Raw genomic sequence first — 60,828 nt, 5'->3', positions numbered from 1 at the left:
GAGAGAGAGAGAGGGAGGGAGAGAGCACAAACTAGGGGAGAGAGAGAGCACAAGGTTAGTAACATTCAATGGTGGAATATACATGAGGTGGGAGAGAAGGGGGGGGGGAGGGTTAGGGTAGGGGAGCTCAGTGCACCGATGGTCCTCGGGCAGTCTAGGCCTATAGCAGCATAACTAACTAAGGGATGGTTCAGGGTTGCCTGAAGCCAGCCCTAACTATATGCTTTGTCAAAGAGGAAGGTTTTAAGTCTAGCCTTAAAAGTACAGAGAGTGTCTGCCTCCTGAACCCAGGCTGAGAGCTGGTTCCACAGGAGAGGAGCTTGATAGCTAAAGGCTCTGCCTCCCATTCTGCTTTTGAGAACTCTGGGAACCACAAGTAGGCCTGCACTCTGAGAGCGAAGTGGTCTATTGGGATAATATGGTACTATGAGGTCTTTAAGGTATGAAGGAGCTTGATTATGAAGGGATTTGTATGTGAGAAGAAGGATTTTAAATTCTATTCTATATTTTACAGGGAGCCAATGAAGAGAAGCCAATATAGGAGAAATATCTCTCTTGCTAGTTCCTGTCAGGACTCTGGCTGCGGCATTCTGGATCAATTGGAGGCTTTTTATTAAGATATTAGGACATCCAGATAGTAATGAGTTACAGTAATCTAGCCTTGAGGAAACAAATGCATGGACTAGTTTTTCTGCATCATTTTGAGACAGGATGTTCCTAATTTTGGAAATGTTGCGCAGGTGAAAGAATGCAGTTCTAGAGATTTGTTTTATGTGTGAGTTAAAGGACATGTCCTGGTCAAAAACAACTCCAAGGTTTTTTACAGTAGTGCTAGAGGCCAGGGTTATGCCATCTAGAGTAGCTATAATTTGACAAAAGTTATTTCTGAGATTTTTTGGCCCAAATATAATGACTTCTGTTTTCTCCGAGTTTAAAAGTAAAAAGTTACTGGTCATCCAGGCCTTTATGTCAGTTAGACAGGCTTGAAGTCTGGTTAACTGGTTTGTGTTAACAGGTTTAATAGATAGATATAACTGAGTGTCATCTGCATAGCAGTGGTAATTAATAGAGTGCTTCCTAATGATATATCCTAAAGGAAGCATGTACAGGGTGAACAGAATCGGTCCTAGCACGGAGCCTTGTGGAACTCCATAACTAACTTTTGTTCGTGTGGAAGGTTCATCATGGACATGAACAAACTGGAATCTGTCCGATAAATAGGATTGGAACCACTTTAACGCTGTTCCTCTGATACCAATCACATGCTCCAGTCTCTGTAATAAGATGTTGTGGTCAATGGTGTCGAATGCTGCACTAAGGTCTAGGAGGACAAGTATAGAAACAAGTCCATTATCTGAGGCTAAGAGAAGATCGTTCGTAACTTTCAACAGTGCTGTTTCTGTACTATGATGTGCTCTAAATCCTGATTGAAAATCTTCAAATAGTTCATTCCTGTGTAAGTGGTCTGATAGCTGCTTAGCAACAGCTTTTTCTAGGATTTTAGAAATAAATGGCAGGTTGGATATTGGTCTATAATTAGCCAAGACTCCTGGATCAAGACTAGGCTTTTTGAGTAAAGGTTTGATTACTGCAGTCTTAAAGGCCTGTGGTACGTAGCCTGATACTAGAGATAAATTTACCAAGTCCAATAAAGATGAGTTCATTAATGGCAGGGTGCCTTTAAGCAGTCTAGTCGGGATGGGGTCTAAGAGACACGTTGATGATTTTGATGAAGCAACTACTGATGTAAATTCAGAGAGATCTATGGGAGAGAAGCAGTCTAAACATAACTGAGGTCCTACAAATATAAAGACGTTAAATCCGTGCTCGGACGTAAGCGCGGTTTTGACATAAGTGAGAGACACCTGAAGAGAACGACGGCGTTTATTATTAATGGCACAATATTACGCTAGGGTTTTGCTGTTTTCATTGCTAATATACTTCCGGGTCAGCTGGTCACCACAGAAACGACAATGGTACGAACACAAGTGTGGGAGCCGTTCGGGGTAGTACGGAGCCCCGGATTCAACGTGTTTATATTTGAGGGCAATCTCAAAATAAAAACCTATGGAGGTGACATGTGCGTTCCATCGCTGTGGTTTCCACGGAGACAGTCTGACCCGGAACTAGATTTACAATAAAAAGAAATTTGCGGGATCTCGCAAAAGGCAATCTTTTTTAATTTTTCCAACCGTCTATTTTTTTCTCTTCCATGTCCCTTCCGGGGTTCCTTACTCAACTGCACTTCATGAAATGTGTAAAATATACCGATCAAGCTATCCAGGTATTCGGTTTGTAAAGGAAAGTCACAAATACGTTTCCTTCAGGTGAAAAGTGCAGCAAACAATTAACAAATAGATTTAAGTTACTGATTTGATGAGATGTATTTAATATTTGATGACATTAACTTTTCTCCAAATCAATCCCACTGTTAAACGACTTCCCACATTACCCTAATTAAATAACTGAGCCTACTCTAAATTATATGCTTATAATATTTTGACCCTCACAGTTGGCAAAGACAAAGTTTTCAGGCTAGTGCTCTGCTCTTCAGTTATAAGAATTAAAATAAGGATTAATCACTACAGGATCCTATAGGATATATATTTGATCATTCATGTAATCAACTCACAGTTGTAATTGCACCATAAGCAGCAATATAAATGAACGAGGTCCATCTGGGTAAAGTTTGGAACTATTGAGAGTCTCTGGCCAGAAATATGGTCGCCATTTTTTCCCATGGAGTCCTATGGAAGTGTCACCACTTTGATTTTCTCGCTCTGGGACAAGGAGGAGATGGAGGAAGAGACATTGGAAGAATGAGCAGGTATGGCTGTGCAGACTAGGCCAGAAAGTATTTTTGCTCCAGTGTTAAACCTGTTGAAGAACTTGCTGAGTTCATTGGCTCTGTCCATGTTGCCCATTATTTCCCAGTGAAGTTAATTCCCCTTCTAACATGTCAGATCTGTCTTTTTGTCTTAGCCAGATGAAATCTGTTCAGCTCATGTTTAAACCTCTTTGTCTCCAACTTTAAATGACTCCTTTGTCTGGTTAAGGATTGCCTCACTAATGATAATAATAACAACAATAGATAGATAGATAGATAGATAGATAGATAGATAGATAGATAGATAGATAGATAGATAGATACTTTATTCATACATACATACAATAAGAAGAATAATAATAAGACTATATTAGACCTTGAATTCATTATAACATAATAGAGCATTCAGCAGCTAAAAAGTTAGGTACTTTTCCCAGGAGTTGGTAAAGACCAAACAAAGAGCTAAAAGTGGATACTCAGTTTATTGTCATCTGTTTGTTATAAACACTAATCAATACTGATATAAACCTGCTGAAAATGTTAAATGTTCCTTCAGTTATCTTACCTTTGACTCAATTATGATTTCACAAACACAGATTTAGAAGAAGTCAATTTAGAAATGAAGAGCAAAACAACACTTTCCTTATGTGATAAATCTATCACAATAATATATATCATATATGATAATTATATTACATTACATAATATAATACATAATAGGCTGTACTATGTTATGGTATATCATGTAACTATATAAGCGCAATGAGCAATAACTAAAAATGTGCATAATTAATACATGACAATCATCACTAATAAAATATGTAAGTGATGAATAATAGTTTACAAGTGGTATTCTGGTTAGAAATACACAAGGCAGACACATTAGAAATGTCTCTTGTATGAGCACTGTGCTGCAGAGAAAGCTCTTACTCTCCAGTGAAAGTAGGGTTGGCCACGGATGTGGTGGCGTTTCGGAACAGTGGGTTGTCAGCCTGGTAACAAACAAAGTCAGTGGTTATTGATTTGTGTTCATCTAAAGATTATCCTTATCTTCTGTCTTTTTTCAAAATCATATAAAAGCTTTATGTAATATGGGAAAAACACAGACAAATCATTAGGTGCTCCATAGTGTAAAAGGTCAACTGTGAATTCTCTAGGGCATGGTTGCCAAACTAGGGAGCATGCGGCAATGGCCAAACCTGACACCAGAGTCAGGGAGTTTGACATTGTCATTCATTATATGATCTCCAAGACTCAACAGATGCTGATGAAATCATCAGTTTGTACATTTTTTGAGAGGTTGTGCAAAAATTAATGTTGTTCAGAAATAAAATATAAAAATATTTTACAAGTCCACACAGCATCTCTATGCTTTGTTTTATTGTGCTACATAAATAGCACATTCTCCAGTGCAGCAGTCTAGTATACTGTGCTGCAGAAGCAGAAATAAGTTGAATAAGAATTCTTTTTCATTATGAAGCTTGCATAACAAACAAAGATATAGCAAAAACACTAACACCATAAACACTTGTTCTCAAATGTTAATGTCTAGTTTTTAATTCAAATCAATTCAGTTCGATTTATTTGTATAGCACCAAATTTCAATACAATAATCTCAAAGCACTTTACAATAACCAAACAAATTTCCATTTTAGAGCAGTGATAATAATTCTAAAAAGTATCTCACCTCAGCCCACTTGGATTTCTTTTTTTCATTTTCAAACTTCCTGAACTCTTTCAGGTCCCTCATGTAGATCACTAACTTGATGAGCATCAGTAGCAGGATACCAATTAAAGCCACAGATGCTATGGAGCCACCAATGATAGCTGTGACGCTGGGAGGCTCTGGACAAACTGGAAAGAGTTATGTATCACACAAGCTTTTACACAATGTGAAAATGTATGGAAGCATATGTCAGCTGGCGGCTTTGGAAACAAGTGATGGAGATATTCATTGGTCCGTCTGTGCACTAATCCATCGCTTTGGGCCATCTTAGCTATAGGATAAACTGCCATAAAATGCAGTTCAGACTTTCATGTTCCAATCAGACCCATTTATGTGTAGCCTAATTTATCAATGTTGCATACGTACAAATCTGGGCTTGAAATACAGAAAAATGTGGGCACCTGCACCGAAACTCTTATATACTTCTAAAATACTTTTGGTATTAGGGTAACTGGTCATACATACCAGCAAACCAAGGGAAATTTTGTATTTATACTTCTAAAAGTTTAAATCTGATATAAAACCAATAATCACATATCCATAATGTAATAAACATTTCAGCCACTTACATTGTGTTTGTAAGCACCTCTCTAGTTATACACTCCAAATCTCAATGATCTCATTTACTTCTATGATTAGTTATTAAACATCCCAAATATACATACTTTCATTTGTACTTTAATGACAAATATAAAGTATTTGAATTATTGAAATTTTTGTTGTACGATCACACCAACGTCTGGTGGGAATTTGCAGCAACTTTTGGACCTGATCCAACTAGAAATCAGCAAAGTAAATAAATGATTTGATAAAAATATATTATCCTTAAATCTGGAAAAGACAAAATTTCTGGCATTTGGTAAATGTAGGACATGGTTATATTTTACATTTTTTGTGTAGGCAGCATATTAGGATGAGACTAGAGTGCTTACTTCACCCTACTACTTTGAAACATGTAATATGTATATAAGAGATATCAGTTGGTTAATTGGTACTTATAGTATCAAATATATGGACACTAATGGACTGTGGACAAGCATGGGCAAAATTAACTTTATTTTGGAACTGCACAATAGAATTGTTTTCTTTTTGGGTGTCAATATTGGAGTTTCATTATTAAGGTTATTGTTGTTTTTTTCCAATCATTATTGCATGTTTGAAATAAATGTTAATAAAAAAATAATTGTCCTGATTGTTGTCTTAGAAACTTTCAGTCTATCAAGAGTGGTTTGTTTATAGTGTCTTGATTCTCTGTAATCAGTAAGTACAGGTCCACTAATCTGCAGACTTGTAGTCTGGTTTAATGTTCATGAATTGAAGAACCAGTGATAATTGCAATATGAATTGTAAGTATCTCTCAGCTTTGAAGAGTTTTCTGACTTTCATCAGGAGCTTACCTCTCTGTTTCAGAATTTGGGCCATATAGTTATCCTCTCCAATTAACTGGTCCAGCTTGAAGTTGATCCAGCAGCCTTCTGAGTCCTTCTGCTGGCACTCCTTGCCTGATATAGTCAACTGGTCTACTACCTCATGATAAATGCTGTTGCTGCAAGCTATACTGCAGTTCTTTTTAAGTGGACCGGATTCAAAGCCAAGGCATTCAATGCAGTTCCTGAAAACAACATATATGTACAACATCACTTCAGAGTCAAGTCATAATCTATCCACATAGAACAGTAGTATCAACCAAATTGTGTTTTTGGTGAACCAAAATATGAAATGATCATTTAAAAGTTAAATCTGACAAGAAGTTTACACTCCTTACAGTTTTGTCTGGCATGGGTCAGGACAGCCAAGGCAGAACTGGCAATATGGACGCTGGTATTCCTCTTTACACTCACAGCGGTTACATTTGCAGGTCCCTCTGCCATTACACACGGTGTTGTTACTGGTACGACAGCCCTCCTCAGACACCATGCACTGGCAGGCCGAGCCCTCATAGCCTTCCTTGCATTTACATTTGCCACAGTTGCACTTACCATTTCCTGCAAGTTGTGAGGAACAGAGAGCAAATTGCAAAAAATTACAATGGCAGAATGTTTGGAGATAAAATAAAGAGGGCTTTATAGGTAACAAGTCTAGGTGAAAATCTAACTTCATTTCAGGGACTTTGTAACTGTGCTTTGTGTATGAGCAGCTTGCCTTTTCTTTCTTTATCCAAGGAAAGAACGTATGAATCAGTGTACTGGCTGACTTCATGAAAGGACCCCATAGTGATTTTGCATGTCAAGGAAGAATCATTGTATTTATAAACAACTATCCACCTTTTGTTGTCAGATTGTTTCTAATGAGGTTGAATGTAGCTCCAAGCAAACTGATTTTAAAGAGCAACAAGGAGCTTCAGACATTGTCCAATACACAATCCAATTTGGTACACCCTGGACAGATCACCAGTCTATTGCACACATATAGACTTACACCTACTCACTCCTACGAGCAATTAACCTAACCCCAAACTGCATGTCTTTGGACTGTGGAAGAAAGAGAGTGACCATATAAAATCCATACAGGCATGGGAGAACATGCAAACACCATAAAGAAAGGCCCCAGTTTTAAACTGGATTTAAACCTGGAACCTCCTTGTGAGGCAACAGTGTTTACCCCTGCATCGGCATTCAACCCAGACAACAAACAATGGCTTAATATGAAAAACATAAAAAGTATATGCATTCCCAGATATTTTAATGAGATTTTAATGTATTTAATATTTTTTTCTACAGAGAAATACTTGTATGTGTTGAACCATTATATAAAAAGAAAAAGTTTACATAGATAATTAGAAAATGTCTGAAACTCTACCTCCACACAGTTGATTCTGGAACTTTTCGCAGTGTTCATCATCACACTCACAGAAGGCACCGTGGTAAAAGTTTCCATTCTCTGTGGAATGACACTGACACCTGCCGCACACACAGTCTCCTCGCCCCTCACACTCGGTGCCATTCTGCCTCTGACAGGATGCTCGCAGGGAGCGTTCATCTTTATCACCTATAGAGCAGTTGCAGAACTGACCGACAAACCCATCATGGCAGCTGAATAAGAAGAGGTTAGAGTCAAAGACTGTTGCTTCTGTATGTTGATTTGTCATAGATTAAACAAATGATGCGCTGTTACCTTTATACACAGCTTCATCTGCTTATGCTTTCCATGTCACACTATGCTGCTCTAACAACATTTAACATAAGACTAAGTCTTTCATGTATTTATATTGATCTACCTGTGCCCACAATTTATTACAGATTATTTGAACCTTTGCAAAGTTTGATTAACCCTATAAAAAAAATAGTAGCTATCTGTTTGAAACTATTTGAAGATTTTCAATCAGGATTTAGAGCACATCATAGTACAGAAACAGCACTGCTAAAAGTCACCAACAATCTTCTCTTAGCCTCAGATAATGGACTTGTTTCTATACTTGTCCTCCTAGACCTTAGCGCTGCATTCGACACTATTGACCACAACATCTTATTACAGAGACTGGAGCATGTGACTGCTATCAGAGGAACAGCATTAAAATGCTTCCAATCCTTTTTATCGGACAGATTCCAGTTTGTTCATGTCCATAATGAACCTTCCACATGCACAAAAGTTATTTATGGAGTTCCACAAGTCTCTGTGCTAGGACCGATTCTGTTCACCGTGTACCTGCTTAGGCTATGTCATTAGGAAGCACTCTATTAATTACCACTGCTATGCAGATGACACTCAGCTGTATCTATCTATTAAACCTGTTAACACAAAGCAGTTAACCAGATTTCAAGCGTGTCTGACATAAACTGACATAAAGGCCTGGATGACCAGTAACTTTCTACTTTTAAATTCAGAGAAAACAGAAGGTATTGTATTTGGGCATAAAAACCTCAGAAATAACTTTTCTAAAATTATAGCTACTTTAGATGGCATAGCCCTGGCCTCCATAGCCCTGGTCTACTATGAAAAACCTTGAAGTTATTTTTGACCAGGACATGTCCTTTAACTCACACATAAAACAAATCTCTAGAACTGCCTTCTTTCACCTGCGCAACATTGCGCAAAATTAGGAACATCCTGTCTCAAAATGATGCAGAAAAACTAGTCCATGCATTTGTTACCTCAAGGCTAGATTACTGTAACTCATTACTATCTGGATGTCCCAATATCTCCATAAAGAGCCTCCAGTTAATCCAGAATGCTGCAGCCAGAGTCCTGACAGGAACTAGCAAGAGGGATCATATTTCTCCTATATTAGCTTCTCTTCATTGGCTCCCTGTTAAATACAGAATAGAATTTAAAATCCTTCTTCTCACATACAAATCCCTTCATGATCAAGCGCCTTCATACCTCAAAGATCTCATAGTACCATATTATCCCAATAGACCACTTCGCTCTCAGAGTGCAGGTCTACTTGTGGTTCCCAGAGTTTCCAAAAGCAGACTGGGAGGCAGAGCCTTTAGCTATCAAGCTCCTCTCCTGTGGAACCAGCTCCCAGCCTGGGTTCAGGAGGCAGACACTCTCTGTACTTTTAAGGCTAGACTTAAAACCTTCCTCTTTAACAAAGCGTATAGTTAGGGCTGGCTTCAGGTAACCCTGCATCGGTGCACTGAGCTCCCCTACCCCTGCCCTCCCTTCCCTTCCCCTCTCTTCCTCTCCTCCCCCTCACATGTATATTCCACCACTGAATGTCACTAACCTGGTGCTCTCTCCCTCTCTCGCTGTACCTTCTGCAGGTGTCTCCAGTCCTGGAGCTGTATATTGCTGATGTGCAGTTACTGGTCCCACCAATCTGCAGTGTCTATTTGTTGTTTATTGTTGCTGTTCTTTTCTCTCTCCTCTATCCACTCACCCCAACTGGTCGAGGCAGATGGCCACCCAAACTGAGCCTGGTTCTGCTGCTGCCTGTTAAAGGGAGTTTTTCCTCTCCACTGTCGCCAAGTGCATGCTCATAAGGGATTTATTGGGTTTTTTGCTTTTCTAAAGTGCCTTGAGATGATTTGTATTGTGATTTGGCGTTATACAAATAAATTGAATTGAACTGAATTGTTAGTAGAGCTGGGGGAAATGCTATGGGTTGGTCTATGGCTCAGGTGAGCACCTGGTTTGGATGAATGGAAATAATTTTATGAACTAATTTTAATAGCTGTAAATTTAGGTGCTGGTTTTATTTATTAGTCTGTGCCAGACTGAGGAAACACACCATGGGCCACCACTGTGGCACTGGGTGACATGTTTCTTCATAACAAAATAAGTATTTCTTATTTCAAGAGCTCCAGATGCTAAGAATGGTGATCACAATATCCAAAGTAAGGAAGAACTGTGCATGTGATCTCTGCTCTGTTTACACTGCGCTACACAATGCTAGAAGATACTAGAGTAGTAGCAGAGATCTCGTGCCTGCACAGTTGGCTTTTTCATACTTCCTAGACTTTAAGTTTAATGTTCAGCAAATGAACGCAACACATACTGTATTGTATTTCATGTAATAATATTACATGCCAATTTACTGACATTTTCATTGTGTAAGTAACTTACCTGCAAATACCACAGCTCACTCTTCCCTTTTTGTTACAGTGTGCGTGGTTATTGTCACTGGGGTCTTTACATTGACATTCACAGTTTGTAGATAAGGTCACTGTCAATGTGTCTTTAATTCCAAGAGGTCTGATTGTAAAAGACTTCTCCTCCATACACAAGTGTGCTGTCACGGTGACATTAAAAAATATCTGAAGAGGGTAGTTAGAAATGGATATTCAGTGGATATTAATATTTTACATTCACAATTTAAAAATGTTACAATTATAAAAAGAAATCATCCAAAATAGTAGTTAATATACACCTGCCATCAATTAAAGTGACCAAATAAATTTCAGCTGTTCCTGGAGCTGTGAATCAAGTTTTATTGCCAAGAATTTGAACTGAATTACTACCTAAGGTTTCTCTCTCTCTTTTTGCAAAAATAATACAGCCAAAATAATCATCAATAAGAACACCATGCATACCCATACATGGTGGTGCAGCTGACTAGCATCATACCTGAGGGCTGATGATTAAGATGAAGATGAAAGAGAACTTTTACCTTTCACCACAACAATGAACCATAGATAGATAGACACATACAGATAGATCTATATTTTAAAAAAAAGGCTTCGCCAAAAGAAGACATGGCCTAGCCAGATCTGAGACCTGAATCCACATAAAAACTGTAGGTTAATCTGTAAGGAGTGTGGTTTAATTTTTAAATTTTAATATGCACTATAGAAATACTCAAAATTATCATTCATAACACCTTATTTAGAAATATGACAATTATTATTTAATCCCCCTGCCAAGTCTGTGTCTGACCTTTTCCTTAATAAATTCTGTATTAAATTTAGTCAACAAAAACAACAACAATTATACAACATGCAATTTTGGCCCTACAACAATGTCATTATTATGTGAACTACTTCGCTTTGTGCTGATTCCATTTGAAATGGCCAAATCCTCTCCAGATGTCCTAATCAACTCAATGTCTTGGACACTGTATCTCTGAAATATGGCAAAACCTAAAAGAATGCATGGTTCTTTCCCCTGGTTCCTCAGACCAGTTAAAATCAAAATACTTGTTGAAACCCCTCCTCTGAGTAGCATACTACTAAATTATAAGACGATGCTGTATCATATTCGTACTCTATATATTTCCAACCTCATCTCTAGAAATCATCAAAATTTTGTTTGTATACTGTAGCTCTATGGGGCTGTTATCCTATCACAATTAATGTAAACACATGGACACTGTGGACTTGTGCCTCAATCTGTACACGTGGAGAATTGTGTGCTTTTGTCTCAATTTACTGTGTATGCATGCTCAACCTGCAAATCTGCAGAAGCTTTTACAGATTTCTGTACACATTTACAAATCTGAGCACAGATCTCAGTACAGATTTACACATTTCTGCTTGAATTCGCTAGTGCACAGTGCACAATTCTACAACTATATCGATAAATATTTATGCTACAGTAGCCCACTATTGGCCTAAGTACTTACATATACTAGGAAAGCCTTCATGTGTTATATTCAATTCCAACATTGCTATTTACAGAGCTATGGCCTTCTTTTACTCAAGCATTGTAATTATTTGTAATCTTTATGGTCTGGCATTGTGCTCCATTGTTTTAAATTAGCTTTTTTTTTTTTTTAAATTTTATTATTTTATTATTATTACTTATTTTATACTTAAACAGTCTTATTTCAAACAGGATGCATAGGGGAAAATTACAGGATTCAAAACCATCCTATCTCTCCAAGCTGCTTGCAATTTTTCTGGTCTCTTCATTCAATTGACAATTCAATATACAAAGTGGTGATGAGGAGTTTAAAAACTCAATAAAGCACTGACCTCCTGTCCCACATGGACGTTGTCACAAACCCCTTCAGTTTCCTTTGCTGGTGCTGCATGATCACATATTGGGGTGTAGACTACTCTTACATTATCAGGGAGATTGTCATGGGTCACAGTTACTTTGGAAGACAACCTCTGTCGTGCATTGTGGGATATACATTGGTAAAAAAAGAATGGCTTCAAAAATGCATGACCATACAAAAAGAGTTTTGTCAATGACAAGTACACAACTTACATTATATGCACTTTCAATTAGCTGAACAACATTGTCAGAATTTGATGACAGAACTCCCACCTCTGATTTTGGAATCATTTTAGAGAGTTGCTGTGAAGTCAAAATACAAAGAAAATCAGTTACAGTAATGTCTTGATAAAAAAGAAAGAAAGAAAAGAAATGCAAAGTAAATTCTCTTTACCTTGTACACTTCCACCACATTTTTTGTCACTGCAAATATTGGCTGAATATTGTTTTTTTCCAACTGCATAGCTAGTTGTCCAACAGATGGGTAGTCCTACAAACAGTGAAAGGCAAAATGTGAAATTGTGTTTCCCTAAATCATCGTTTTAAATGCTAACCACTAAACAAAACTTAGGAACTGTGTTTTTCAAGAATACACTTTGAAATCTGTATGGTGCTAGCTGACCCTTTGCTGTTAGCACCACCTGGTCAAGCCTGCTTTTGTCTGCCCTAAGGAGCCAATAAGGGTCAGGCCTGGTTTAGTAATTGGAAAATACCAGGTGCTACAAGAACGGGTTGGGCATCAGGCTAGCAAGTCACCCCTTAAGAACCTCATTGCTACAGAAACAATGAGCTTTTTTTTTTTTTTTTTTTGGAGAGACCTCATCACCCCATGTACTCACCAGCACTGACGGACCCCAATCTCAAATGTTGATAAGTCATAATGGGTAGTTGCAGTTAATTCCAGCCTGGGTCTTATTTTTCTAATTTCCCCAGCAGTTATAGTAATGTGGCACTGCACTCATTTAACTGTTGCGTTCCTGATGTAATTTGATACAAACCATCTCACTACTCTTGATGTAAAGGTTATTTTCCATATGGCACAGTTCATCATTGGGTTCCAATATACCAGCCAATTTTCCATCCCCAGCCATGTGGAATCCAGCATCAGTGGTTAGTACAATCAGTCGAGTGCTGCTGTTCCTCCAACCTATTTTGTCCTAAAGAGAAAACGTCTTTAAGCAAGAGAACTTCTAAGACCCAGTTAAATGGAACAGTTTTGATTCCTAGCTAAAAAATATATAAATATCTATATATCTTAATAACTTGTTTTACAGAAAATATTTGCAGCTAACGTGAGTCAGAAGTAAAGTAAAGATATAGCGATCTAGGGTAGTCATTACAAACAACTACTGAGGATTATACATTCTGGGCAACTTGACATCTATCCCCATAGCTTGCTCATATCTTTTTTTTCTTGCTCTTGTTCGTTTACAATGTCCTCTTGCAGATGAGGTAATAACAAGAAAGACAAAATACTACGTGTCTGCAAATTTCTTATTTCAAATAACAAAATGAGAAAGTATGCAATGTGGAGTTTTTGACTGCCTGTGCACAGGTAGAGAAACGCTAGCTGTGGCTAATTGCTCTGCAAATGACCTACAGACTGTATGAGTATTGATGAGCTGTGTTTAGAAGACTATTAAACACTTTTAAAGGTATGGATGCATAGTCCTGTTAGTGGTTTACAGACCAAGTATGTTGTACAGCTTATTATACACAAAATACTGTATAAAAATATCATATAGTTTTAAATTGTATTTGAATCAATTAAACATTATGTATCACTTATTCAGGCTTTCCAAGGTTGCAGCAAGTTGCTGTGGATGTATTGTTACATTCCTGTAATGCTGCCCCAGACATCTTGTAATTTACTTTTCTTCTGATTCAGAGACAACTGTATACCGTTATGACTGAAATCATGTTCCTTCTTAGCACTCTGACACTAGCACACATACAGAAATCACCAAATCCTCTGCATCAAGGCATAATATGGGTTATGTAGATTAACAGTCACAGATTAACAGACTATCAGTCATGTTTCATCCACCTGCAGAGTAAAATGACTGTCTTAGATTTTTACATTAAGCTGTTCTATATTTTTGAAATGTCACTAATGGACCTTGTGATAGTGTTTACCAGAAAAATAGCCTTTAATTTTTTGGTTGTTGCTTTGCTTCATCAACAATAGTTATGTTTTTTACATTTGGCAGCATTTTAAGGTACAAATGCTGTTGTGCACTCCAGGTTAACTTTCTCCTAAAGAAATCAATTGTCTACTCTTTATATTCAGGACATAAAGTCTGCAAGTGGTGGCTTCATACTGTTAAAGCCTAATGTTTTGAGATGCTCCTGAAAAACAGCAGTGTAATACAATACATTATTTATATATTTAGCCATTTCTGATTCCTACCAGCTAGTTTAGGAACCACTGAGCCATCCTACATACTTTTAGGGAAACTAGAGCAAGTTCAAAAAACATTAAAAAAAATGACTAAAAATGATCTTCTAAGTACATATACTTAAAACATAATGTTTTCTAGTTTTAATATTAAAAATAAACTTATGACAATACATAGTGATCTCTTTGGTTGGGTCCTTACCACACACACAGCGGCCTGCATCATGGCATCAAGACTCCCCTCAGGAGAGTCCAAGTTCCCTGAAATGAATTGCTCTTTCACTTTTGTATTGAACTCATCCTCTCTTTGTGTCATACTGAGCACATGCCTGTAGCCAAAGGCAGCCTCGCACTGCTGATCATTTTCATCACAGGGCTTCTGCAGTTTCTCCTTGTTGGTGTTAGTGTAAGGAAGGACTGTCTTATCAACAAAGGCACCAAACCCTGTGGTTATAAAAAGGCTATTAGCTCCTAAGTTTTTGATGCAGGCATTTCAGACCACTAGGACATAATAAATAAAAGGCAACACTTAGAATACAGACTGCGTGTCCACTAGGAATGTGAAATTTATATATATATATATATATATATATACATATATATATATATATATATATAGTGTGAAAAAGTGTAGTTTTGGATTTTGTTTTCTCTTAATAATAAAAACCTTAATTTAAAAACTGCATGATGTGTTTACTTGTGTTATCTTGGACTAATATTTAAATTTGTTTGATGATCTGAAACAAAGTGTGATAAACATGCAAAAAATAAGAAATCAGGAAGGGGGCCAACAATTTTTCCCACCATATATGTATATGTATATATATATATATATATATATATATATATATATATATATATATATATATATATATATATATATATATATATATATGTGTGTGTGTGTGTTTAAAGGATGCTTGCAAGTTGTGTAGTAGTCTTAAGTGCCAAGTAATAAAAGTAGTACAGTATTTTACAGTTTTTAACTGTCAAATTAACATTGCAGTTTTATTACCTATTTGAGCATGATCTGTGATTTTTTTCAGAGCTGCAAAAAGACTTTTCCCCAGTTCTTTGACATTGTTCAAGTCATCTTTCATAGAGTAAGACAGGTCCATCAGATAGTAGAGATCAACTGGATAACCCTGAACTCTTTTAAAAGAAACCGTGAATGTCGTAGGAAGCCCTGTAAAAACACAAGAGAAAAAAAAACTAATGAGAAAAGAAAAGAAAAATATTACATATATTGCACATTTATGGCTAAAACAATATGCAAAAATATTTTAAAGTTGAGTGACAGCAGGTTTAAACAATTCTCAAATCAAATGTGGTGAGATATGATAGTGAGAAATATTAAAAGATTATGTGTTTTTGCCCCAGTTCAGTTCTGCCCAAATAATGACCCCACATTACACAGGACTCTAGTTTCACTCTGATCTGGAACCCAAAAACTGCATTGGTCATTATAAAACTGATTTCACAAACCGGGTCGCAGTTTCACTCTAATCTTCTGTGGACTCAGTTGGACAGGCTCCTGCATACGAAATGAACTGGACAGAGGCTCTTTCTTGTCTATAATTAGTTGGTTGTGAGGGGAGATGATTTCTTCCATCATGCAGCCTCTTGCTATCAACTGAGCTTGGGTGTCACAGCGTGCTGCTTCCTGCTCACCTGCTTTGGTGAAATTCTGCACAATGGAAATGTAAGAAGACAAGAAGAGATATAACAATTGTCTTGTACTCTAAAGATAAACTGTTTCACTCATCCATACTTGCATATATTACTGACTGTAACACATGCCTACCTGGTTGTTACTGGCCTGTGTCCTGTTTGATATTATTTCTGTTGATTGCTAAGGTTGTCTGCATTGTTTTTTGACCAAGTAAAACTACTACTTAGACCCAAAGTTAAACACACCACAGATCCCCTGCAGTTTGTGTATGAAGAACACATTGGTATGGATGATGCTGTCCTCTGTTGTCTCTGTGCCTTTACTCATCTGGAAGAACCTCAAAGTTGTATGAAGGTTATGTTCTTGGTGTTTCAAGTGCATTCAATATCATCGACCAATCATCCTCAGAGACAAGCTCAAAGGGATGGGGCTGGCCCCTCCTTTTCTTCCTGGATCACAGATTACCTGACAGAAAGGCCACAGTTCATCAGGCTGCGGAACTGAAGCAAAGGGACAAATGTCTGTTTCCGGGTAAGTGAATCACTTCCTCTTGCAAGCGTGTCGTGCTGATTTGGAAGCGCGGCTCTGCACCTTTGAACAAAAGCCAGATAGCCTAGCCCCGTTAGCTGATCGGGTGACGGTCCGACGGAAACGTACTCCTAAGCAGAAGCCCACGGCTCATCACCTGCCTGTTCACGTTTCTAATAGATTTTCCCCGCTCAGCGACACACCCGCTGAGAAACCGACTCTGATAATTGGCGATTCCATAGTCAGGAACGTGAAAATAGAGACACCAGCGACCATAGTCAAATGTTTCCTGGGGCCAGAGCGGGCGACATCGAGTCAAATCTGAAGCTGCTGGCTAAGGCTAATCGTAAATATGGAAATATTGTTATTCACGACGGCAGCAATGACACCCGATTACGCCAATCGGAGGTCACTAAAATTAATGTTGAGTCGGTGTGTAACTTTGCTAAATTAATGTCGGACTCCGTAGTTTTCTCTGGACCCCTCCCCAATCTGACCAGCGATGACATGTTTAGCCGCATGTCATCGTTCCGTCGCTGGCTGTCTAGGTGGTGTCCAGCAAATGGTGCGGCTCTCATCTGTAGAAATCTGACCGGGTTTATTAGCCAAACTAATAGCCTGTCAGTCTAAAACGCCTCTCTGCAGTTTCCTTACAGCCGTCGCCCCCTCAAGCCACATAGAGATTGTGTCTGCCCCTCGAACATATTGTTGTAGTAGTGGTTAATTAAATACAAGTCGAAGTTAGTTATTCTTTATATACTAATAATGAGTTCTGTATTGACCAATTAGATGCTGTTACGTCATTATGCGGGGACTAGTTCACTGTCTCTTTAGCTTCAGTATGCTCGCAGGCTCCGGTGTGGATGGTTGCATTCAAACCCATCAACACTGGGCAAGCGCATAAACCCCGCTGTTGTAAGGTTATACTTTCTAGAGTAAAGTTCCTGCAACGATACATATTTGTTGTGTGCTTCTCTTCACGCCTCCACGGACACGGATAAATAGCGATACCGACGAGAGCACAACAATATAAATCAAATAAATCGGATGTTAACAGAAGAGGAGTTGTTCATAAAAATTAAGACCACTCCTCTTATTGAACAGAAAAACATTATTAAATATTAGGTCTCTTTCATCTAAATCTCTGTTAGTAAATGATTTGATAACTGATCACCAAATTGACTTACTCTGTCTTACTGAAACCTGGCTGCAGCAGGATGAATATGTCAGTCTGAATGAATCAACCCCCCTCAGTCATAAAAATTATCATGTTCCTCAAAGCACAGGTCGAGGTGGAGGAGTAGCTGCAATCTTCCACTCAAACTTATTATTAAACTTTCATCCTCAGAACAGTTATAACTCATTTGAGAGCCTCACTCAGCCTCTCACATCCAAACTGGAAAACACAAAAACCAGTTCTACTTGTCATTGTGTACCGTCCACCTGTCCCTTACTCAGAGTTTTTAACTGAATTCCCTGACTTCCTGTCTGATTTAGTGCTTAGTTCAGATGATGTCATTATAGTGGGAGATTTTAACATTCATGTAGATGTTGAAAATAATATTCTCAGCACTGCATTTAATTCTATATTAGATTCAATTGGTTTCACTCAAAATGTTAACAAACCCACCCACTGTTTCAATCACACTCTTTTGATCTTGTTCTGACCGGTGGCATCGAAACTGAACATTTAATAGTTTTTCCCCAAAATCCTATTTTGTCAGACAGGCATTATAAAGGCATCTGGTCCCACACAACCAGACCTGCGTTTTTTTCCAAGAACTGTGGCTGCTCTGAATCAAACATTTAAATCCTGAACACACAATTCAACTAACCATCCACATTATTTGCACTATGTAGACTGTTCTTACAGTCTCTTACACAACAGTGTATACTGTTAAGCTAAACATACTGTCTTAGTAACTTGAACTCACATTTATATGGAGTGCATATTCTATTTCTATATTATCTCAGCAGTGTCCTGTAAGGTGATTGTTCATCAGGATGCTAATTTTATATCCAGCTGTATATATAAAGTTCTAATCTATCTAATCTATAAAGTTAAGCTGTCGTCATAATATGTGGATGTAAAGCCTTGGCAGGGACAGTATATTTAAGTTTCCTTCTCACCAGCTGTTGACACCACACACAGTATGGCCCAGATTTGATGCAGTCATCACAGGAGTTGATCACAGACTTCGAACAAACTTCAACATGTTGACAAAATCCTGCAATGAAAAACACAAACTGCATGCAATACAGGCCTGTAAATAAAATGTAAAATCGTTCAGCTGACATGGACACAAATCATTCAAATTTATCTTTTTATGTCTCACTGGAATACAAATGTAAAAAGAAATCAAATGTGTTTTGTAGGTCTTAGCTGAAAATAATAGTTCAAGACACGGCAGTGTCATTGTCAGATCAGGGTAGAAATAAAAAGGTACATATCACTCTGCATAATACAAATACAAATAAATCAAATGCAAATCAGTCATCAGTTTTTATTATTTATGTTATGATGAAGACCTTGTGAGGTTGAAACTGCTCATGTTGAGTTATGCTAAACCAAGGCTTTTGACATTAGTGAAAATTATTATAAAGCATTTTAACATGAACATTATATTTACTATGCCTGAAGAGTGTGAGGAACTTATTTAATGATATTAAAAATATTCCTTAGATTTGAAAACAATGTAATGTTAAGTTTGAAAAACTTACCGTTTTTACCCATCAGCAGGAGCAAAAGAAACAGCCAACACTGATCCATTTTCTGATGACAAAAAATAAATGCTGACATTTTTTCTATTATAGCAACATTCAAAAGAATTACATTTGGGAAATTGCCATACAGGGCAAAACATGTCATGTCATGTCATGTCCTGTCACTGTGAAACAAGGATCATTTAAAACAAATACAAATATCACATCTTTAATGTAGCCCTGAAAATATAGACCTTTAATTTAAAGCACAAATCCAGGATTTGATTATTGCTTGATGAATATCAACCATAGATCTATGATTTACTCATGAGTAATTAAATATTCAAATATAAATTGTTTTCAATTCGTTTTCTCAATAGTGTTTGAAAACATTTCTGAGAAGTAAAAATCCCTTAAAATGCATCCAGAGCTTATTATATGGCGTTTATGCAACCCATACTCAGAGCCAAGTAGAAATTACCATTATATTCCACAGGGGTTTATAATAATACAATATTCTTGCCCTTCTTATTTGTAAACAAAAATTGCATTAATAAACATGGAGGACTTAACTCATCTAAATTCCAGCAGAGTGAAATTTGCACAGACACATCTAAACAGAAGTAGCCATAGGTGTACTATGGCCACGTTTAGATATACTAAAAAGCTCAGTAACCAAAATATAGCATGGCAATTTGCTAAAGTTGGTTATGAGTTGTAAACTTGTAGAAATTGCTGGCTATTGACAATGTGACACTCAATCAAAACTATACTATACTATGACTGTCATTCAGTTGATATCTGTGTAACATCCACCCACTGTCTGAGTTTAGGGTAATACTGGATGAATGTAATGGTTTCTTGACGCATATTGTTGCACAGTGTCAGCACCATAAAAGGCAAAACAGAACAGTGAAAAGTATATTTCCGCTTTTTGACTCAGGCTGAAAAAGGGTTCATGAGAATGCAGACTAGCTCAATATAATAATATAATATAAAATGTATAATAATAATACAAAATATAATAATAATGAAACAACACACACATTGAATTAGAGTACCATACACATCAGATTGATTTTAGATGCACAGATGTAGAGGCAGCAGGTGGTGGAATGACATTAAATCACTGCTAACTATGCTACAACCAAATTCTGTAACTTGTAAATGTCCAAAAAGTGTAATTCTTGCAAAAAGAAACAAATGTCAGTGTCTAAACCTTAGAGGCAGGCGTACCACATCCAAGTGTAATTTCTCAAAGCATTCTGGGATAGAGTGACTGTTTTGGCATACTGACACTTCCTATTCTCTGGTCTCAACAACTCTATATGTTAATGCTAATAATAGCATAGTAATTGCTAAACCTGGCTGCAAAAGGCACAAAGGGAATGCATGAGAACACAACAGAGCTTCAACCGAAACTACCACTAAATGCAGGCCACTAGTGCCACTCCTAGCAGCAAACAGCCTCATACACACACACGGATACACAACACGACTATGCCTATTGATAAATGTAGTATATACAACATACACACACAACATACACATTAAGTGCAATGTATCCAAATGATTGACACATACACACAATATATTGTATCATACAGTTACTGCATTAATATTCTAACAAAGATGTTCATTACTTGGTTCACCATTATTGTGAGTAGTTAAGTGGTCTGTTAGTCAAGTTTCCCTAATGTCCCTAAACATGCCATTAGGGATTTTTGTTTTGGTTTTGTCTGGTAGGAAAGAGCCCTTGGTGTTAGCACTGTGTATACATATCTATATATCTATATATATATATATATATATATATATATATATACACATATTTTTTTATATACTACTCAGCAAATACAACTTCAAGTTTCAGAAATGAATCATCATCAGCAGGGTAAATAAAGAAACAAATATATTTAGACTGTCCTCTGCTTTGTCATGAGCAGTTTCAGCATGAGTCAGAATGTGCAAGACAGTTCGTTAAGGATGCTAACTACAGAAGTAATCAAGCCAATAAACTGTGGTAAACCTGAATTCAAAGCATTAATAAACTGTGCATTGCTTAATAAGAACAAGTAACTGTGGCTGTATACTGTATGAGGCCTACACTTGCACTTACATATTTTGTATCCATCATCTGAACAGATAAGATGATACTATGACAGAGCCACAGAGTTCAATAAAATGGAAACATCATCAAATGAAAACAGAAAATACAACCCTATCTATGTACAAAGATGTGCCAGTTAACTTCCTCACACAAAATACAAAGCTTGTTTTCCTCATTTGGCTTAATGCAAATTTCCCAAATTGTCACAAACTAGTTTTTCACGTTATAATTTTTTCTATTGTTAACACACCATCCCTAGGTTTTCATTTAGGAGTATAAACAATAAAACGTTTATTATTTTATTTTTTTTAGTACAAGAGTAAAAAAGCGGTTTCTTTACTAGAACAAAGTATTTCTTCATAAGAGCTTACTTACCAGAAACAGGAAGCTGCAGCTCTGCTCTGTGGTTGACAGTTGTGTTAAATAAAGTGGGTAGAGAGACTCCACCCTAATGACAGGAAGTATGAAGCAACCAATGTTTTATCAACTTCATTTCAAAAGTGGTTTAATCTGTAATAGATTTTTTCAAGCTACACCAGACATATAATCGTCAAAGCACATCAAAGCATAACACACTGATAACATGTCAGCAGGAGCGAGGAATCTGTCTCCTTTTTTACCAGGACACGTAAGAGCGGAAGACGGATACTGGGGTGAAACGCGGCACCGGGTGAGGCCGCCTGAGTTTCAGGGGTTGACAGCGTACGACAGAGATGTGAAACTCACACCCGGAAAAGAAATAATTTCACATGTCTATAATTACTGGCCCTCATAGCACTCCTTACCCTCTTACTACAAATCCCACTACGCACTTCAACAGCTGACCCCCCCAACCCACTGCCGCGCTGTTCGGCAGTTAGTCGATATTCACAGATTCGAACTTCCGGCTTCAATAAATCTCAAAAGAAACCATATTAAAACACCAAAACCACAAAACCAGTGTGATTCCTCTCACACTGACTATGTACCACAACCGAATTTTTATCAAAATCATTCCCATTTCATGCACTCCATACAACATGTCTCTAAATGAGCGGAGCCGACATTTTAGGGACCGTCAATAAATGACAATACCACAGCGGAAAATATTCAATAACTCCATGCACTGTAGTGACCTCAAACTCTTGTCACACATCAAGGATTAACTCCTCTATGGACTACAACTCTTATTTTGGCCATTTTCACTTTGCAAATATTTTTATGAATTCTTATTCCTGTTTTATGCAATATTATATTTAATATCTCCCATATTGTTTACTGTAGTAACACCAAACTCTTTTCACACATCAAGGGTGAACTCCTCTATGGACTACACCTCTTACTTTGGCCATTTTCACTCTGGGATAACTATGGTCACTCTATTAACAAGAAATCATCCATCAAGCGTCAAACAATAAAAATACCTTCTTTATTTACATTGATTTTTTTCAGTTTGAAAAGGGGCGTCTTCATATTCATTCATATTCATATTCATTCAAATAACAGCCTCAGCATTGCATTTAATTCTATATTAGATTCAATTGGTTTCATTCAAAACGTTAATAAACCCACCCACTGTTTCAATCACACCCTTGATCTTGTTCTGACCTATGGCATCGAAATTGGACATCTAATAGTTTTTCCCCCAAATCCTGTTTTGTCAGATCATTCTTTAATAACTTTTGAATTTAAAATGATGGATCATGCAGCGTTTGGAAGAAAATTCCACTACAGCAGATGTTTATCCGACAACGCTGTTAATAAATTTAAGAAAATGATTCCATCTTTATTTACATCTATGCCAAGTATAAACATAGTGGAGGGCAGCTGCTTCAATCCCACTCCCTACCAAATTGATCATATTGTTGACAGCGATGTAACCTCACTGCGTGAAACGCTTGATTCTGTAGCCCCTCTGAAAAAGAAGTTAATGAATCAGAGAAGACTAGCCCCATGGTATAATTTACATATTCGTACCTTAAAGCAGGCATCAAGAAGGCTGGAAAGGAAGTGGCGTTCCACAAACTTAGAGGAAATTTTTCTAGCCTGGAAAAACAGTCTAATAACATATAAAAAAGCTCTCCGTAAAGCCAGAACTGCATACTATTCATCACTAATAGAGGAAAATAAGAACAATCCCAGGTTTCTTTTCAGCACTGTAGCCAGGCTGACAACAAGTCACAGCTCTGTTGAGCCCAGTGTTCCCTTAGTTCTCAGCAGTGATGAATTTATGAGTTTCTTTACAAATAAAATCATAACTATTAGAGATAAAATTCAGCAGATGCTTCCTATACCTGCCATAAATGAATCTTCTACTACAGTAGCTCTTGAATCATCTGTAGGACCTCAGTTATGTTTAGGCTGCTTCTCTCCCATAGATCTCTCTGAATTTACATCAGTAGTTGCTTCATCGAAATCATCAACGTGTCTCTTAGACCCCATCCCGACTAGACTGCTTAAAGGCACCCTGCCATTAATGAACTCATCTTTATTAGACTTGGTAAATTTATCTCTAGTATCAGGCTATGTACCACAGGCCTTTAAAATTGCAGTAATCAAACCTTTACTCAAAAAGCCTAGTCTTGATCCAGGAGTCTTGGCTAATTATAGACCAATATCCAACCTGCCATTTATTTCTAAAATCCGAGAAAAAGCTGTTGCTAAGCAGCTATCAGACCACTTACACAGGAATGAACTATTTGAAGATTTTCAATCAGGATTTAGAGCACATCATAGTACAGAAACAGCACTGTTGAAAGTTACCAACGATCTTCTCTTAGCCTCAGATAATGGACTTGTTTCTATACTTGTCCTCCTAGACCTTAGTGCTGCATTCAACACCATTGACCAAAATGGTGTTGAATGCTCTCTTATTACAGAGACTGGAGCATGTGATTGGTATCAGAGGAACAGCGTTAAAATGGTTCCAATCCTATTTATCGGACAGATTCCAGTTTGTTCATGTCCATGATGAACCTTCCACACGAACAAAAGTTAGTTATGGAGTTCCACAAGGCTCCGTGCTAGGACCGATTCTGTTCACCCTGTACATGCTTCCTTTAGGATATGTCATTAGGAAGCACTCTATTAATTACCACTGCTATGCAGATGACACTCAGTTGTATCTATCTATTAAACCTGTTAACAGAAACCAGTTAACCAGACTTCAAGCCTGTCTAACTGACATAAAGGCCTGGATGACCAGTAACATTTTACTTTTAAACTCAGAGAAAACAGAAGTCATTATATTTGGGCCAAAAAATCTCAGAACTAACTTTTGTCAAATTATAGCTACTCTAGATGGCATAACCCTGGCCTCCAGCACTCCTTTAAAAAACCTTGGAGTTATTTTTGACCAGGACATGTCCTTTAACTCACACATAAAACAAATCTCTAGAACTGCATTCTTTCACCTGCGCAACATTTCCAAAATTAGGAACATCCTATCTCAAAATGATGCAGAAAAACTAGTCCATGCATTTGTTACCTCAAGGCTAGATTACTGTAACTCATTAATATCTGGATGTCCCAATATCTCCATAAAAAGCCTCCAGTTAATCCAGAATGCCGCAGCCAGAGTCCTGACAGGAACTAGCAAGAGAGATCATATTTCTCCTATATTGGCTTCTCTTCATTGGCTCCCTGTAAAATATAGAATAGAATTTAAAATCCTTCTTCTCACATACAAATCCCTTCATAATCAAGCTCCTTCATACCTCAAAGACCTCATAGTACCATATTATCCCAATAGACCACTTCGCTCTCAGAGTGCAGGTCTACTTGTGGTTCCCAGAGTTTCCAAAAGCAGAATGGGAGGCAGAGCCTTTAGTTATCAAGCTCCTCTCTTGTGGAACCAGCTCCCAGCCTGGGTTCAGGAGGCAGACACTCTCTGTACTTTTAAGGCTAGACTTAAAACCTTCCTCTTTGACAAAGCATATAGTTAGGGCTGGCTTCAGGCAACCCTGAACCATCCCTTAGTTATGCTGCTATAGGCCTAGACTGCCCGAGGACCATTGGTGCACTGAGCTCCCCTACCCTAACCCCCCCCTTTCCCTTCCCCTCCCACCTCATGTATATTCCACCATTGAATCTTACTAACCTTGTGTTCTCTCTCTCCCCTAGTTTGTGCTCTCTCCCTCTCTATTCTCTCTGTACCTTCTGCAGGTGTCCCTGGTCCTGGAGCTGTATATCGCTGATGTGCAGTTACTGGTCCCACCAACCTGCAGTGTCTATTTGTTGTTTATTGTTGCTGTTCTTTTCTCTCTGCGCTATCCACTCACCCCAACCGGTCGAGGCAGATGGCCGCCCAGACTGAGCCCGGTTGTGCTGGAGGTTTTTTCTTCCGTTAAAGGGAGTTTTTCCTCTCCACTGTCGCCAAGTGCTTGCTCATAAGGGAATTGTTGGGTTTTTAGTTTTAGTTTTTGTAAAGTGCCTTGAGATGATTTGTATTGTGATTTGGCGCTATACAAATAAAATTGAATTGAATTGAATTGAATATTGTTTCTGGGGCTTTTTTACGCAGTACACAGTTGCCAGTGCCAGTAGGGTCTCCCAAGGTAAACAGGTCCTAGGTGACGAGTCAGAATAAGAATGGTTCAAAACCCCCTTATAGATAAATCGAGATCAAGGACCATGACGGGGCCCCACCCTGGCCAGGCCTGGGGTTGGGGCTCACAGGCGAGCGCCTGAGGGCCGGGTCTCCCCCCATGGGGCCAAGCCAGGCACCAAAAAGGTGACATGGGGCCATCCTCCTATGGACCCACCACCCGAAGGAGGAGCTGTAAGGGGCCGGTGCAGTGTGTTTCAGGTGGTGGTCAAAGGCATAGTAGATACTGAAACTGCCTCTGGGGACATGGAATGTCACTTCGCTGAGAGGGAAAGAGCCTGAGCTCTTGTAAGAGGTGAAGCAGCACCGACTAGACATATTTGAGCTCACCTCCATGCACAGCTTGGGCTCTGGAACCCAACTCCTTGAGGGGCTGGACCCTCTTCCACTCTGGACCTGCCTGTGGTGAGAGGCGGCAGGCAAATGTGGGCTTGCTCATAGCTCCCCAGCTCAGCCCGGCCTGCTGGAGTTTTCCCCGGCAAATGAGAGGGTCGTTCTGCTGGGGGACTTCAACGCTCATGTGGGCAACAACATTGAAACCTGAAGTGGCGTGGTTGGGATGCAATATTAATATCTCTGATCTGAACCCGAGTGTTGTCTTGTTATTGGACTTCTGTGCTAGTCACAGCTTGTCCGTAACAAACACCATATTCGAGCATTCAGGTGTCCATCAGTGCACATGGCACCAGGACACCCTAGACCGGAGGTCGATGATCGATTTCGTGGTTGTGTCATCTGACCTTTGGTCGTATGTCTTGGACACTCGGGTGAAGAGAGGGGCTGAGTTGACAACTGAACACCTCCTGGTGGTGAGCTGAATCCGCTGGCTGCTGGGAACATCTGGTTGAACCCTCTGTCAGAGAGGTCTGCAATTCCCACCTCTGTGAGACCTTCGACCAGATCCCGAGGGAGGTTGGGGACATTGAGTCCGAGTGGACTGTTCTCCACCTTAATTGTCACTGCCAATCGAAGCTGTGGTCGTAAGGTCTCTGGTGCCTGTTGTGGAGGCAATTCCCAAACCGGGTGGTGGACACCAGAAGTAAGGGATGCAGTCAAGCTGAAGAAGGAGTCTTATCGAGTCTGGTTGGCTTGTGGGACTCCTCAGGCAGGCCAAGCATGCAGCAAAATGCTTAGAGGATCTCCTCAATCCCACCAACGTCTTCCATAGATGAAGCAGAGGCTGAGGACTTGGAGGTTGATTCGTCGATTAGCGGGCCAAAGTCACCGAGGTGGTTCAGAAGTTCCTCGGTGGCAAGGCACCAGGGATGGATGATATCCGCCTTGAGTACCTCAAGTCTGGATGTTGTTGGGCTGCCTTGGCTGACACGACTCTGCAACATTGTGTGACGATTGGGAGTACCTCTGGATTGGCAGACCGGGGTGGTGGTTCCTCTTTTCTAGAAGGGGGACCGGAGGGTGTGTTCCAACCACAGGGGGATCACACTCCTTAGCCTTCCCGGGAAAGTCTATGCCAGGGTACTGGAGAGGAGAATTCGGCTTATAGTAGAACCTCAGATTCAGGAGGAACAATATGGTTTTCACCCTGGTCAGGGAACACTGGACCAGTGCTATACACTCTTGTTTGCCCAACCAGTCTCACATGTACTTTGTGGACTTGGAGAAGACATTTGACCGTGTCCCTCGTGGCATCCTGTGGGAGGTACTCTGGGAGTAAGGGGTTCGGGGCCCTTTGCTAATGGCTGTCTGATCACTGTACAACCAGAGCGGAAGCACTGTCGGCAGTAAGTCAAACCTGTTCCCAGTGGGGGCTGCCCGTTGTCATAGGTTCTGTTCACTATTTTTATGGACAGAATTTCTAGGCGCAGCCAGGGGCTGGAGGGAGCCCAGTTCAGGAATCACAGGATTGCATCTCTGCTTTTTGCAGATGATGTCCTGCTGGCTTCATCGAGTCAGGACCTTCAGCATGCGCTGGGGCAGTTTGCAGCTGAGTGTGAAACGGCTGGGATGAGAATCAGCACATCCAAGTCCGAGGCCATGGTTCTCAACCAGAAAAAAGTGGCTTGCACTCTCTAAGTCGGAGGAGAGATCCTGCCTCAAGTGGAGGAGTTTAATTATTCCAGGGTCTTGTTCATGAGTGAGGGAAGAACGGAATGGGAGATTGATAGATGGATCGGTACAGTAGTAGCAGCAATGTGGTTGATGTACCGGTCTGTTGTGGTAAAGAAGGAGCTGAGTCAAAAGGCGAAGCTCTCAATTTATCGGTCAATCTACGTTCCTACTCTCGCCTATGGTCGTGAGCTCTGGGTCAGGGCCAAAAGGAAAAGATCTCGGATACAAGTGGCTGAAATGAGTTTCCTTCGCAGGGTGGCCAGGCGCTCACTTATAAATAGGGTGAGAAGTTCGGTCACCGGGGAAAAGTTTGGAGTTGAGCCGCTGCCCCTCCCCACCCCAGGACATGCTGGAGGGATTATGTCTCTCGGCTGGCCTCGGAATGCCTCGGTATCCCCCCAGAAGAGCTGGAGGAAGTGTCTAGGGAGAGAGACGCCTGAGCATGTTGCTGCGACCTGACGCAGGATAAGCGGCAGAAAATGGATGGATGGATGGAAAATGGCCAAAGTAAGAGTTGTAGTCTCTAAAGGAGGTCATCCTTGACGTGACAAGTTTGGTGTTACTACAGTAAACAATATGGGAGATATTAAATATAATATTGCATAAAACAGGAATAAAAATTCATAAAAACATTTGCAGAGTGGAAATAGCCAAAGTAAGATTGACAGTCCCTAAACTGTCGCCTCTGCTCATTTAGAGCCATGTTGTATGGAGCGCACGAAATGGGAATGATTTTGATAAAAAAATGCTGTTGAACATAGTGTGAGAGGAATCACATTGCAATGGTTTCGGTGTTTTAATATCGTTTCTTTTGATGTTTATTGAAGCCAGAAGTTCGAATCTGTGAACTTTACCGGACTTTAATAACACACTGATCGTCAGATGCATAGGCTACAGGGACATTTGGGGTGGGAGGCGAATCCCTGTTTGTTGACACCTGTTTGTGAAGCTGTGATTAAGGAACATAACATCAGACCCGGGTCTGGACAAAACGCCAGGACAGGTACAAAAACCTGGACCCACAACAGAAGCTTACAGGAAGCAGAAAAGGCACCTTGATGTTATTGTTGAAAAATATTTTTAATTAAAATGATCCAATGTTAAATTTATTGAGGAAAATGTACATTCAGGCCCTCGTGTAATTGAGTTTGATACCCCAGGCACAGATGTAAGCGGCGGGCACAGATGTAAATAAAGATGGAATCATTTTCTTAAATTTATTAACACCATTATCAGATAAACATCTACTGTAGTGGAATTTTCTTCCAAATGCTGCATGATCCATCATCTTAAATTCAAAAGTTATTAAAGAATGATCTGACAAAATAGAATTTTGGGGAAAAACTATTAAATGTTCAGTTTCGATGCCATAGGTCAGAACAAGACACTATAATGACTTTATCTGAACTAAGCACTAAATCAGACAGGAAATCTGGAAATTCTGTTAAAAACTCTGAGTAAGGGACAGGTGGACGGTACACAATGACAAGTAGAACTGGTTTTTGTGTTCTCCAGTTTGGATGTGAGAAACTAAGAGTGAGGCTCTCAAATGAGTTATAACTGTTCTGAGGATGAAAGTTTAACAATAAGTTTGAGTGGAAGATTGCAGCTACTCCTCCACCTCCACCTGTGCTATGAGGAACATGACAGTTTTTATGACTGAGGGGGGTTGATTCATTCAGACTGACGTATTCATCCTGCTGCAGCCAGGTTTCAGTAAGACAGAGTAAGTCAATTTGGTGATCAGTTATCAAATCATTTACTAACAGAGATTTAGATGAAAGAGACCTAATATTTAATAATCCACATCTGTTTTTCTGTTCAATAAGAGGAGTGGTCTAAATTTTTATTAGGTTTTTATGAATAACTCCTCTTCTGTTAACTTCTGATTTATATGTTCGAGGAGCAGACACAATCTCTATGGGGTTTGGGGGGGTGATGGCTCTAAGGAAACTGCAGAGACTCTCTGCGTCCCGGTCCCCACTCTGGATTGTCAAACTTTAGGTTGGCTAATAAGGTCGGCCAGATTTCTAGAGATGTGGGCTGCACCATCCAAAGTGGGATGGATGCCGTCCCTCGCTACCAGACCAGGTTTTTCCTAGAACGTGGCCCAATTGTCAATCAGTAATGTAGGTCCAGCTGTTTGCTTTTGTAGTCTGCTTCAGAGTCTCATCAAACATAATTACAAACACATTGCATGTATCAACTTTGGCAGTAAACTCTTTTTAAGCCCCAAGTTCAGAAACATGGCTTTGAAGACTTCAATACAGTCAATTGACTTGAATAAATAGTGGGCTGTCACCAACCAAATCACTTGTATTCGAGTGTTGCTGGGCAGACACAAACTGTTCAGAGGTCAGCTGACAACATCATGAACGTAGCTGTTGTAACTTAAGATATCAGATCATAACGTCCTTGCCAAGGGTAGTTGGGGCAGCAGAAATGGGCAATTAAAGTATACTGGTGGGTTTTTAACATACACTCCACCTGCTATGTATGTGCAAGTCCACTACCTGGATTCCCATTGTCCCAAGTTTGAAACACTTTCAACGAACAGTGCAACACACACACACACACACACACACACGCAGTGCAGTTTTACACAGTATGTTGAAGGGTAAAGGTGTTTACATATTATATATGTGTGTTGCTGTGTGTGTGTAGTTTGTTTTTATTTAAAAAAAAAAAAAACAGTATCAACATGCGCAGACACATATTTGGTCAATAAATTGGTGAAATTTTATCATAGACAGCACTTTGTTTCCAAACAAATTAACATGTAATCATGTCAGCATTAGACAACCGCTCATACACAGTGCAGCTTTAAGCATGGAGTTTGATCAAATCTCATTAAAACACACCGATGGACAAATTTATTCACCTAGTCATTGCTTAATCCAGTGTAACCCATTCTTGTTCTCAGTTTGATGACTAGACACATTAGAACTAATCAGAAAATCAGAGCAACCCAAACACTGCACTTAGAATTATTTTATATTGAAATTGCAGAATTCTATAGAGATACACTCCATTTCATCTTAATAATATTAAGATGCTATCTTGGCGTAGGACAATTTCTGTGCATCAGTTGTTAATCAACTCAGTTTAAACTCACTAGGACTGCTAGAAGTTCACCAGGCATGCATTGTGCAAGGTCACATTTCTTGGGTTTTAAGGCGTTTCACAGCACTGGCACAAGGGATGACTGCTGGAGTTCTCGGCCAGAGTGTTGTCCTTCCAGTCTCCGTGTTGTTCTCAGCTGATGTTAGAATCCATATTTTTGCTTTAACTGCTCTACCAGATTGATGTACTCATTCATGGCATCCTCTTTGCTCTTGCCTGATAATGAAAAATCAAAGTACATGCAAATGCATACAAGACAAATTAATGAAAAAATTAGCATCCTACTTTAAAACCCCAACTCCCTCCTTGTTGCATGCAGTGTGTGGTCCTGAGGACTCACGGCGTTGTTGGTGTGAAGTTAATTACTGGGTCAATAGTAAAACTGGGCCTTGTCTGTTTGATAGACCTTCTGGTAGATTTGTAGGGATGGGAATTGATAAGATTTTACTTATACCAATACCGTTATCAGTTTTGCTTATCACTTTGATTTTTTATCAGTTCCCTTAATTCCTGACCAGATTTCTCTGCAAGAAAAAAAAAAAAAAAAAAATACTACACCTACACAGAGTTCCGCCATTATTGAGAAATACTTTAAGTAAAACATGATCTGCCATTTTTATATCAATCCAACTGAACATACAGTTCTTTGTAGGGTTTTTTAAATTCATTTTGTTTGCTTGTTTTGCTGTGGGTTTCATGATGCAATTCTGCATGACAGAGAAGTGTTGCTTTTTCAGTCATTTGAAACTCCTACTTAGGAGTTAAGTAGATGTTTCTCCTCTGTGTGCTTTTTGTAAGAAGATGAGATAAACTTTATTCATCCCCAAAGGCAAATTCAGGATCAAGTAAACAAAGAGTTTACATTGAGCAAGTGACTGTGCTCCTGGTATAGGCACAAATGCAGGTCTCAGACAAGACGCTATATGCTGCACACACAAAGCTTTTGTTAGACACCATCACAGCTGTGTGTAGTAAGAGTGTCTTTTATCTTCTAACACAGATAAAATCAGGGAATATTTTCATAGCATTTAACTTTTTGTAGTCAAATTAAGATCTGTTTGAGACAACTGTTGAGCTCGACTGTGTGGCACTAATGCCATAATACAGGATATTTACAATCGGTAAACAGACGTGGTGTTCAGGTGGGAAACAGTATCATTTCTGCGTTTGTTGCATTCGATTATTTCAAAGTAATGTGCTCTGCTGTCATCTTTGCAAAATGAAGCCATGCTTTGTGCCACTTCTCAGTCAGTCAGCATCAATAAAAGGAATTGATAAGCAAGAAGGCCTTCGATTGTGGACATTTTAGAACAAGTTCTAAATTGGACTCCTATTCCATCTTACTGCACCATGAAAAGCACTTTCCACTCACTTTTAGTCATTATGAATTTGTTTACTCACATTACACAAGGCTTCAGAAACTTTGGTAGATTAAACGATGGTAATAAAACAGTCTTAGAGCCAACTCTGAAACAGACTGAAAACAGTTGCTGCTTAGCAACAATAAGGCTTCAAACAACCCATAATGCATGTCTCTCTATATTTCTAGATTTGGGTCATTACAGTATTCTTTCTCCACAGAGTGACAGAAGTCAGGAAAGTTTTTTGTGTACATTTGGATTAGAAGCTGCACCTATGTCTTATTGAACAGTAAGATTTGATACACCCATCTAGAGTATTGAAAAATATTTTAACCTCAAAAGGACTTAACACGTACCTTTCTGCTTTTCCCAGGCATCCCATTTAGCTTTCCCAGTGAAATCAAACATTCCTGGACGAGCTTTGGAGATAAGAAAGGAAGGACAGTTGTAAGTAAACCAAACAACTCAGCAGCACCCTGTGTTAGATGTGTTAAAGTGTGGCAACTGGAACGAAGTAGCTGACTTGCTACTCTCCTCCAGAGGTTTTTAGACTGCAAAATTATAAATTATAGAGGTGGCCCAAAATTTACAGCATTTGGCAAAGCACAATTGGAATGTGGAGAGTTCAGCATCTTTTGAGGCAGCAAAATTATTTGTATTTGAACTGATTAAAAAGTGAACAGAGTGAACAAGAATGGAGTCAACTATAGATCTTGGTGTCTGCAAAAAAACACAGGCTAATGTGAAGTTACAATATCTCCTACCAGTCGAACAAACTCTATTCCTGTGTCTTCTAAACTGTTGAAATAATTATAAATAGCACTCTGCTTTCCAGCATACCTGCTGTGTGACCCACTATTTGTGCTTCAAAATAGTTCAAACACAAAATGCTGTACTTAGACTCAGCTTCACCCCTAATTTGTACTAAAGTCAGAAACCTTCTGCTCTTTTTCTGTGTGATCGATGGTGTTTCACACTTTCACAAAACTCTGGGGGAGTTCCTATGTGGTAGGATGTATCACACCATAAGATATTTTAGCATCAGAGAAAAAAAAATTTGCAGCTAAAAAAATATGTGTATTTCCAGTTGCCATTCGATGGTCGAAATGACTGTGCAGGGAGATTCTACATTCTACAATAGCGTAATAATCAAGTGTGAGATACTGAAGGAACTCTCTACATAGAGAAATAGCACAACTGCCACTGGATGTAGAATAGATGAGTAAACTACATTTTGGCATGTTAGAATGCCTGATCATATTTCTGTGGTTATTTTGGTGAAAGGAACTCAAAAGTAATGCAAAAGTAGTGTAATGCATTACAATTCAGACAGTAATTTGTAATGCAACTAATTACTTACCAATGACAGTAAGCAATATTATATAATGCATGACATTTTGTAAGTAACTTGCCCAACACTGCAGGGCAACATTACAGCAACAACTCTATACTGTGTCAAAATAAGCAAAAGGTAAAATAAAAAAAATAAGCTATAAACACCAAAACCACAACATTTAAATCCTAGTTAACACTGTGCATTCTAGCACAACAAGGACTGTGAGAGCAAGTGAGGGACAATCTGTCTCTGTCAACTGAAGTAAATGAAATGAATAACGGAGAGCTCATATACGTTTGGAACAGCAGCACATACAGTGGATACGGAAAGTATTCAGACCCCTTTAAATTTTTCACTCTTTGTGTCATTGCAGCCATTTGCCAAAATCAAAAAAGTTCATTTTATTTCTCATTAATGTACACTCAGCACCCCATCTTGACAGAAAAAAACAGAAATGTAGAAATTTTTGCTAATTTATTAAAAAAGAAAAACTGAAATATCACATGGTCATAAGTATTCAGACCCTTTGCAGTGACACTCATTTAACTCTCATGCTGTCCATTTCTTCTGATCCTCCTTTTGATGGTTCTGCTCCTTCATTGGAGTCCAGCTGTGTTTAATTAAACTGATTGGACTTGATTAGGAAAGGCACACACCTGTCTATATAAGACCTTACAGCTCACAGTGCATGTCAGAGCAAATGAGAATCATGAGGTCGAAGGAACTGCCCAAGGAGCTCAGAGACAGAATTGTGGCAAGGCATAGATCAGGCCAAGGTTACAAAAGAATTTCTGCAGCACTCAAGGTTCCTTAGAGCACAGTGGCCTCCATAATCCTCAAATGGAAAAAGTTTGGGACGACCAGAACTCTTCCTAGACCTGGTCGTCCAGCCAAACTGAGCAATCGTGGGAGAAGAGCCTTGGTGAGAGAGGTAAAGAAGAACCCAAAGATCACTGTGGCTGAGCTCCAGAGATGCAGTAGGGAGATGGGAGAAAGTTCCACAAAGTCAACAATCACTGCAGCCCTCCACCAGTCGGGGCTTTATGGCTTAGTGGCCCGATGGAAACTTCTCCTCAGTGCAAGACACATGAAAACCCTCATAGAGTTTGCCAAAAAACACATGAAGGACTCCCAGACCATGAGAAATAAGATTCTCTGGTCTGATGAGACCAAGATTGAACTTTTTGGCGTTAATTCTAAGCGACATGTGTGGAGAAAACCAGGCACTGCTCATCACCTGCCCAATACAATCCCTACAGTGAAACATGGTGGTGGGAGCATCATGTTGTGGGGGTGTTTTTCAGCTGCAGGGACAGGATGACTGGTTGCAATTGAGGGAAAGATGAATGCGGCCAAGTACAGAGATATCCTGGAAGAAAACCTCTTCCAGAGTGCTCAGGACCTCAGACTGGGCCGAAGGTTCACCTTTCAACAGGACAATGACCCTAAGCACACAGCTAAAATAACAAAGGAGTAGCTTCGGAACAACTCTGTGACCGTTCTTGACTGACCCAGCCAGAGCCCTGACCTAAACCCAATTGAGCATCTCTGGAGAGACCTGAAAATGGCTGTCCACCAACGTTCACCATCCAACCTGACAGAACTGGAGAGGATCCCCAAATCCAGGTGTGAAAAACTTGTTGCATCATTCCCAAGAAGACTCATGGCTGTACTAGCTCAAAAGGGTGCTTCTACTCAATAAAGAGCACAGGGTCTGAATACTTATGACCATGTGATATTTCAGTTTTTCTTTTTTAATAAATTAGCAAAAATTTCTACATTTCTGTTTTTTTCTGTCAAGATGGGGTGCTGAGTGTACATTAATGAGAAATAAAATGAACTTTTTTGATTTTGGCAAATGGCTGCAATGACAAAGAGTGAAAAATTTAAAGGGGTCTGAATACTTTCCGTACCCACTGTATGGAAGTGGTTAGACGGTGCCGAAAGAGCTGTAGTGTGTGATCTCACCTGTGTTGACATCCTCCACAGTAGCCTGCTTGAACAGGGCGTAGACCTTCAGCATCTCATCATCTGTCGGCTTCGCCTTGAGCTGCTTTACCTCAGCTGCTGCTGAATCAAATCTAGCCTACAGAGTAGAAGACAAATTCATCAATGTGAAACTTTGTTGATTCCCCTGGACTGTGGTGGATCAGAACTTGCCTACACAACAGCACGGCAGACTAACGTGAATACAATTTCTGCGAGGTTTTGAAGACTAAATTTGAGTTAAGTTCTGTTGTTCTGTCTTCCTCCTGGGTCAAATGGGTATACCAGATCACCCATCAGAATTTGTGAAATAAGGAATCACACACTTGGGACTCTCAGTTTTCTCTACAGAGCTAAAACAATGGCTAAAAAAACAATGTATATATGAAAATTGAGCAGCTTAATTTCTTACTTTGTGTATAAACTCTGTGTATGACTACATAAAGTTATACAGGCACATGCACAGGTAGGGCTCAACCTGTGAAAGGTATTAAAAAGATCTTGTTAGATCTGCTCACACTGTCAGTCAAATGTCATAACTCTACCCCGTCTTCACTGACAGTGAAGTGAACTGGAGTTCCACAGCAGAGTAGCTGAACATTTTTGCAAGAGTAAATATTTTGTTGTTTGAATAAGTACAGCATTGTTTTTATGCAAGAAACACTAGTATGTCTAAAAAGGCTCATATTTTATGCATTTGAGGTCTGAGACTAGAGATAGAGAGAGGGCTAGCATTTGCCATGTAAGTCAGTCATAGCCAGTAGCCTACACTTAAATATCCTGTGCATACAGTAGCATTTCATCTTTTATAAAATGAGATTTTGGCCAAACGTATTTTACAACAGGAAAAAGTGCCCATATTGCTACAACAAACTTTGTAACCTGTTGATGAAAATGTAATGTGAGGGCACCATTTTAATGACAGACAAATTGCACATTTGCACACATTCACTGGTCCAAAACCATTTGAGTTTGCCACAAAGCGAATGAGTGATCCTCGCCAGCTAGGTAAAATATATTTTTTCATGAATTTCTTCTTTTGATTTATGTATTACCTATATAATTGTTATTAATAGTGAATAAATACAAAGCCTTTGAGACTATTATTTTGCATAATTTGTCATCTTAATGACAAATAATGACCTTTTTTTTTTTTTAAAGGGGGGGGGGGGGGGGGCTTTTTCAGTTTCTGCACATGCCCATCAAAAGGTCTGTGCATGGCCCTGAAATTATATGTCTATGATTGTGTTTATATGACAACAAAGATAAAAATAGCATGGTACAATATATGCATACATTGATACATGTGTATATATATATATATATATATATTTATATGTACAGTGGTATGAAAAAGTGTTGTCCCCCTTCCTGATTTCTTATTTTTTTGCATGCTTGCACTTTGTTTCAGATCATCAAACAAATTAACAAATTTAAATATTCGTCCAAGATAACACAAGTAAACACACCATGCAGTTAAACTCAGGTGTGATAAACCAGTTAAGTTATGTTTTAAAGAGGGTTGGGGGGGCACACACTTTTTCACACAGGGGTATGTAGTTTTGGATTTTGTTTTCCCTTAATAAAAACCTTCATTTAAAAACTGAATGATATATTTACTAGTGTTACCTTTGACTAATATTTAAATTTGTTTGATGATCTGAACCATTAAAGCGTGACAAACATGCAAAAAAAAAAAAAAAAAAAAAAAAAAAAAAAAAAAAAAGAAATCAGGAAGGGGGCCAACACCCTTTTCACACCACTGTATAAATATATATATATACATATACAAATTTGTTTGTATCTTTAGCTTTAACACTCTTTGCACTGTGGCAAGATACACTATCATCCTGTAGAATAACATAATTAAATGAGTTGGGAAATGTGGTTGTTTTCTTCAGGCAGTCTTCTTTATACATATCATTAGAATGGCTCCAGACAAAGGTTCCAGCATCATCTCCTTGTGCAATGCAGATTTGTGAATTATCACTGAATATCTGGATGTCCCAATATCTCCATAAAAAGCCTCCAATTAATCCAGAATGCAGCAGCCAGAGTCCTGACAGGAACTAGCAAGAGAGATCATATTTCTCCTATATTGGCTTCTCTTCACTGGCTCCCTGTAAAATATAGAATAGAATTTAAAATCCTTCTTCTCACATACAAATCCCTTCATAATCAAGCTCCTTCATACCTTAAAGACCTCATAGTACCTTATTATCCCAATAGACCACTTCGCTCTCAAGAGTGCAGGTCTACTTGTGGTTCCCAGAGTTTCCAGAAGCAGACTGGGAGGCAAAGCCTTTAGTTATCAAGCTCCTGTTCCATTCCATTGAATGTCACTAACCTTGTGCTCTCTCCCTCTCTCTCTGTACCTTCTGCAGGTGTCCCTGGTCCTGGTGCTGTATATCGCTGATGTGCAGATACTGGTCCCACCAACCTGCAGTGTCTATTTGTTGTTTATTGTTGCTGTTCTTTTCTCTCTGCTCTATCCACTCACCCCAACCGGTCGAGGCAGATGGCCGCCCAAACTGAGCCCGGTTCTGCTGGAGGTTTTTTCTTCCGTTAAAGGGAGTTTTTTCCTCTCCACTGTCGCCAAGTGCTTACTCATAAGGGAATAGTTGGGTTTTTAGTTTTAGTTTTTGTAAAGTGCCTTGAGATGATTTGTATTGTGATTTGGTGCTATACAAATAAAAATTGAATTGAATTGAATTGAATATCACTTTCATCCAATCATCCACACTCCATGACTGCTTCTCTTTAGCCCACTGTAACCTTGCTTTCTTCTGTTTAGGTGTTAATGCTGGTTTTTGTTTGGCTTTTCTATATTTAAATCGCATTTCATTCAGCTGGTTTCTTAAAGTTCTATCACACACACTGACTCGTGTTTCCCCCCATTTGTTTTTCATTTATTGTGCATTTTCTATTTTCAAGGCAAACTGCTCTGAGTTTTCTATCCTGAGGTCTTCCTTGGTCTGCCTGTATGTTTTCCTTTTGTAATCCTTCCATTAGGGCTGCTCAATTATGGAAAAAATCCTAATCACAATTATTTTACTCATTCACTTTGGGAATATGTTGCATTTATTGAACAAAACCATGACTTCTCCTTAAAACAAACAATATAAAATATATTCAAATGTATAAGTAGCATTGCCATTTATACATGCTGTTTATACGCTTCAGCATTGCACTGGAGAGTGTGTCTTTAATTGGTGACTGTGTAGTGAAGGACGTTGTGGTGGTGGTTGTTTCTTTTTTTAGTTGGCCATAAAAGTGGGCATGCGCGTCATTAAGACCGCAGGCCAAAGCAACTTGAAAAACGGAATAATCGATTTTTCTCGATTACATAGTTTTTGTGATTGTTGAGACCCGAAATCAAAAATTGATTAATTGCACAGGCCTGGATTTAGTAGAGGTACTACCTCACAGAATGAAGAATAATGGCCTGTACCTAGCGGTACCGGATCCCACCAACACGTTTTTATCGACGCTTTCAGAATCAGTCAGGGGCCAAAGAAAATTCACTAAAGAACCAAAATTAACTCCCTCTGAGAAAATAGCACGTATCGATCACAGTATCAGTTCAAAAGAACTACCGTGTGCCTAGTTAGCGTTAGGTCCCATGTGCTCAGCCACGTTCAGGCAGCAAGCACGGTAACGGTAGTTGGCTAAGCCGAGCTAACGTTACAGCGACATTTAACGGTTTCAGGGCTGATCACCACCTAAACGTTGCTAAATGACTCCATACCGACCTGGAGATCAGACATCTCTTCTTTCGGCTCCGACAACATCTGCCGACTCGGTTCGCTGGAAGGTGAAGGGTAAAGTCCATTGTCCCTCCCATTATGTAACCGTTGTTACCAGCTCAACCCCAGTGCGTTGGGATACACGCTGTTCGCAGCGCTATTGGTTACTCCGAGCTCACGTGACCAGGACCACACGCCATCCGGGCTTCTACGTCTCCTCTTGCGCCATATTGGAGCGGTGTGACCAGTTTCAGCAGTCGAAAACACCATTTAGTGCTGCTTTTGGGTGTTCTAATGGAAGAAATGTTACGTTAGATTACTTTATTTATACCCGCAGGTAAATTTGTTTCACAATAAAGACATTTTCATCCATCTTGGCATACAATTAAAAAAAAAAAATCCACCATCTTACCGTTTATTTAACACTGTTAAGACAGTGGGAACAAAGCTATTTTTATACCGCTTTGTCTTACACCTTGGGATTAAAAAAACCTCCGTCCAGAGGGAAGAATCTGGAACTCACTGTACAAGGGGTGAGAGTCATTTAAAAATAGAGATAGCTGTAACTGTTTGGTATACAGGGATGCTAGATACACTTGTGACTCCCCAACAGGTGGATCCTGCAACAGGAAATAACATTTCACATATAAGTCTCAAACAAGAGTAGATACATTATCTTACAATAATTTAATTTACGAATGTGTTAAATTTGATTCAATACATTAATGGTTACATTAATCCTTATCAGTTAACATTAAGTGAGGGTTAAGTACAAAGTACAAAGTTTGGACAGCTTTTTACCCTTAAAAATGAAATCATCTTTAAAAAAAAAAAAAAAAAAAAAAAAAAAAACAACCAACTGCATTTTGTATTTACTTGGGTTAAAATTTGTTTGATGATCAAAATCATCTGAGTGTCATAAATATCCCCCCATAAAAATCAGCACTGTATTACTAATAAATTTACCAAAATAACATTCATAAAACCTTCTACCAGCAATGTTTATTTGAAATATTTTGAAAAAACAATAGTGAAAATGAATGTTGGTCACAGGTAACAGTTGATAAACAATAAAATAGAAATAACAAGGTTATAGGAATGGGCCCAACAATAAGCTTTTGTTTTAAAACCAACTCCACAAATTAAAACTCTTCTGTATAAACACGATGGCACCATTTTTGTTTGATTGTTCTTGGCATGATTCCCTGTCCTTTATTTCCTTTGCATTCTATTCTGCTATAACGTAAAACACTACGGTCACCACACGCTTTTGGGGTTTTCTTTATAGAGAACATAGTCTTCTTTCTTGAAGAAGGCCACCTCAGTTTCATTTGCTGAATGACAAACACAAAAATGTTAGTTTTAATATTGTAATAAAACTGTTAATCTAATAAGACTATTATTAAACACTTAGTTTTGATGAGTATTGGTGACATGTTACTTTGAAAGTCACTATATGATTACAGGACATCCTGATCTTATATGAAAACATTATTTGTATAAATAATTGACACATATACATACAATAGAATGACTTGTAAGATGACATCTAAAAAATGCTTTTGGGTTTGTTTCCATTTGGTAACATGGTAAATCAGAGAAATGTCTAGGAGTTTTTATATATTCAGAACATACTGAATTCATTCAGAGGCTAAACTGTTCTGTTGGGAGTTAAATCCACTAAATGATCACATTCTGGGTCAAAATGCAACATAGATCCAATTTTCTTCTTGGCTTAATAAACTGTATATATTAGCCTGTACAAGATAAGATAAACCTTAATTAATCCCTGAGGGGAACTTCAGGATGTATATGCCAGTTTTTGCTGCTCTAACAGGTTGCTTTATTAATAAGCAGTTCAAAGTAGAGGGCCATGTTACAGTACAATAATTTACTGTTCCTTGTTTTCAGAACTCTGGCTTGCACCCGGTTTCAGTTCTAAGAGAAACTCAAGGTGTTCTTTATGGTCATTTTGAAAGCTGCGATTTATAGCACTGTTGAGGTACAACCATGTGATAGAGCAATGTCTCTAAAATTAGTGTATTCATTTGATATTCACAAAATATATATATTTTTTAAAAACTGAACATTATGGGCATTACTACTGATGTTTCAGTTTTGGACCACTGTAAGAATTATACAGTTTTCAATGATCACTAAGAAACAACAATAAAAAACTCTTACCAACGCCAGCAGCTCGTAGAGTTTGGCTATCTTGCAGAATGAGCTTTTCGTCATTGTGTAAACTCATCACCAACTCATTAGTCTGAACAAAAAGAAAAACAGAAATTCCCGGTTAAAAAGCAACTTCGGATTTCAAAGAACTACAAGAGTCCAAACTCTAAAACAGGTCCTGTTGTTGCTGAGGCTGAAATGTGAAACACCAACTTGTTTAGTTGTTAATGTACAGAAGCTTTTTAGCTCATTCCATGGCATCCCCAAAATCCTAACTTTTTAAACTCATATGTGGCTTGTCCAGTCACAACAGTTAAACCCTGGGATGCAAGATGTATTGGTTGTTGATATGTATTGGTTGTTGGTAAGTAAGAAATGTATTGTTATTGAACCAATAATACAATGTAGACTGATAATTCCCAGGATAATGTGGACCATACTTTCGGAGTAGCACAGCCATTTAATACCTGCTTTTACTTAAGTGATTTTTACTTGTAGTAGAGATGGTAGAAAAAAAAGTTATTGACCATGTTTCAATCAATCAAGCACAACAAAAACTGCCCTCTCTTCACCCACAACAGCTCATAATGCTGTTAGAATGAGCTGAAAACAAATGTTAATTGTATATAATGATTAGACCAAATTAGCTATGTACAGCCCAGATTACTAGTATTATTTATTATGAAGTAATAAATATGGCACTTTAGGCCATCAAAATACTCTCGAAGTATGTTCTATGAGCTCCCTATTATAAGACATTTTTCTGTCTGCATCTCTCCACCACAGCCTCCAGTGAGTCCAGTCACTAAACCAGCTTCTTGCACCAGTTTGTCCAGCTGCCATACATCCTTCTGCTTTATGCTGCCTCCCCAGCAGACTGCAGCATAAAACAGCACACTTGCTGCCACAGTTTGGTAAAACGTGTAACTTGCAGGTTCTTCCAGATGAGACAAAACACAAGCATGTAGAGGACAGCATCAACCACACCAATGTGTTTTCTGTAAGCAAACTGCAGGGGATCTACTGTGTGCTTGATTCCAAGTCTCAATAGGTGGAGAATCATCCTCTCCAGGACCTTCATAATATGGGATGCGAGAGCCACTGGCCTGCAGTCATTCAGTTCAGCTGGACACTTTACTTTAGGTACCATAACAATACAAGAAGTTGATGTAATCTATGAAAGTGAACCTGTCTGTCAGTGTCCATGCTGTTCCCTTCTGCTTTCAGCAATATGTTACAGTCTGTGCAGTCAAAGCAGTCCCTTATAGACTCAACAGCCTCAGGTGTCCATTTCCTGACTGATGGTGGTTGCAGGTTGCTTCAGTACACAAGGTTTAGAACAGGCTGATCTGACCTGCTGAGTGGTGGTAAGGCAGTAGACGTATAGGCCTCCTTGATGTTTGCATACAGCAGATCAAGTGTTTTACCTTCTCTGGTAGGACAGTGGACAAACTGAGAAAACCCAGTCAGGTGTGAGGTGCGAGTCACATGGTTAAAATCTCCTGATATTATAATGAGGCCTAAGAATGTTGAGTTTGTATCCTGGCAACAGTCTCATGATGACATCACATCAGCTGCTGATTGCTACATCTACCACTACGGCCTTCTTCTGTTGTTTGTCCACCCCTACTATGTCTGGTTGGTTAGTCTGTAGTTTGTCTGTCTGTATCTGGAAGTCCCACCGGATCTTAGCTCAGTCATTCTCTACCACCTGTGGATGTGTATCCCACTGTGACCTCGGGACCTCCAGCTCATACTCAGCACAGATGTTCCTGTACACTATTCCAGTAACTTGGTTATGGCGTTCCATGTATGCCCTGCCTGCTAGCATCTTACAACCTGCTGTTATGTGCTGGATTGTCTCTTTGCACAGCCTGCACCTGGGGTCCTGCCTGGTGTGGTAGATCCCAGCCTATATTGATCTTGTGCACAGGGCCTGTTCTTGTGCTGCTATGATTAGTGCCTCTGTGCTGTCTTTCAGTCCAGCTTTTTCCAGCCACTGGTAGGACTTTGCGATATCAGCCACTTCTTCTATCTGTCGGTGGTACATATCGTGCAGGGGTTTGTCCTGCCATGATGGTTCTTGCTCCTCTCCCTCCTCTTCGGGCTTCTGTTGCCTGAGATATTCACGAAGTACTCCATCACTCGGGGCCATCTTCCTGATGTACTCATGGATCTTTGCTGTTTCATCTCGGATGGTGGCTCTGACGCTCACCAGCCATCGACCTCCTTCCTTCCTCTTAGTGTACAGTCTCAGGATGCTTGATTTGGGGTGAAACCCTCTATGCATTGTGAGGAGCTTCCTTGTCTTGACATCAGTGGCCTCTATCTCCTCTTTTGGCCAGCTTATTTTGCCAGCTGATGTAGGGCATAGGTGTTGATGGCTTGGAATTTGTTCTTCCCATTGAGCTGACTTCTTAGGACTTGGCTTACTCTCTGTAGGTATTTGGCTGTGGCTGCTTTCCTTGCGGCTTCTTCTTGGTTCCCATTTGCCTGGGGGATTCCAAGATACTTGTAGCTGTCCTCAACGTCTTCTATGCTGCCTTCTGGCAGTTCAACTCCTTCAGTCCTGACAACCTTCCCTCTCTTTGTTATCATCCGACCACACTTATCCAGTCCAAATGACATTCCAATGTCGTTGCTGTGTCGGTTGCTCCATTTCGTATTTAGTATCCATAGCCAGTCTTAGTGATGACCTGGCTGAGGGGCATTTTAGAACAGGCATAGCATAATAAACTCAGTTATATTGTATGTACAGTACACATACAATATAACAACATATAACAATATAACAACACTCTTACCCCACAAGCTCTTTGGTAAATTACTGCTGGCTCTGATGTCTCTGTGATATCTTAAATTAATATGATTCACCATATACATACAATTCATTACATGCATCATTACAATCAGCAGCTCCAAGGTTAGCAAAACCAAAGTGGCTAAATAGCCTACCTTTGCTCCATGTGCCTGGTGGATAATCTTCATTGTGTCTGAAAATACAGAGGAGTCAGATACAGAGCATGGCTGTGCTATGGACTGAACACACATGGGATTAATCGATCAGATTTAGAATAGGCTATTAACTTCAATTACTTCTAATACAAGATAGTTTTGGCTGTTGGTGAAAGCAAACCAAGGAAGTGGCACTATAAATTACATGCACCCACAAATAATCCTCAATCAGTGTCATGATCACGAGAAGCTGTTTTCGCCACCTGAATCAATCAGTCATCTGATGTGTTCAACACAGTCAAGCTTATGGCAAGCCATTTGAGCATAAATTAGACATCCTTGATCTCAGATGTTCATTTCACATACTAGTTCAGTCTTTGTCAGAACTAGTTCGACGTTGATTGCACTAGTTGAACAAGAACCCTTACTAGTCACGCTTTCTCAGCAACTCGTGGCATTTCTGTCCAGCTAGTTCCAGGAAAAGCCCTACTATCAATGCCAGTCATTGCACTAGTAGGACCAAAGTCCCAACTAGTCAGCTTTTTGATGTACTTATGTCCAACTAGTGCAATCAACGTCGAACTAGTTCTGACAAAGACTGAACTAGTATGTGAAATGAACATCTGATATCAAGGATATCTAATTTATGCTCAAACGGCTTGCCATACAAGCTGCTTCAAGAATAACCTGTGTCAACTGCAGAGCACCAGCTCAAAGAAAACACGGAAGAGTATAGAAAAATCATGTCAGCCATGCGTACCATAAGCATAGTTCTTCAGAGGAGGAGGAAGCCCAGGTCTGGTCACAACATCTGGAAAAGATGTAACGCTGGTTGTTACATATATGACTTCTATAAGACACAAACCATCGTTGTGCTTCCTCACCGTGTCTAACAAGCTGCATGAACTCCTGCACCGTTTGGTCTAGACAGACCCCGTGAAACACGACTGCTTTAAAGTTTCTGTGCTCGAAAGATCTCACCAAACGAACAGTCACCACCGCTTCTCCGGACATGTCCACTGTATATTACACTTCACCAATTTATGCCAGCTGCCGCACTGCTGTTACTTCTTCTGACCTAAAAACCACACCGCCTCCTGCTGTACCGGAGTGCGTAACAGGTAATTGTATATTTTAATGGTTTGTTTTCACCACTAGGTGGTCGTAAGGGGAAACTAAAGGATCATCTGTTTTCTTTATCTTTTGGTTTTGACTTTCGTGTTGCTGCCAGCTGAACAACAAACAACAACTTATTTGTTTTTCATGTGAAAGTTAGTACAAATAATTTACTGCCCTAAAGATTAGATAAAGAAAACAGCAGGAACATTCACTTGTTAATGCAGCTCACAGTATAAAGTGCAAGAAGCAACAAGCAAAAAAAAGTGAAGTCTGCATGCAATCAAAAAGAAGAAGTATTTTAAGTACTTTAATAATCCCCAAGGGGAAATTCAATTGTTACAGCAGTTATTCTCATTTAATATTATTTGAATTATATAAATTGATAGTAATTAATAATGTAATTAATAAAGTAATAAAGCAATTTACTTGTATGTAGAGAAGTAATAAAGTAATTATTTGTTTTTGGGGGTTTATGTGTGTGTGTATGTGTGTGCGTGCATGTATGCGTGTGTATGTGGTGTGTGTGTGCATTTTTGTTTATATTATGGAATTATAGAGTCTTATGGCCGTGGACACAAAAGACTTCCTGAATCTCTCAGTCTTGGTTTTAGGAGGAATTTCTGTGGCTGAATGACCTTCCCATTCGCCACAGTTCCTCATGAAGCGGGTGGGCAGGATTGTCCAGTATGGAGTTGATTTTGTCCACCATCCTCCTCTCTGCCACAGCCTCCAGACTGTCCAGTTCCAGTCCAACAACAGATTTTGCCTTCCTGATCAGTTTGTTTAGTCTGTTGGCCTCACCAGCCTTGATGTCACCTCCCCAGCACACAACTGCAAATAACAGTGCACTTGCTACTGCAGACTGATAGAACATCTTCAGTAGCTTGTTGCACACACCAAAGGAACAGTCTCTCCTGAGGAAGAACAGTCTGCTCTGTCCTTTCTTGAAGAGTGCATCTGTATTGTTTGACCAGTCCAGTTTGTTGTTAATGTGGACTCCAAGGTATTTGTAGGAATCCACAATCTCTACTTTGTCTCCAAGGATGGAAACAGGGACGTGTCTGTATTCCTCATAATTATCATTATTGATGCATCCAATGATTGAAGAGTCATCAGAGAACTTCTGGAGGTGACAGGTTCCTGAGTTGTAGTGGACGTCTGAGGTGTAGAGTGTAAACAGGAATGGTGCCAGTACAGTTCCTTGGGGAGCACCGGTGCTGCTCATCACCACATCAGATGTGCAGCCATCTAAGCAAACAAACTGTGGTCGCCCAGTGAGGTAGTCTTTGATCCACTCCACCATGTATGCGGGAACTTCCATATCCTGCATCTTTGCACTTAGTAGGTGGGGCTGAATAGTGTTGAAAGCACTTGAAAAGTCAAAGAACATAACTCTCACAGTGTTGCCCTGCCTCTCCATGTGGGAGTATGCTCTGTGCATTAAGAAGATGATGGCATCTTCCACTCTGATGTGTTCCTGATATGCAAATTGCAGGGGGTCCAGAAATTCAGACACTTGAAACCTCAGGTGTTGCAGGACCAGTCTCTCAAACACTTTCATGACATGTGATGGTAGCGCTACCGGTCTGAAGTCACTAAGGGTACTGGGACGGCCTCTTTTTGGTAATGGGACAATACAGGAAGTTTTCCATAACTTAGGCACCTTTTTGAGCCTCAGGTTGAAGAGCTGCTGAAAAACCTTTGCAAGTATCCAGCACACACCTTAAGTACTCAGGGGGCTGATCTCATCTGGTCCTTTTGCTTTGTTGGTCTTTAGTTTGGATAGTTCCTTCCTCACCTGTTCTGTGGCAAAGGCCGGGCCTGTGTATTGTGTTGATGAGGAGTCCGATGATGAGGGCAGGGGAGGAGGTATTGGAGGTGTGGTATACTTTAATGTTGTATGGCTGCTGATAGAGGAGATGGCATCAGTGGGCAATGGGGAGGCAGCATTAGCAGTGATGTTGGGTAGAGGGATGTGAAGAGACCCCAAGGCATCAGCTAAGGCAGTGATTCTCAAACTGTGGGGCGACGCCGTGACAGGTGGGGCACAGCGAACGGGAGAAAATTAGTTTAATTTTGTGTATATCCTAATTCATAATTTTCTTTACTGACAAACACCATACACTCAGAATAAAACAACCACATACAAAGAAACGTGTCATTAAAAAACACAAATAGAGGGAAACAAGGGGAACCATGGTGTGGGAAATAAATGTTTAACATCGGCCCTTAATTGTAGCGGAACAATAAGCAAACCTTCACGCAGCGACGCAATGATTAGTGGGCATAACAATGGATAAATTTGTTACACAGACCCCTAAAAGAACAGGCGACTCCACGCCAGCAGACAAAAACACGACAGACAGTAAGGTAAATCAAGCAAAAAGCCAGCAAAAATTAATATACGATGAAGCCTACCTGGGTCTTGGATTCACAGTGGGGCTGGTGCAGGCAGAGGAGAGATCCATGTGTGTTGTGTGCAGTGCAAAACAGGCTCATTGCAGCCACTAATAGTGATAATACCCACAGAATGACACCTTGACCATGTTCTAGACTTTGTTGTCTAGACTTTGTTGTTTTTTAAATTATGTTTAATCTTTTTTTTTTTGCACAGAATGCAACATGCCTAAGTAATTACACAATTGCACTTTCGTTTTATTTATTTTGAACTCTGTATTATTTATTTAGAAGTTATTTTCAATAAATTTGAAAATTTTAAGTTTGAAATAAGTTTCATTGTCATTTTTCGGGCTGAAGTGGGGCTTGAAACTTTATGCTCGGCCTTAAGTGGGGAATGGCAGGAAAAGTTTGAGAACCACTGAGCTACGGTGGTGGAGGGAGGAGAGATGGTGTGTGAGGACACTGGGTCGGAGTAAGAAGCAGAGGTGGTGTCAAATCTATTAAAGAACAGGTTAAGTTCATTAGCAAACTTTGAGTCTCCTTCCACAGCAGTGTGTGACTTCTTATAACCAGTCATTATTTTCATCCCATTCCACACCTCTTTGATATTATTCTGTCTCAACTTGTGCTCTACTCTCTCTCTATAGAGCTGCTTTGCCTCCCTCAGCTTCTTCTTGAGTTCTTTCTGCACAGCCCAGAGTTCCTCCTTGTCTCTTGCCATGAACGCCCTCTTCTTCTTGTTGAGGAGGCCTTTAATGTCCTTATTTATCCATGGCTTATTATTGGGGAAACAACGAACTTTTTTGGATGGAACAACAGATGTAATCTGTGATACAGTGAGGAATGCCTTCGATGTCCTCACCATGAGCGTCCATGAAAAGGTCCCAGTTTGTAACCCTGAAGCACTCCTGCAGGGCCTCCTCAGCATCCTTTGACCAAACCTTCACATACCTCTTGGTAGCAGACTGTTGTCTTACTACGGGCTTGTATGTTGGTACTAGATATATTAAGTTGTGGTCTGATCCACCAAGTGGGGGGAGGGCTGAAGAGCTGTATGCCTCCTTCGCAAGGAGATCAAGAATCTTATTTTCTCATGTTGCACAGTCCACATACTGTTTGAAGTTGGTCAGAGTTCCCGAAATACTGACATGGTTTCGGGAACTCTGACAAAAAGTGTACAATTTGAAGTATTTACAAACTTTAACAAGTAGTATTTACAAAAAAGGCTAACAAATCAAATATAACTAATACAACTAAACTGTTGTACAGTCTTATAGCAGTGGGAATGAAAGGCTCCTTCATACACTGAGGGTCTATCAGTCTGCTGTTGAAGGAGCCTCCACTGTCTGATGCAGCAGGTGAGATGTATTGTCCATAATGGACGTCAGCTTCCTTACCTTACCTTCCTCCACTTACCTCCTCCACAGAGTCCAGAGGGCAGCCCAGGACAGAGTTGGCCCTCGTGACCAGCTTGTTCAGCCTCTTACTGTTCCCGTCAGACCACAGCATTATGGATAGCTGAGGCTACCATAGAATCGTAGAATGTACTTAGCAGAGGCCTGCGCACTCCAAAGGACCTCAGTCTCCTCAGAAGGTGGAGGAGACTTTGGCCCTTCTTGCACAGGGTGTTGTAGGATCAGTCTAGTTTTATAGTTGAGGTGAACACCCAGGTACTTAAAACTGTCCACCATCTCAATGTGCGAGCCCTGGATGCTCACTGGTGTGTGAGGTAGTGTCCTTCTCCAGTCACCAAGTCAGTCACCATCTCCTTTATCTTAATCGTGTTTAAGCACAGGTGGTTGCTTTTGCACCAGTCCACGATGACTTCTCCAGCTCACTCCCCTCAGACACAGCCAAATAAAATACATTTAAACAGATTAGGTTTTTTATGTGTTTGGGTGCTTGTGGTGTAGAGTGGCCAAATAAAGAGGCACAGCAATGTAGAACAGGTCAGCAGTGCACTTTATATAAAAGCACAAGTGCAATTATTTCTAACAGCACAACAGCTGTAACACATCATGTACTGTCAATCTCTGCCATTTTGAACTCTTCTCAAGTTTTTGTACTCTAGATGCATGCACCATCTAGTGGTATAACTACAAGACACAACAGTGCCAGTCGATGGATGGAATTTAGCCTTATCCAAAGGTTTTACTCCAACATTTAACTAGTTTGCATCTTGTCCTGGTTGCTCTTCCATCATTGATTTATCATGCAGTTTACATAGCTTTTTCCTTGCCACATTAAATTCACATTGTTTATAGAAAACAACCCTTTTGTCGCCATTTGACTTTAACAGACATCATAACTGATGTAATTCTAATAAACATGGCATCATCTGAAGCCATCATTCACATGGAGCTAATTGTGTCACTGTGACATATGTGACTAGTGTGTTGAGTCATTAAGGGACAGTTCAAGGATGTACCATTTCTTTTGTAGACAATTCAAAACAGCCATTGTAGTGGCTCTGTAACAGCATGTGAATAAAAAAGTATGTATTGAGAAGGATGCATAAAAAAACATGTAATTTGTCAACATGCTTAATAGAATCTAGAGGCATTTGTCTCGTATACCTGAATTATTTGCATGAACAAAAGCTAAATGTGGCAGGTTAACAAAGGGAACATAGGCTTCTCTTAGCAAATGCAGAGACCCAAAACTTCACATTACATAGCACCTTCCCTCCTGTATTGTGTCAGGCATTGTGTTGCCCCATTCTGAAACAGCTTAATGTAAACTTTGCATCCCATGTTTATTACTACAAAGTAATTTGTACTTTGCCCAAACCTCAGCACATACACAATGTAACAGTAAAGTGGTTATAAATTCTTAGGGTCTTTGCTTTCCAGGAGAAACTGATGCTCTTACAACCATTTCACAATCATCCCCACTCTCCCCTTCTATATTTTTTTCATTTTCATATCTTTGTTACAATCTTGCTAGAGTGACTATTTCAGTTATTGTACCCAAAATAAATGTTACAGTCTTGAACTGTGTTCCTTACTGACTCAAGTCTTACTTATAGCTGATAATTACTTGGTCTCTGTCTCTACATCTAAATCATGAAATTTCTCTTCATTTGTAACAAGCTACAAATTTTTTGTAAAAAGCTAAATTACATCTAGTATTGATCTGGTTGACCCACACTCTTTAGATACACTCAAACAAATAGTTTAAAGTGTTTATATCAGTTATATATCTGGTATATGACTGCAGCACAGCATCTCCTGTGACTGGAAAGATGTCATTACAACACAATTAAACACCAGGAGATGTACCTTGTGACTGACATGGGACATGAAGATGACCGACCAAAAAGTCACTTATACTTTGTTCTGATTTGGCAAAAAAAGAAGTCAAGTCATTTCCTGAAAATAACTCATTTTTTTCATTTCCCCCTGTCCTACTATAGGTGAAATCAAACGAAGTCATTGTACAATAATAGTACACGTAATTCAATACAACATTTGGAAAGCATCACCTTTGGATTATATAAACAGTTTGTACATACAGATTAGAAAGTAAATAATATTGAAAAGAGAGCTCAAATAATGACATTCACCCTGGTATAGTGAATGTGTACAGTTTTAAGGTAAGATAGCACTCTCTCCTCTTAATTCTTCTACTTCTCCATAGATTATTGTGGAGACTAAAAAGTCTATACCATATTTGTCTTCAACTAAAATTTCCTAAAGAATTCACATTGACAGTAATTAAAATATTACCAGAACAGTTCATAAGTTATTGCAGAGGTTTCAAGTCTTACTTGGTTCATTTCACATCTACCCAGTTATTCATGAGAGGAACTTTGCCTGGGCAAATACAAGGACAACACGCCTAAATTAAGATTGGTTTGTTTTTAGAAAATTAAAGTCTAAGTCTGAGTATTACTTGGCAGTCACATCTGATAGCTTAAATGATCCCAATAGATTAATTTCCTCATGTCTCATCTGCCAGGGATACAAGACCAAGTTATCAATGGTAGGACTCCCAGAGGACCCACACTGCACAACAGATAGTGTTAAAGTTTGTTTGATTGACTGCATTATCACTCAAGCCTCCAGAAATGTAACCTGGAACACCAAGGACACCAAGGGCAGTTTATTCAATATCTTTCCCCCTCTTCTGTCCACATTACATCACACCATTGCATGAAAGGTGCACAGAAACCTGTAAGATAATGTCTACATTGATGACATTGGAGTACCATGAAGAATCCCAAATGACTATAAGACCAGATCACAGCAGCATTTAGATTTCCATCGCCTCGAGGCAGGTGGCCGCCCAAACTGAGCCCGGTTCTGCTGGAGGTTTCTTCTGTTAAAGGGAGTTTTTCCTCTGCACTGTCAACAAGTGCTGCTCATAAGGAATTTGTTGGGTTTTTTTGTTTTTTGTGCCTTGAGATGATTGGCGCTGTACAAATAAAATTGAATTGAAATTGAACTTTGTCTCTAGCCAGGAGCGTTAGTGGGCAGGTGAGCTCCTGGGAGCACATCAGTTACACAGTCTTAGGGACAGTGAGGAGGCAGAGGAAAGGCTTTCTCCTTGCTGAATATTTCAGCTAGGTCCCAGTAAACAGATGGAAGATTAGACAGATCTAGAGGATCTGGACTCTGGACTCTCGACCTTGGCACCTCTGGGTGAAAGAGCAGCCTAGACGTGAGGGTTTGTGCTCTCTCTCTCCCCTAGTTTGTGCTCGCTCCCTCTCTCTCTGTCCTCTCTCTCTGTACCTTCTGCAGGTGTCCCTGGTCCTGGAGCTGTATATTGCTGATGTGCAGTTACTGGCCCCACCAACCTTTAGTGTCTATTTGTTGTTTATTGCTGCTGTTCTTTTCTCTCTCCTCTATCCACTCACCCCAACCGGTTGAGGCAGATGGCCGCCCAAACTGAGCCCGGTTCTGCTGGAGGTTTTTTCTGTTAATGGGAGTTTTTGTCACCCCAATGTGCTTGCTTATAAGGAATTTGTTGGGTTGCTATTTGAAGTGCCTTTTATTTATTTTGAATTGGTGCTATAGCAATAAAATTGAATTGAACTGCACTGAATAGTCATTGCCCTGTGATGGACTGGTGACCTGTCCAGGGTGTACCCCTGCCTTTCACCCAAAGAGATCTGGGATAGGCTCCAGCAGATCGCTGTGACTCTGGTTAAGAATAAGTGGGTATAGATGATGAATGGACGGATAGTCATTTTGCAAAAGTAGTAGTTAGGCCTGTGTATTTTATGCACCAGATGTAAGGTTTCATTTCTGTGGGTGCAGATCACATTTGAAAAATAATTTTACAAAACACCAAATCTGCCCTATAGAGTGGAAAATTGGTGAAACTTTCTTTTTTTGTTGGATTCCCAAGTAAGTGGCAACGTGATTAAGATCTGTGATGTTTTCTTTAAAAGATGAAAGCCGGTAATGGTAACAGTGAGTGTGACACTGGTGTGGTGTCAGTTGGTGTTTAAATATAAACCTGTCCTAGGGCCTATCCGCAGCTGCTGTGGACCCAGCTGCAGTGCTTTGGGGACAAAATGTCTTTATCTATGTCAGGCCACTCTAAAAACAACAGAGCGGATGCTATCTCCACATCAAGCATGAACATTCTACTTTTTCTGGCAAATTTTCAGGAAAGAAGTCAGTCAGACATAACAGAGGCCTGAGTCACTGGAATTTGACTTTTACATACAGCAGACAGTGAAAATTGTCACATGGCACCTGAAGCAAAAACTGATGGCATTACATAATTTTAAATATGGTAATGATTGCTCATAAATTTGAATTTTCCTAGAGCTGGGTATGGTGTTATATCAGTGTCAAAATGAGAGGATGAAAAACGGACCTGCACGTTTTAAAATTTGCAAGTGCAAATATCCCACTTGCAACCACTGTTAGAGAAAATGTTTTACCTTCAAGTAATCTAAGTAATCTAATCCTTACTCTAATAGTTGAAACACTACTCAATAGGCCCTATTGTGCAAGCATAACTTTTCTTCTAGGGGGAACAGCTTGTACTGATCTTGACTTACTGATAAAGACTCTTGGTATCATAGCCATATATTTTCCAGTTGGAGAGTGCCTCCTCTTTTTGTTTCACATGATCTCATTCTGTCTCTTACCATTAAAAACGATATGCTTAGCTATTACCTGCCAGAGAATCTGTACCAAAGTGCTCTATGATCATTACTCCTTGCAAGTAAAACTTCTCTATAATCAAAGGTATGATATAAAGTATAAATGTATATATTGTTATTATATTGTTATAAATATAGTTATATATATTATTATTATATTTACGTATATCTTATATTACATAATATAATATTATATATATATTTGTTCGCCTCGATTGCTGCATATCTGATGTGGTGATGAGCAGCACCGGTGCACCCCAAGGAACTGTACTGGCACCATTTCTGTTTACACTCTACACCTCAGACTTCCGCTACAACTCAGGAACCTGTCACCTCCAGAAGTTCTCTGATGACTCTTCAATCATTGGATGCATCAATAATGATAACAATGAGGAATACAGACACTAGATAAAAAGCTTTGTTGATTGGTGTAACAACAACTGTCTAAAGCTCAATTTCAAGAAAACCAGAGAACTGGTGGTGGACTTTAGGAGGAGCAGGAAGACCCCAGTCCCTGTTTCCATCCTTGGAGACAAAGTAGAGATTGTGGATTCCTACAAATACCTTGGACTGCTGAGGGAATGAAAGCTGTCAGACTTGGCAATGATATTTTTGTAATGGAGGGTTTTCAACATACAAATCACTTTAGTCTACTTTACACCTTAGACTTAACTACTGAAGAACTGAGAAAGAAGACGCTCTTAACATAGAAGAAGAAACTCTTCAAATAGTGGGTTAGTCCTCATGTTTCACAAGCTGACCCACCAACAGGGTGTGCAGTAGCAGAGAAAGCTAAACATCTCACTGTCAGGGAATGAATAGAGATTTTCCCCCTAACTGCAGAAAAAGAACAGCAGTTGAATCCTGCAGATGTAGAAAAGAATTTAGACAGATCTAATTCTAACGGATATGTTTTTAAAGCTGAATCTCGAGACTTATTGCCTTAACTGAAGCATGTAAATTAGGAACAAATAAAATAGTTATTATCTTTATGGACAAAAACTATAGATTTTCAACTGTTCATGTGTTTGCTCAGCAGTGGAAGAACAGAGGAATGATTACATTCTCTGGTAAGCCCATCACACATAAAGACTTTATTTTACAACTTCATGATGCTGTACAGCTGTACCTAAGAAAGTAGAAATTTGTAAATGTGCTGCACATACAGAGCAACAGGTGCTGTTTCTACTGGAAACTGCAGAGCTGATGAAGCAGCAAAACAGGCAGCCCGTAAACTGCTGCCTCTGCAAACCACTGTTACAGTTGAACATCTTGATGAACAGATACTTAAAGATATGTAGAATAGTGCCCCCCAACATGAAAAAGACTTAGGGATAATAAATCAGTGTAAATTAGATGACAACAATATTTGGAGATGTAAAGATACCAAAGTAGTGTTACCTAAAAAAAAAACATCTCCAGGTCAGGGGAGAGATCCTGCCTAGGTGGGGGAGTTTAAGTGTCTTGGGATCTTGTTCACGAGGGAGGGAAGGATGGAACGTGAGATTGACAGACGGATCGGTGCAGCAGCAGCAGCAATGTGGTCGATGCACCGATCCGTTCCTACTCTCACCTATGGTCATGAGCTTTGGGTCATGACCGAAAGGACAAGATCTCGGATACAACCGACTTAAATGAGCTTCCTCCGCAGGGTGGCCGGGGGCTCCCTTAGAGATAGGCTGGAGGAGCTCGGAGTAGAGCCGCTGCTCCTCCACATCGAGATGAGCCACCTGAGGTGACTTGGACCTGGGCACGTCCTTGGGGAGGTGACTCGGTCCCGGATTTGCAGAAGAAGATGGATGGATGGATGGATGGATGGATGGATGGATGGATGGATGTTACCTAAAAGTTTATTTAGATATGCAGCTGTACTGACACGTGCTAATGTGCATACGTCAGCAGGAGCAATGGTAGGATTGGTAAACAAAGTGTTTACAATATAGTACTGCTGCCCCCAAGATTTACAGCTTTACTACTCTAAAAAATTTTGTCAACAATGTGAAATATGTGGAAGAAATAATCCACAGGGACAGACTGTGACAAGAAATAGTGGAAAGTTTCCACCTGAATATCCTTTCAACACATCTGCATGGATTTTATTGAACTAAATGACTGTGAGGGAAAGAAATACTGTTTAGTGATCATTGATGCATTAACTAAATGGACAGTAGCTAAAACACTGACAACTACTATTATTCCCAGATTTGGAATTCCAGAGAAAATCTATTGTGATAATGGTGCACATTTTATAAACCAGGTAATTAAACATCTTATTGCAGTGTTAGGAATCCAGGTGAAGTATCACTGTTCCTATCACCCACAGTCAGCAGGGTTAGTGGAAAGAACAAATAGAACAATTAAATCAAAGCTGAGGAAAAGTATGGCAGAGACACGGAAAACTTGGATGCAGTGTTTACCAATTGTGATGTTACACATGCACATAACACCAAGTGTGAACAGACTATTACCATTTGAAATGTTGTATGGTAGACCTTATCATCTTCCTGAGCTAAGACCATTCATTAAGGAGGATGCTCACATGACTGAGACCATTGCTGATTACATGGCAAAAATGTTGACTAATAAAAATGTTGTATCTGTGATTAGGGCGCAACAGGAAGGTCCTGAGCCTGAACCAGACTCCAGAGTGAGACCAGGAGACTAGGTCTTTGTAAAAATCATCAAGGTATTCTCTGTGCTGGGAAGGACCATACCAAGTACTGCTGCCCACACCCACAGCTGTGAGAATTGCTGAAAGACTTTCCTGGATTCATCTAACACACTGGAAAAAGGTAAAAGTACTGTCTGAGTAATTTTGACTCACTCTAAACTCCAAGTCTGACTACAAAGGGGGGTGGAACCAATAGGGTACTAAATTGGGAGTAATGTGCAGAGCTGTTGACTTAATTAATGGGATACTCATTAAGCAGGAGGCATTAATACAAAATGTCATTTCCACATTCATCAGAGAAGGAGCAAATCACTAACACAAGGCAAACATGCAGGGCTGTGTGGCCCTGACAAGGCTATCTGTCTGTGTAACACACACACCCAAACACAGTCAAGAAGGCGTACAAGCCTGTCCCTTATTGTCTATCTCCCAATCAGTGTATTCACTCTCCCCTCTCTCCCACTCTTTATTTCAGTACTTCGCTTAAAACTACCAGTTCAATGTTAGCATACTCATGTCAATGCTGTTAACAGGACAAAAAATAGATATTTTCTTATGGGGCTGCAAGTAAAAGCGTTACCTATGTTAAAGAGGTATCATCAGGAAAATTATGCTACTGTATTAAAAGCAAATATATTCTCACAATGTCCCTAAAGCTAATATTATATATGACAGTTTTAGACTGTTAATGCTGACACATCAGAGTATGTAAGTTATGGTTCACACCTGACAGAAGCTCATCCAATGATCAAAATTGTAAGATGACAAATGGGAGGGAAGAGGGAAATAAATGCTACACAAATTCGTCTTTAGTCTTAGTTACATCTTTTCAAATGTTATTATGAACACTATGCTAAAACATTTTGATGGTAATGATGGTGAAGGAGAGACGTAGGACCCAATTGCAGGACAGACAAAACACTTTATTTTCTCCTGGAACGAGAACACTCTCTAACTGCAGTAACGCGCTAACCAAAAAAAACACAACACCACTCGGCACAGAACAAACATTCTGGTAATGCTCCAACAAAGAACAAAGGGATGCAGGGGGGAACCAAGGGGCTAATAGAAAACAGGTGAAAACACTCCAGCTAACTAAACATAAAGCTACCTGGTATTAAACAGGTGAAGGAGGAAACCAGAAACCAAAATAAAAGCTCCAAATTGGAAATGAAAAACACATATCATGACAAAACCGCTGGTTCATCATGTTGTATTCTAGATGTTTTCAATTGTTTTAATTTTATCATTTGCACATGGCTGTAAAACAAAGTACTACAGTTGTTCTCTGAGACATGTAACGTGATAGAAGTATAAAGTAACATTAAAGTACTCCAAAACAGTACAATGCAATAAGTGTAATACAAGTTTTTGTACTTACCGTAATTACATTTTATCATTTTGTATGTCACCCACTTGTCCTGAGATCAGGATACAGATATATAGATGAAGCAAAACAAAACTGAGGTGAAATATCTCTGTGAAATTATATTTTTTGTGGAGTGCTTTGCCTCTGGGTCTGCTGTAAAAATCCTCTGTCAGTAAAGTCAACCCTACATCCTACAGAACAGCTACCTATTTCTAGATCACAGAAAGAATTTGGTTAAAAACACCACTACTACTCTGGTGGCCTTACTGGTAGCCAAAAAAATCCCACACCAACTTAGAAAACATAATTTATTAAAATCACAGCCTACTGGAATATGAAGACATATAGAAACAACAGTGGATGAACAGTATATATGATTGTAGCCTAAATCTTCTTTAGTTTGATTTTTGTAGTTTCTTTTCTGATAAATAATTAAGGGCATATATATGTGTAACCTGTATATATACCTTTGTAAGACACAGTCAGTCAAAAACAGCATCACATCACACCACACAGCAAGGTTATCTACAGAATATACCAAGGCCAGTTCAGATTCATTACACCCCTTTACCGGCCAGTGAATAACCTCAAATTCACAAAATGCACAGAGAAAACACCTGCACTGCAAATATTAGAATTAATCAACAGTTCATCTGTAGTAATTTCCCCTATTGTCTTAAAACAATGGAGAGAAAAATTCTTCTGAGGACACAGTATTTCTCAGTAATAATCTTAATTCTACTTGGGTCCTTCAATGTGACAGTGTAGAAATCTGCTTTAGTGGAAACAAAAACAATCCACGTGCTTTAAGACAAACTAGATTTTGAGACAGATTGGGTGCTGCAGTGCAGAGAGCAGCTTCCTCTTATCCAAAGTGCACATTAAATTAAAGTTCAAGTATTTTGGAGAAAGTATTGCAACTATCCCATATTAGTCCGGATACAAAAGGAAGCCGGAAAACGTGCTGTATTTATTGTTGTTTCCGCCGTGAGCCTTGCCACCGTCCAGTTTGACATAAATCTCATCCCCGGAGTGCAGATGCAGGACGACGCTGTTACTTGCGTAGTCGTAATTCTGGTCGGCGTCCTGCGCTATGGCACTGGCTCGGACCTGCAAATGAAGAGGCAGAGATAACTTTTACTCTGCAGTATATATCACTCTGTAGGTAGATTTGCGTTTAATTTACAGGAGGCTGCAATGACCCAAACCATAAATCCGCTGCCATTTGTGTCACGGTTTACTAGGATAGATTATTTTGATGATTTTAGTGTGCGTAATGGCTCTCCATGGCTAAGTTGCGCAATGGAGAGGCGATAGACACAAAGATCCCAATGAGTCTAAGTAGCTGAAATAGTAGCCCTTGCGTAGAACCTCATTAACGCAGGCTTTAAGGGACACATACGTCATATTTACCTGCCCGTTTTTGCATAAGTCTGCCCACATGCTTGTCCCGTCTCCTCCGCGCATCAGCACATGATAGGTGAAGTAGTAAATTCCAGACACTTGGCATGTGAACTTGCCCGTTGTTGGGTCGTAATGGTTTCCTAGGTTCGTGACAACGTCATCGAACCTTAACACTTCGTATCCCTCGTGAGGGTTTTTCAGACCCACATAAAATGCTATCTTTGCCCCACGGTTGGCTGAGCCCAGCTCACCGGCGGTCTCGGTTCGCGCAGTGCCCACTACCCCGGGATATCCCATCTTTCCAGAAAATCCTCTATCCCCCGGTGCCCCTCTGGGACCAGGTGGACCCGGTTCACCTGGCGGGCCCCTTGGCCCAGGTTTCCCAGACCGACCCGGCTCGCCTTTAGTCCCTTGAACAAGAGCAGGTGAAGGAATGGCACTCAGGTCCTGCATAACCTCTAAAGCCGTGGCGCTCGGTTTAGGCTTGTACGGGTCACAGATCATTCGACAGGTGCCCATCATCTCATAATGCGCATCGGTGTGGTGCGTTTGGAGCAGCAGGGGAATCGCGATGATGAAAGTCAAAACCATGATGATGCCAACCCCAGCGGCGGCGAGTCTCTTCCTCTGGAAAGTCCGAGAAGCAGGCGCTAAAAGGTGCGTTTTATTTTCGGACGTAATGGTGGAAGGTGATGAGGGCGCTGAAAGCAGCGGTCAAGAAAGGTCCACGACTGAGTCATTCAGTCCATGAACCCAGGAAAGAGAGCGAGGGAAACAAACGCGTTATGGCTCTAACGCCCAGTTCGCCCTGCAGCGCTTCGCGCGGTGCCACTGTCACTTGGCTTCACACAGTTGACGGGAGAAATATTCGTGTTGGCATGGCAGGGCGCGGCACAAATCCGAGCAGAAAGAGGCTTCCAGCGGTTTTTGTTCGTGTGCAACAACCGAGGACTGCAGTCGAGTCACTGACGTAACAAACTTAGGGCAAAGCCTGTTTCCATTTGGATTAAGACTGCAACAATAATCATGCCATCTTTATGTATGAATTATAAATCCCTCTGCA

The 60,828-nt window shown here is 39.7% G+C and overlaps 4 protein-coding genes across 5 annotated transcripts in view; all 4 read right to left on the bottom strand.

Moving 5' to 3' along the window:
* Positions 1-3,290: 3,290 nt before the first annotated feature.
* itgb2 (integrin, beta 2) lies at positions 3,291-21,912 on the bottom strand. Its single transcript, XM_026294797.2, has 16 exons — positions 21,720-21,912; positions 19,253-19,304; positions 18,662-18,759; positions 15,817-16,018; positions 15,347-15,517; positions 14,534-14,775; positions 12,932-13,090; positions 12,328-12,423; positions 12,147-12,236; positions 11,909-12,046; positions 10,062-10,252; positions 7,353-7,585; positions 6,319-6,538; positions 5,951-6,165; positions 4,515-4,681; positions 3,291-3,819 (listed from the first exon to the last, which is right to left on the bottom strand). Exons 2-16 carry the CDS (start codon positions 19,299-19,301, stop codon positions 3,754-3,756), a joined length of 2,337 nt encoding a protein of 778 aa, XP_026150582.1. The 5' UTR covers positions 19,302-19,304; positions 21,720-21,912; the 3' UTR covers positions 3,291-3,753.
* An 8,803-nt stretch (positions 21,913-30,715) lies between these two features.
* On the bottom strand, positions 30,716-39,712 carry dbi (diazepam binding inhibitor (GABA receptor modulator, acyl-CoA binding protein)). Of its 2 annotated transcripts, none has more exons than XM_026295923.1 (4): positions 39,558-39,708; positions 35,788-35,905; positions 32,840-32,902; positions 30,716-31,338 (listed from the first exon to the last, which is right to left on the bottom strand). In XM_026295923.1, exons 1-4 carry the CDS (start codon positions 39,594-39,596, stop codon positions 31,265-31,267), a joined length of 294 nt encoding a protein of 97 aa, XP_026151708.1. In that variant the 5' UTR covers positions 39,597-39,708; the 3' UTR covers positions 30,716-31,264. The 2 variants fall into 2 exon arrangements, with proteins under 2 accessions (XP_026151708.1, XP_026151709.1); XM_026295924.2 differs by lacking the exon at positions 30,716-31,338 and adding an exon at positions 31,375-31,646 and having other exon boundaries at positions 39,558-39,712.
* An 821-nt stretch (positions 39,713-40,533) lies between these two features.
* Positions 40,534-45,764, bottom strand: c21h2orf76 (chromosome 21 C2orf76 homolog). Its single transcript, XM_026294643.1, has 5 exons — positions 45,566-45,764; positions 45,442-45,492; positions 44,682-44,719; positions 41,736-41,817; positions 40,534-40,885 (listed from the first exon to the last, which is right to left on the bottom strand). Exons 1-5 carry the CDS (start codon positions 45,693-45,695, stop codon positions 40,809-40,811), a joined length of 378 nt encoding a protein of 125 aa, XP_026150428.1. The 5' UTR covers positions 45,696-45,764; the 3' UTR covers positions 40,534-40,808.
* A 13,104-nt stretch (positions 45,765-58,868) lies between these two features.
* The window catches only part of c1ql2 (complement component 1, q subcomponent-like 2), a 2,315-nt gene continuing 355 nt past the window's right edge, over positions 58,869-60,828 (bottom strand). The window contains exons 1-2 of the mRNA XM_026294796.1: positions 59,775-60,828; positions 58,869-59,471 (exon numbers count right to left, since the gene is read on the bottom strand). The exon at positions 59,775-60,828 is cut by the window's right edge and continues 355 nt beyond it. Of these exons, the coding sequence (XP_026150581.1) occupies positions 59,292-59,471; positions 59,775-60,356 (762 nt within the window). The 5' untranslated portion in view covers positions 60,357-60,828 and the 3' untranslated portion in view covers positions 58,869-59,291. The remainder of the gene's footprint in view (positions 59,472-59,774) is intronic.

Source organism: Mastacembelus armatus, chromosome 21, assembly GCF_900324485.2.
Source record: "Mastacembelus armatus chromosome 21, fMasArm1.2, whole genome shotgun sequence".
NCBI lineage: Eukaryota > Metazoa > Chordata > Actinopteri > Synbranchiformes > Mastacembelidae > Mastacembelus > Mastacembelus armatus.
This window is presented reverse-complemented; position numbering and strand designations above follow the sequence as displayed.

Excerpts from the sequence above, each read along its gene's own strand:
- c21h2orf76 (XM_026294643.1), bottom strand. The coding sequence starts at position 45,695 with ATGTCCGGAGAAGCGGTGGTGACTGTTCGTTTGGTGAGATCTTTCGAG. Across the intron at positions 41,818-44,681 it reads ACCAGGCACATGGAGCAAAG|ACTAATGAGTTGGTGATGAG; the intron begins GTAGGCTATTTA and ends CTTTTTGTTCAG. Across the intron at positions 40,886-41,735 it reads TCTACGAGCTGCTGGCGTTG|CAAATGAAACTGAGGTGGCC; the intron begins GTAAGAGTTTTT and ends TTTGTCATTCAG.
- itgb2 (XM_026294797.2), bottom strand. The coding sequence starts at position 19,301 with ATGGATCAGTGTTGGCTGTTTCTTTTGCTCCTGCTGATGGGTAAAAAC. Across the intron at positions 14,776-15,346 it reads CACAGATCATGCTCAAATAG|GGTTTGGTGCCTTTGTTGAT; the intron begins GTAATAAAACTG and ends TTATAACCACAG. Across the intron at positions 10,253-11,908 it reads ACGTCCATGTGGGACAGGAG|ATATTTTTTAATGTCACCGT; the intron begins GTCAGTGCTTTA and ends TACCCTCTTCAG.
- dbi (XM_026295923.1), bottom strand. The coding sequence starts at position 39,596 with ATGTTGTCGGAGCCGAAAGAAGAGATGTCTGATCTCCAG. Across the intron at positions 35,906-39,557 it reads AAGAGATGTCTGATCTCCAG|GCTAGATTTGATTCAGCAGC; the intron begins GTCGGTATGGAG and ends TCTACTCTGTAG. Across the intron at positions 32,903-35,787 it reads TGTGGAGGATGTCAACACAG|CTCGTCCAGGAATGTTTGAT; the intron begins GTGAGATCACAC and ends TTATCTCCAAAG.